This window comes from Ciconia boyciana, chromosome 5 (assembly GCF_034638445.1).
Source record: "Ciconia boyciana chromosome 5, ASM3463844v1, whole genome shotgun sequence".
Taxonomy (NCBI): Eukaryota; Metazoa; Chordata; class Aves; order Ciconiiformes; family Ciconiidae; genus Ciconia; species Ciconia boyciana.
The window spans coordinates 30,478,076-30,539,023 of record NC_132938.1 but is presented as its reverse complement, the minus strand read 5'-3'; the positions used below and the strand labels follow the sequence as shown (position 1 = coordinate 30,539,023).

General features: G+C 39.8%; 1 protein-coding gene, 1 long non-coding RNA gene and 1 other non-coding gene across 6 annotated transcripts; 1 reads left to right on the top strand and 2 right to left on the bottom strand.

The window, feature by feature from the left end:
* Nucleotides 1-1,017: 1,017 nt before the first annotated feature.
* On the bottom strand, nt 1,018-6,809 carry LOC140652372 (uncharacterized). 2 transcript variants are annotated; one of them, XR_012042752.1, is made up of 6 exons: nt 6,795-6,809; nt 3,682-4,819; nt 3,159-3,381; nt 2,246-2,357; nt 1,742-1,825; nt 1,018-1,305 (listed from the first exon to the last, which is right to left on the bottom strand). It is a non-coding gene; the product is annotated as an uncharacterized lncRNA (long non-coding RNA). The 2 variants fall into 2 exon arrangements; XR_012042751.1 differs by lacking the exons at nt 3,682-4,819; nt 6,795-6,809 and having other exon boundaries at nt 3,159-3,635.
* On the bottom strand, nt 1,964-2,081 carry LOC140652578 (small nucleolar RNA SNORA26). The gene has a single exon (XR_012042863.1). It is a non-coding gene; the product is annotated as a small nucleolar RNA SNORA26 (small nucleolar RNA).
* A 5,135-nt stretch (nt 6,810-11,944) lies between the features above and the next one.
* USP46 (ubiquitin specific peptidase 46) lies at nt 11,945-46,906 on the top strand. 3 transcript variants are annotated; one of them, XM_072862572.1, is made up of 11 exons: nt 11,947-12,357; nt 13,384-13,505; nt 25,063-25,143; nt 25,941-26,154; nt 28,402-28,631; nt 32,107-32,183; nt 37,792-37,875; nt 38,171-38,368; nt 39,213-39,291; nt 40,299-40,449; nt 44,226-46,906. In XM_072862572.1, the coding sequence occupies exons 2-10, from the start codon at nt 13,425-13,427 to the stop codon at nt 40,398-40,400; spliced, it is 1,146 nt and encodes a 381-aa protein (XP_072718673.1). In that variant the 5' UTR covers nt 11,947-12,357; nt 13,384-13,424; the 3' UTR covers nt 40,401-40,449; nt 44,226-46,906. The 3 variants fall into 3 exon arrangements, with proteins under 3 accessions (XP_072718674.1, XP_072718673.1, XP_072718675.1); XM_072862573.1 differs by lacking the exon at nt 13,384-13,505 and having other exon boundaries at nt 11,945-12,041; nt 12,215-12,357; nt 40,299-46,906; XM_072862574.1 differs by having other exon boundaries at nt 38,272-38,368; nt 40,299-46,906.
* Nucleotides 46,907-60,948: the final 14,042 nt, after the last annotated feature.

The window sequence follows — 60,948 nt, the reverse complement described above, 5'->3', positions numbered from 1 at the left end:
ATAAAATAACTGTCAAGGCTTGCAGGAAAATGATTGTTTCTCATAACAGGAACTAGACAGTTGCTAGATTTAATATAAAGTACTTTTGTATACCCTTCAAATTTAGTTTTAGCTTTTATTAAAACACAAATCCAGAGGAAAAGAAACACTTAAGTAAGCCTAGCAGGCTACAAATAGAACAGATCACTACTCACCCCATTTAGCAGATGTTTAAGCACAGATAACTAGAAACGCTTCCTGGCTAGATGGAGGTTAAATCTGATGAAGTATATGTAAGAAAAAGCTTGGTCCTAAATCCACACTAATTCACTTTCCTGTGTAGGCTGTGCAGAGTTCCTGGCAGTTACTTCTAACTATTTTATATTCTTGTTTGTGCATTCCAAGGAAGCATTGGCTAGTAATAGGATGCACATAAATCACTTCATGTTAAGACCTACTACTGAGGAATAAATTTTTAATATCTACTTAGATATAAGCAACTGAAAAGCACATACAAGCTTTCAATTGCTCAACAATATTGACCTTGCTCTTCAAGGATGCCTTGAAGGGTTTCCCTTCAAGGGTTTTTTGTTTTGGTTTTTTTTTTGTTTGGGGTTTGTTTGTTTGTGGGTTGTTTGTTTTTTACATAGAATATTGCAACATTTTCCTTTTTGTTTATTTGAAATAGGCAGGTAATGGGATTCTTGCTAAGGATGTAATAGTACTTGTTCTTTAAAGTTTGAGACAATCTTTCAAGTAGTTAGAGAACAGAGAAATAACACATACAGCATAATGAAATAACTTAAGTTGGCCAGTTGATCTTAAAGTGCTTCTGCATTCTAAAAAACTTCAGGAAACCAATGACCAGACATTGAGAATAAAAGATAAAGAGGGACATTTTCAATGGATTTGTAAGTTAAAGATTAAATTTGCCCATGACAGAATGTTTCTGCAAGACAATATAAAAGTATTCACATCCATCAAACAAAGCCTTCATACAGGAAGTACCTAGATGAGAAAACTTCAGAACACACAAACTTCTGGTGGCATTCTCATGTTTTATTTCAATCAATCCACAGACATAGAAATAAATTATAGCAGTTTTTGTTATGAAACCTCAGTTTCAACAAACAGCAAGGTTCCTGTTTAAACACGATCATTGAAGATGTGTAGTTTTAGCCATTGCTTGCCTCAATTTCACTTTCAAGACAATACGTTACAGGCGACAACTGGAGTCATCTAATGAATTCATAAATCAGCCACTCATCAAATCATAAGGTGATGTTTAATATCAGTTCCAACCCCTTGCACATGCTGGTTTCCTCCCTGTAAAAGAAGTTTTATTTAATTTGCAGTTGGTATCACACACACAAGCGGTAACTGTCCTAAGGTTGAGCTGTATGAACATGCCACTAACCCTTAAGTCAGAGCCATTTCTCAATACAAATTTCTTCATTTGTACAGGACAGGATTTTCCTTTCCCATATCATTAGTATGGATTCCAATCCAGAGGACCAGCCAGACTGGAATAAATTGATCCATTAACTATTGTGACTATAAGCTTTCCTCAGATTTTTTCCAACTTAGATTGGCTAAATCTATATAGAGTTCTAAGTTTCCACACAGGTTTCCACTAGTCCAAACTAATTTTGGTTTTGGTTTTTTTTCCTTTTAGTTTTCAGGTAAAGAATAACTTAAACTTCTTTAGATACAGAAGACAATCCAACCACTAACATCTGACAATCCTTTTTACACTACATACCTGGAGACCAATCCATTTACAAGGAACTCTTTCCACTCAAGATATTTCACATGGGTTCATGAAGCATCAACACGCTTGAGAAACCTGGAAAATAAGATTTACATGAAACTGATATTAAGACTCAGGCAACATAATCAGATGATAGTTCAAAGCCTACCTAAAAGCTATTTTGAATGCAATAGAGTTGATTTGGTAACTTCCCAAAGTTCAATAGTTTCATGAATGTGTTTCTCTCAGCATGCTCCAAAGAAGAGTTTCAACCTCACCTCTGGGTTTGAGAGAGAACTTCTATACCCCTCTGTGTTGGCCACTTAAGACACTGCCAGACTTAAGAGGGCAAAGCATAAAAGGGGAGTAGGTTATAGCACCCATTTTTTCTTATTAACTAAGATGATCTGAACTTACCATTTACTCAAAAGAGGTATTAACATTTACTTGAAATTTGTGAATTATCAAAAAGATTTAAAACCATCCGCAACTGTAATTACACTAGAGCACACTTACATTCTAGCAGAAGGTCTTATTCATTTCTAAGAAGTCCTGAGCATTGGTTCTAATTTAGGTGTGATCATCCATGTCTAGAATATTTCAAACATGAAGTTGCTAAGTGGGACCCCTAAAGAGCACAAAAAAAGACAAAATTAAATTATAACTTATATTACATCTTATTACAGACCTTCTTAAAGCCATGTTCTACAAAGCTGCAGAAGTCTTTTACAAAAAGTTCCTTATCAAGACCTAGAGCAAAAGGTAGTAAATGGTTCATTCTTTTGAAAATATTATTTTCTAATCAGCCCATTTAAACCACATCGAACTAACATCTTTTAAAACATACTGATAATCAGAAACAATGGAAAGTTTATTAAGCCTAAATTGCTTTTAGTGTTGACACTAGCCTGAAGTAAGCTGTAGATTTTTAGAGTTAACAGACTGACCTTTACCAGACAATTGATTGCTACCTTGTGCCTACTTACATATACCTTGTAACAAATTATGCAGAACTCAACCAAGAGACAAAGGTCACTGTTACAGACATACTAGAAGACTGGGCCGAAAGCCTTTGCAATCAGTGACTTTTCCCTGTTTGAAGTTAAGTCCATTTGAACTTAAGTGCCTACAGCATTCAGTACCCTAAACACTGCAGGTGTAGTTTTCTTGATATAGCCTATGAAAAAGAAACCACTACACTGAATCAGATTTAAGGTCTGTGCAGCACAATACCTATAATTTAGAGAATAGCAGAAGGGTACAAATGTACACAAAAACTTCTTTGTCTCACGGCGATACACACCAGTACCCTCAGATATGGGTTTGGCTTTAAGTCTCAGGATTCAAAGCCCTCCGTTTCTGAAGCCCAAAGCCTTATCTAACCAGCCCTAGGCTGCGAGACGTGCGACGAAGTCAGCGTGCCCCTTACCTATAGGCGTTCAAAGGCACGACTCCAGATCCCCAGCGCTTCCCGCTGGTGAGGCCTACCGTGCTTTGGCTCCCGCCCACGCCGGGAGCAGCCGAGCGCGGCAGGCCAGCGGACAAAGACTTCGGGGGCATCTGAAGGCCTTGCCGGTGCCCTGGGACACTTTCTGCCGCCTTCCTCCCCGCCGGGCGGCCGCCACGGGGGTGCGTGCGGCCCCCGCCACACGCTGCGGAGGGAGAGAGAAGTCAGCCCGGAGCAGCGAGGAGGGCCGGGGAGGGGGAAGGGAGGGGGACCGCTTGTGCCTCACGACAGGATGCAGGGCGGAGGGGACGGCTCCGCACTGGGTTTCTGTGAGGGAAAGGTGCTCTATCCCCCTGTGTTGACTCCTCGGACCACCGCCAGGCTCCGAGAGGGCAAGATGTGAAGGGAAGACCCCAGTAAGCACCGCCCGATCCCCCCGCCTCAACCCCACGCCGGTCTATTAGGAGCCCGGGGCTCCCCGTGGGACCAGCCACGGCCGCCTTACCGCAGCGACGGCCGGCAGGGCAAGAGGAAGGGCGGCGCCTCCCGGGGCCTTAAATGCCGTCCCGCCGCTCCCGCGAGGCCCCGCGCGCGCCCGCCGCTGCGGGAGGGGGCGGGGCAGGGGGAGCCCGCGGGAAGGGCGCCGCTGTCTATTGGTAGAGCCGGCGCATGTGACCGCCGGGGGCGGGGCGCTGGCGGCAGGGCGCGCGTGCGGCGCCTGTGGCGGCTGGCCCGCGCACCGGAGCGCCGGGCACGCGTTGAGGGGAGAGGCCGCCGTGCTGCGCCTCCCCTCCCGCCCTCCCCCGCGGGGACACGACGTGGGGCTGCCCCTGGAACGGGGGGGACGGCCGGTGCCCCCGGGCCGCTGCGGTCGGGGATGAAGGGGCGGCCTTCCGCCTCAGTGAGAAGCGCCCCGGTTGCTCAGTCGCGCTCCCTGCGGCGGTCAGTCAGGGGCGGACCCGCGGCCTGCGTCATGACGCGGCTTTCGTCTTCGTTGGGACATAATTGTCGATCTCTGACCAGGCCGAACTCTAGGGGCCTGGAGGTCTTTAACACAGAGAAACAAAAGCGTCTTCGGTGTGAAGTAGCAGCTGTGTAGCAGTTTTGACCCACTAAATACTGCTGATCTCTGTCTAAACTCCCATCTAAGCCCTACTTTAGGAGGCTTAGGATCTGTCTAAGGATAGCGAAGTAAGCCTCGAGCCTGCGCTAATACCCTCGCTGACGTTACAGCACATGCAGCTGGCTTTAGAGCACGCCTGGGCTGCAGTTCACAGGGTGGCACGGTGGAACCAGGCCTGTCGTCCTGCGAGTTAGTGTACAACGTGGATGCAAAACACAGCTATTGTTCTACCTCAGCTGAGGTGTGCTGCCTGACTGGGGATACTACTAAGAGGTTTTAGGGTGAGTACAAGCAGGTTAGTATAAACTGGGAATTAGTAATTTGTAGCACAGAGACTTTGAATGTTGCCCAACAAAGCTAGTAGGTAGGAACCACAACGTCTTGGTTCCCGTGGAGCTCTGAATTCAACGTAAGTCCCTTCTTCACAAAGAGGTGGATATATTGCTGATAACTCGTAGCTTCCCGTCTCAGTGAGAAACAGCATGTCTTGGCTCATACTGAGTTGCTACCAGCACAGCACCTGTAAGCATGTGGAAAGAAAATAACAGGTTGGCCCACTATCCCTGAGAGTTTTCTGAGCCACGCATTTAGATTACCCTCAGCACATCTAAACCGATCTAATTCAGCCTGAAACAGTCACAGTTGCAATCAAGGGATAGCTCTAGAAATTGTTTCTTATTGCTTCTAGTTACGCCTTCTGTCTAATTCTTGATACTTGCTTAAAACATTGTTGCAGATATAATCCCCGTGCCAGTAAGTTTATTGTGGGTACATCAGAATTCAAAAGCTGTCTCAGGGCTCTAGGTTAAGTCACTCTCTGGATATGAATTTGTGAGGCATGTAGCTTCAGGTTATTTCAAGTGGGGTTCTCTGCAATGACCATTTTATACAGTTAGACACATAAGTCAGGTAAGTCCTTTCTTGTAATGTAGCCAAAAAGATGAAGTGGCATCCAACCTTTACATTTTTACCACCTGTGCCAGAGGGATGTGTGTGAAGCTCAGTTTCTTCTTTTCCAATACAGAACATAAACTGGCACCTCTGTTAGCACAGCAAGCCACTGATCAGTATCCATCCCAGATGAGCATTTTAATCATTCAGATAAAATCCTACTCCTTTTTCTTCCCCTGCACAAACTTTCTTCTGTCTTCCCCATACAAACTTTGCATTGTTTGCCTTCTCACTGGCTCCATGAAACAAACTTTCTTGTCTGATAGCGGCACAACTTCAAGAGGAGGAATGCAGAGGCGACCTGCCCTGTCTGTCCCTTCCCAAACCTTCCCAACAGAATAAATTACTGTCCTAGCAAGGGTCAGATGTGGATTTGAGCCTCTTTACATGCAGGAAAGGTTCTGTTTCCTGGGCAAGTGCTGTAACCATTGCGTTACTACCTACAAGACTGCAGGCAGATTTACTGTGTCTGTGTTTTGTTGGAGGGAAAAGGCTACCTCTAACTTTTATCTGAACAAACTTCTCAGCTGGGCACTGAGTCTGCCTACAAGCCCAGGTGTCTTGGGGACTTGTAGGAAAGCCCACATTACTGGTGGATCTAAGTACAGCTTGATTTTGAGATGGATCCTGGATCACTAACCAGGAGAGATGCAGGTCTGGTCATGAGCAGAATTTGCGGGAACTTCAGTTATCATGGGAGCTTGACTACTGAACATGAAAATATTTAAGGGGGGGTGGGCGAGTATGGACAGTTATTACAGGAACTACACTTAAGAATCAGATACTTAACATGCTGCCTTTGTTCCACACTGGTCACCTCATGGTGAAGAGCCTTTGGTTCTTTTCAGTGTGAGAGGTTAGCAGGTTCTACACATGCCCAGGAAAAATTGTCAGGCACCTGGTCAACCATGACAGTAGACGTTGTTAGGTCTGTTTACACTGGGCACTTCCACTTTAGGTAGTCATGGAGAATATATGAAGGTCTGCATTTTGAAGTTAGCTAAGTGGCAGCTGAGTGCCCTGGTTATTTTGCAGATTCAGTGTTGAGCTTTTTAAGGAGTCTGTGGTGATCTGAACTCAACTGTTCAAATCTTGAAGAGCGTTGCTGTAACCAGCCAAGTCTCTCTTTGTGGGATGCATGAATTTAATCTCAAAGTCACTGGTCTGATACCTCTCTCCGCTGAAAGACTTCTGAAAAACACTTGTTTAAAAACATCATGTTGGGTTCACCACAATGCATAATTGTTGTTAATGTTTCATTGCAATTTCACTGTCTTTCTCCACACTGATACGAAGGAAAACCAAGCAAGTCAAATCTTGATGTGACCATCAGTCTTCGCAGATGGATGACAGTATCCATCTGCATTAAAAAATTGGCAGGTTTGGGACCTTACAATGTAGCAGCCTATATTTTTTTTTAACTTGATTAAAACTTTGAGATGTTAATGTAATAAAAAAGAAATTTGATTAATTTATGCCACAATTTACATAAAATGAAAAGGCTATTTTTAATTCATGATGAGAATAGACTAAATGCCACTTACAGCCTGTCTGCTGTCAAAATATCCTTTGTGTTTTGTCCTCGGAGTGTATGTTAGTTAAAATTACAGCCTGTAGAATAGAACAAAAATAATAAATAAAGTCTTTGGAGAAGAAGAGGAGGGCAAGCCAGAATTGTTATTTCCTTTCCCGAGGCAGAAATAGCAATACATTTCTGTTAGAAACATAATTTTTCTGTTATTTTTGCTCAGTGAGTCTCTTCTTGTTTGATAAATTACTTTCATGGCTAAAAGTTTTGGTTATCTCTTTCCAGCCAATATGTGTGATTACAACTGAAATAGCACATTTTGTATAGGTAAGAAAAATACCAGTGAAGTTTGCTAGTGAACTTCCTTGCTGAATAAAATACCTGATAAACAGGCCATTCTTCAAGCTTCTACCTTACAGAAATGTGGGAATATTTTCAGTTGAGTAGTGAGTGTCAGGGAAGATTACTATTATGTAAACTGATGAAGCAATATACAGAAGTTATCTTATTGTCACTGTTCAAAGCTCCTAATACAATTTTTTTGAAACACAATTAAGCAGAAGGAAAAAGGCAAGAGTAAGGTATTATGAGATAATCACACCTCTAGGCCATTATCAAGCATCAAACTGACTGTGAAGGCCTAAATAGACTCTTCATAGAATAGACTGTTTAATGGTTATTACTATAGAACTATTAGTCCCTTTTATCTACTCAGTCAGCTTTTGGTGCATTCAACATCAATGTATTTGTATCTGTCTTATTCTGCTGTCCTTGGGCTTTCAAATCTGATGTCTGGCCAAAAAAAAAGAAGTCAGATGCTGTAAATGTATTTTGTTTTCTTCTGTAAAATACCAGTTTCTGAGAAAAAGGAAGAGATGGTATTCCCTCTCTGCCAACTAGTATAATGTTTATATTAGCAAAGATAGGCAAGATTCAGAGATTAATTTAATGTAAAGTTTTATTTTCTGTGCTTCATATTTGGTAGGTGACAGTACGACATGTTAGGATTCTAAAGATAAAGTTTTACCATATTTTAAATCAAGATAAATAATTTCTCAGATAATTTTGAACATGTTGGGTAGGGGTTGCTTTGAAGCTGACTGTCTTAAAGAAGAATAGTGATTCCAAAGTTGGGGGTTTTTTTTAGGCTAAGGGGCCCCCAGGAGACTCCCCACATTTTCTGTGGACTGCCATGAATTTTTCATGGACTACAACTCACTCTTACCTTTAAAATTTCAGGTGTAAATAGAGTGGCTTCCACGGACCTGCTATGAGCCATGCACTACAGCCTCAGTCCATGGACTGCAAGTTGGCTTTTGGCATTGTACTAAAGCTCCCAATCTGTTCTGCAGCGGGGGCCATGGAAAATCCTTAGTCCTCATGCTTGTGTCTACCTATTTGCCATTCTGTTAAAGACATATTGATATTTTTTGTAGAACATAATTTAATGTGAGATACAAAATATAAAAAAAAGTTTGTAAAATTCTAAGCATACATTGTCAGCACTGAAAGTATTTCAGATATCTGAATTCTCTTTTAATTCTTATTATATATTCTCCCATGTTCCAGAAAACCTGACTATTGTTTTAACTGCCTTTTCCATTAAAATGCCCTTTTAATTGCCTGGAATTGTATCCTAAATTTGATTCTGTTCCAAACACTTGTTCAGCAAAACTGACTGATGATTACCCCTTTCTGGACCAGAGTTTATTACAAGAAAAACATAAATGAACCCTCTGTGGAATCTTCTAAGATTTCTGGAGAGGAAATGCAATATCCTCTTTGTAGCACAGAGTGAGCAGATATTCTAGTCCCAGCTTCGCTACTTAACTTTGCTGTGTAACTTTGGACAAGTTGCTAAATTTCTGCTGCCTGTTTTCTTGCTTTGTAAAAGAAGCTAATATTAACTTGCCACCCAATAATCTGACAAGTCTGAGTGATCATTTGCAAAGTACTCTGAGAAAGTCAGATGGAAAATGTTATGGAAGTTCAAACATCTGATAGCCAAAGAGAATATTTACAATAGGTTCTTATTTTATGTAGTGAAATAAAAATGTTCAAGTGTATAACCAGATGAGACCAAGACTGATCTAAGATTAAATGCAGGAGTCATTTTTTGACCTTCCAACAGAAATTATATACGCACTCTTAGGTTATAAATAGTCCTTTGTTTTCCTTCTCTTTGTCTAACACTCAGAAGAAACACAGGGTTAGTTGTTTGTTAAGAAGAGATAGGGCAGTGCTTTAGAGTGGAAACAATTGTTCACTGTTCTTTATTTATACAGTTCCTATAATGTTTGTAACTAGCATTTGTTGCTTTTCTTAGCACTTTTTTATCTTCAAAAAGCTACAGAAATAAACTTTCTAGTCCTGAAAGTGGCAACACCAGAAGAAAACCAAAACACTCGCCAGCCCATTTCAGGTGTGAAAGTTGCTTTCCTCTTTCCCAGTTTGATATGTGACTGAAGAACAAAAAAGCCTGTGCTAAACTATTGTTAAACTGGCACATAAACACTTGTATATTATTTCCTATTTTTATAATGAATCCTCAGAAACAAGACATGAAATGTGCCCACCCTCAAATGGAAGTATTTTTATTACCATTAAGGATAAGGATACTGACTTCTTCACAGAATGATGTGTGTGTGTGTACATATGTGCATATTTCCAAATATGCTTATTTTCAACAGTAGTCATTTCCCTAAACAACCAATAAATGCTTAACTAATAGCAACTTAATTTTGTGTTAAAAAAAATAGTTTAACAAACAGAAACCACCTGATACCTTACCCTGAAGTCAAGTAATTGGCATCAGTGAGAAAGCAAAAGTATGAAAATACCACTTACCTTTTTCTTACTTTTTTGTTTTGCTACTTTGTATGACTTCTCTGGGGTTCGTATGATGGGAATAATGTCCTTGACGTTAAAATATATGTGAGCTAAACGACTTTATTAGTTACCACATTTTGTTTCATTTAAATTTTTCCTTACCTTTCAAAGCCATTCATTTGGTTCATAACTTTTCCCTGAGAGCAAGTACGATTCTCTACAGTAAATTGGAATAAACGGGCTGCAGCAAAGAGTGCACAATTAGGCTTCCGGAATAAATGGGATCTGAGTTTAAAAAACAGCTATAGTGCAGTACTGTCAGTCTCTATAGGCTACTTAGAAATGCACTGGAGACCAATCAGGCCTTGCTTGCTTCAGAACTGAGGCTGGGGGTGGCCGGTCCTGAAATGACGCCTCGGCTTAACTCCCATTTCCCTTGGTTATGTTGAGAACACCTGTGATATTATGTATAATCCAGTCCTCAGAGTTTAAGCAAAGTAAACACTTGGGATCAAATTCACACATAATGTAAGACCATGAACTTAATAGAATTATACCAAAAATTATGTTTTTTTCAGTGTTACATTATTTGATGGCTCTTTTACATAGTGATTTGTGGATTTATGAAGCAGTTTAGTAGCCCTGACAACTTCACTCCAAAAATGTCCAAAAATATTTCTCCATCCTGTACTTCAAATGCCTACAATGATTTGATATAACTAACCCAACTTACTGAGGAAACAAATTTTTGTTTCTGTGACAACTCAGTTTTGAGTTTCTTTGCTGAAACTGTCAATAGGGTGCCAACTAATGCCAAATTTGATACAGTTTTTATAAAGTGGGCACTTGTCCACAATGAGCTGGATCGAGGCCACTTACCTAACAGTATTCTCAGGGTAGGAATTTATCTTTAGATGCTACTGCTGATGCCAGATTTTTATTAATAATCATAGACCTTCTCTTGAAATAAAAAAAAAATTACTGACTTCAGAAAGTTTCCTGTAAATAAAGCCTGTGGGGCCAGGCTCTACAGGCTGAAAATATTATATTCTAGCATCATGAAGTGAAAAGCATAGCCAAGCCTGAGTGTGCCGTACTTCCAGGTGCTGTTAGGAGCAGAGGTGCCTAGAGAAACGTTAGCAGTTCTCTCTCTTCATTGGAAGGATTTCCTCAGCGTAGCAGAGGAACAATATATGGGCCCTAAGCTTCTGCTGAAAACAGCGACATCTGCTAAGGAAGAGGGGATTCTACGATGAGGCATTGCCCTAGCTGAACTCCGTTCTTGCTTCTCTCAGAGATTTGCTGTGTGGCCTCAAGTTAGCTATTTAACAACCTTGTGCCTACTATCACGTGCGTGAATTTAATACGCTCACACTGCCCTACCTTGGAGAAAGGCATGGGCCTCGACTTACTTGTGGTTGAAGAGGATCTGAGATTATTGTGTTAACGGTGTTGTATAAATGCCACGCGTTGTAAACTTGTGAGTGAGCGCCGTGGCACTAAGATGCATGGCGTGGACACAGTCCCAAACCAGCATTTACGAAGATAAACGTTGTCCGCGTGAATGGCAGCGCAAAGCACCTACTGTGGGCAGTAAGTTACTTTCCAGCCTACTGTTCTGGGGTTTGCAAGTGCCTGGGCTCCTGTGTACCTCAAATCAGGTGGAGAGAGCATGTCCCAAAGTGCAGCGCTGCCGTCACTGCCCACATCCATGTCGTCCGGCCTGGACTCTGCCTTCCCGTCCTTCGCCCCGCTGCCTGCCGACACGGTTTCGCAGGCGCTGAAGCCGGAGTTTCGCAGCCCCGCGGCCATTCCAGGCCCGGCGGCTGAGACACCTCCGCTCCCTTCGGAGCGCCCGTCCCACGCCGCTGCGTGCCGCCGGCGGGGCCGCGGGCCGGGCGGAGGCGGCAGGGGCAGCCCCCGCGCCCCGCTCCCCGCAGCGCATTGGCTGCGGCGGCAGCCGCCCCGGCCGGGCCCGCCGGGTGCCCCCGCGCCGGTCACTGCCTCTGACCTTCCCTCCCTTCCCTTCCCTTCCCTTCCCTTCCCTTCCCTTCCCTTCCCTTCCCTTCCCTTCCCTTCCCTTCCCTTCCCTTCCCTTCCCTTCCCTTCCCTTCCCTTCCCTTCCCTTCCCTTCCCTTCCCTTCCCTTCCCTTCCCTTCCCTTCCCTTCCCTTCCCTTCCCTTCCCTTCCCTTCCCTTCTCTTCCCTTCCCTTCCTTCTCTTCCCTTCCCTTCCCCGGCGCTGTCAGCGCGGAGCGGCGGGCGCGGCGCTGCGATGGAGCGGCGAGCGGCAACGGCAGCCGCCAGGAGAGGAGGAGGAGGAGGAGGAGGAGGAGGAGGAGGAGGAGGAAGGGAGAGATTAGCGCGGTGCCGGCTGGCGCAGAGGCGCGGCTGAGCGCTCCAGCGGGAGCCCGGGGCCCTGCGGACCGTGCGAGAGTGAGTGAGAGGCGGAAGGAGCGGAGATGCGGCTGCTCTCCCCGCGCTGCTAGAGCTGCCGGTCACTCGCCCGGGGAGGGGGGGCAGGACGGTCCGTCCTTCTCGCGGCTCTGCGGGCGCGAAGGCTGCCTGTGCAGTCCCCTCCTCTTGCTTTTATCCCGGCCCCGGAGCAGAAGCCGCCGCCGCCGCCCCTCTCCCTTCCTGCGCTCTTCCCACCATGAGCGGGGCTGTTTTCACCTTATAAAGATGGCGGTGTGGGATCGCTGCAACCTTTAGACTAATGACTGTCAGAAACATCGCCTCCATCTGTAATATGGTGAGTGCTGGCGGGCAGGCGCGCCGGCGGGGGGCGGGGGCGGCACGGCAGCCCCTCCGGGGGCAGGCCCTGCGGGGGCCGGCGGAGCGGCGGCTGGGGGGCTCCCCGCAGGGGCCACGCAAAGGGAGCGACCGCATCCTGCCCCCGGCGGCGGGGGAGGCGGGCAGGGTGCGCCGGGACGCGCCTGGGATGGAGTGCCTGGGATGGAGTGCCTGGCCGCCGGAGAGCGGCGATGTCCCGAGGAGTTTTCCCGGATGAGCTCGGGAGTGGGCCGGGGAGGGACGGAGATGCTGAGCCGGAGCGGGGCCGGCCCCGGCCGGTACGCGTTGCAGACGGAGCCGCAGCCCGCCCTTCCTCCTCCTGCCCTTCCTCCTGCCCTAATAATCCTGCGAAAGGACCCCAAAGTTGGGGTCTGACTCCACGTTGTCAGTGACCCCATTGGACCCCCCCAGGCAGGTACCCTGTGGTCTCATGGGGCCCGGAGCTCCTCAGGTTACACAGAAAACGAGGATGTTTAGATGCCTGATAATACGCTTGTGGATCCCGATGCTAGGTACCTGTGCTAGGAAGTCTTGGCTTTAGAGCTGACATCAGGGTTTAGCTTGCACTGCATGCCACTCAGAGAGGACTGCTGTTTGTTAAGTACTCTGGAATCACTTAGCTTTCTCTAAATCAGGCGAGGCAATTAGGAAGGAATAAGGAAACATTAATATTTTTGTTTGTGTTGTTCAGACTTTGCCAATTTCCTCCCCAGGAACCGTTGAAAGGACACTTTCTGCATTGTGCTTGGGTCTAATTTTAATCCTAACAAACCTGGAGCATCTGATTGGGTTTAGATTTTTGAAACTTCTTGGTGGGGGAAGGGAGAGCTCAAACTTTGTTTGTCAAAGGTTTATTAATACAGTGAGGCAGTAATAAGCTTGCCAAAGAAATGCGTGTGTGCGAAGCACCCCAATGCAAAGAGAAGAGAAGCCTATTTCTGCACATTTTGTTGTTTTAGTCTGTATTTTTCCCCCTTATTTCCAGGTTCTTCAAGAGCAGCTACACGCAGTTGCCAGCTTCCCTCCATGTGGTGCCCCAGCATGCCTTGTGCTGGTGATGCCACACATACCATTCATCTGCCCTGGAGAATGGAGCCTACCTCCAGGGTAAGGCAACAGGCACAGCCCCAGAGGCCTGGCTCCTGCGGGGTCAGCAGCAGTGGTCTGGGGGAGGGAGTGCGGGTTGCGAGCCTGCTCCCTTTCCACATGTCCAAACTTCCACTTAAGTGGGCCTGCTCTTTTCTTTCCAACCAGATGCCCGGGGCATCCCACGCATAGTTCTGACTTAAGCCTCAGTCCTCCCATTGAAACACCTGCTCTGAAACGCAGAGAGGGAGGGTTGGATTTGGGGTTAAAAAAACTTAATACTAAATCCAGAGTTGAGGTAAAATAACCTGGGTGCTCACCTTTTTTCACCAACAGTAAGTAGTTTTCTAAACTTTTCATTGTTCTTAATAATTTCCAGTCCTGTAGGCCAGTGGGCCAGGGATGTTGCAAAGAAAGGTTTAGGAAACAGTACAGGACTGAGGAGAAAACCTGGGCGCACTTATATTCCTTCTGAGGCAGGCTCCGGTTTTTATTGCTGATGAATGGTGGGTGTGATGCCCTGCAGACTGCATAAGAGAGCACCGCATGAAGGGGAGCTGGAGACTCTTAGGTGGTTGTAAGACTTTAGCATTGGCTTAAAGTACTAGGAACTCCATGATTTCTCTTGTGTGCTTCAGACAGATGCACTTGTATACAGTACGCTTTTCCCAAAGACTGAAGAGATTCACAGCAAAACTGATGAGGTTGTTCTAAAGGTGTGCTGCTCAGCTGTTGCTGCCAGTATATCCTGCAAAAGTAGCATCCGAGAAATTGAGAGACTGAAGGGAAGAATTAGAGCCTCAGGCAGGAAAGGCATACAAGGGCTCATAGTTCAAGGCAATTCTAGCTCATGGTACCAGTACTGTGACAGAAGGTGAAGTTGGTTTAACGATAATGATGTTTTAAAGCTATGTATTCCTTCGGGTCTGTGTACTTAGCTTTTAGAGATGTTGTGTTGTGCTGGTCACATTTAGTCTTTTCTGGATAATCCACAGGGACTGGAAGTTCTTTTAGGGAAAAAAGCTGAGATTTTCAGAAAGCTACAGGAATTTGGGGCTGTAAGAGAAACATAAATTCTTGGAAGTATTGGCAAAACTGCTTTATGGCTCCTCCAAAAATGTGTCTGCTTAGATGAGGTGGTGGACTTGAACTCAATGGTCTGTAGGAGGAGCTATGACAACCCTCCATAAGAATGGGACTTTGGAAGGTTAGAGGTGTGTAAGAAAACATTTTACGTGTGTAAAACCTGAATATTTGCAGTGCTAGTTTGATTTAGGGCATCTGTAGAAATCTACCAGACAAAGATGTCAATTCCTAGACCTTGTTCCTGCACTATAACATAGTGCTTGAAGAACTGGACTACTTACAATTTGTGGACTATGAAATAGCTGCATAATTCTTAGGTAATATAATATATTTTGGTATATAATGCTGCATAATAGTATTTTTCTAAGTTTTTTAACCTGGTTGAACACAGTAATGAAAAAAAAAGTTCTGTTCTTCTTTATCTTTTTCCATTCCTATTCCACTTGAGAGTGTTCACAGAGATTTTTTTTCTTAACTGTTGCAAAAAAATGGATGATGCCTGGTTGATTTTCTTGGGGGGGAGGGGCAGGGGGAGAGAGACAGAGGGAGGAATTGGTCCTGAAATACTTGTCCTTCTCTGAATGCAACATAGATTATGTTTTCAATGGTAGTCCTTTCTTGACAAAGTTTTTTCTGTTTGTTTGTCCAAGTACTTTCATGTCCTGAAAGGGAAAAATAGATGAAATTTAGCTCAATGAATTTAGCTCAAGGGAACCTGGCTAGTCAGCATTTTAGGATGTATGTTTGCTATTTAATTGACTGCCTGAGGTCTAGTATCTCAGGTTGTAATTTTGGTCTCCTGAAGATGGTAGAGATTCAGTCTTTTCCAGGAAGGATCAAAACAAGTGTAGTGAAGCAAGGAAGCCAGGGACACTATTTAACTTGCTTGCAAAAGAGATCTAGTACTATATATTCACTGGATAAGCTCTCCATGCTGAGGCAGACACAGTAGGAGCTAAACAGTAAGAAAAAATGTTAGTTGCAAACTTTCCACTTGGCACATTTATTTGTAGTAAATATTCAAATGCACAACTTCTAGAATTAAACAAAATTCCTCTATTGTCTCTTACCAGTTTTATCCCCCTAGTTATAATAACAATAGTACTAGTTATTATTCACTGATTTGGTTAATGAGACCAAAGAGCTAAAACTTGTTCTGTTGGGGTGGAGGGGATAAAGGCAACTGCCTGAAGGAATCGATGGGACTCTTACATGAGCACAGTGGCCACCCTCACTGAAAAGGGAGGTGTGGTCCCCAAGATGTTCCTCTTACCTGCCTTTCAGACGCTGGGAAAGTTCATCCACTCTGTCTGCCCAGCAGGTTCGCCATGGAAGGAGGTATGCAATAGGCAATCCTCAGCTTTTATGTAGGACAGGTGAAGTAGCGTAGATGTGAAGTAGCGTAAGAAACACTGAAGAAACCCTGTTTGAGGGAATACTAACACCTGGTGCCATGCAACCCTTGTAGACTGTGGACACAAACTAGGGACGTGCTTTTAGCCCCTAGGATGCTGTAAACCTCTTTGGTATTGTTTCTGTGAGATAACCTGATGATTCAAGTACAAAATGCTGGTTCAAAGGTAGATAGGAATGCTGGCATTTTAAGATTGTTGCTTACTGAAATCCTCTGCAGTATGTTTCTCTGTTGATGAGCTTTTGGTACAGCCTTGAGTTCTGAGTTAAGCTCATGCTGCAGCTGTGGCCTAGGGATATTACTGTTATGTGCAGTGAAGGACATCTAACCATTTCAGAATATATTTACATATATTTTTACAGAGATAGCTAACAAGCTCTGTGGACCATATTTCTCCTAAATACCTTTTAGTATTCTGCTGAGAACAGGTATTAATCCCCCCTTTCATAATTTTGTAATAGTATTTCAAATAATCTGGTCTGCACTTCAGGGTGCTCTACCAATTTAATAAATGGGACATTCTGAACACATTCGGATCACTTCTGATACAAGGTATCATCTGAGATACCTCACAGTTTCTCCTGGTAGTTGTTGTATAGATATCCTTTGGAAAAAAAGTTGCAGCTCCTCAGATTAATTTTGTTTTTTATTAATTGGGCTTCCATGTTACCTGTTCTTCTCATAGTCTCTATGAGTTTCATAACAATCGGTGTTTTTCTTCAGCAAAACATTCACACAATCCACCAGGAATTATGTGAACCTGTGAATTTCAGCTTTCATTTTTAAAAACAGAAAAAAGTTTCTAACCATCCTAGAAACTAGTAGTAGAGAAAAACACAAAAACCTGTGTCTACATTCAGGAAGCAAATAAGAATAACTGTTGGATTTTTTTGTTTGTTTGTTTGTTTTTAATGTCATGATTTGAGGGACTCATTGCAGGATGAGGACTCAAACTACAAACATAGAGTTGGAAAATGCTTGATATCAAAAAAATTACAATTGTAATGCTCTAAAAATAGTCAAATTCTGCTTTCTACAGTAAGAGTGTTATTGGATTACAGAACTGATCACTATGACTTTCAAGTGGATTTATTCATTTGGACAACCTGCCATGTATATTTCTTCATGACTTTTAAAACTTCTCATAAACAGAGATTAAGGCAGAATAATACATGCCGAGACAGTAAAACAGCTATCTGAAGGCATATTTAGATTGATAAAGGAAAATAGAATTTTATGTCTGAAAAGATTAGTTACAGGCTGTTCAAGCAATGCAATTTTAGAAGCATAGTCTCAAGAGTGCACAGTTTCAGTATGCCATATACAGAAAATATAGAAACAGAAATATGAAAAATATAGAGAATGTGAAGTCTAATTATTGTAATATCTTTCTGAAGTAATGGGAAACTTGTATGGCTGACAAATGGGTACTGGACTGACAAGCAGAAAGTGTGCATTCCATCAAAAGATACACAGAAGTCCACAAAATATATTTTTTATTGGATAGAGGAAGATATGCAAAGTGAGAAACATCCTAATACATAATTTCCAATGTATAACCTGGACTAATGACTGAGGCTTGTCTTGCATGAATACCTTTTTTATGGCTAAAGTGGTTATCATGCACTTACTAGTTGTTTAGTAGATAAGCACAACAGGACAATTCATGAATACAGTGTATGATTTACAGTGTGTTTCTTTTAGATGCATATAGTCTTCGGCTTCAAGTTGCTGAATTAAGAGAAAACCAGTGGTTATGCTAAATACCTTAATAAAGGAACCTCTTAATTACAGCTCAGCAAGGCTGAGTGAGTCTGAATTGTGGAAGAGGTGGGATTAAGAGCAGACTCTGGACTCTGACTAACTGTGTGTGGTGGGCAAGTGCCACGCAGGAGGTGAGGTTCTGATGGGCTTGAAAAGCCACAGTCTGTGGAGTGTAAATCATGGCCAGTCAGAGAAGCAGTCAGCAAAGTCTCTTCTGCTGATTTTCCTCTAGTCTCAAGAAACTGTCCTTGGCTGGCTGTTTGGTAGATACGCTCATATACATTTATGTATGTTTTGTACTCTTAACACCACAGTATATCAGTACTTCTGGGAAATAAATGAGCTTGCATCTCCACCGTCAGGGCTCCATTATAAACATGTTCTTGGGTATGCTCAGCTGTTGCAGAATAGGCTGCTGTGCTGATGGTTTCAAGCCAGCCATGGATATTGTGTGTGGTGGTTGTTTAATCTGATTTCACAATTAATAACCTAATAATAGTTGCATCTAAACTGTCCCAGGACAATAAAGTCTCCAACTGGCCACTGGAATTCCATTTGATAAACCTGTGTTATTTCTGATGTATGTCTGTCCAACTTGAAGATTTGCAGTGGTGGTGACTACATCATCTTTCTAGGCAGTCTATCCCAATGCTTCAATGTCCTTATGACTAGAATGTTTCCTAATGTCTTACCTGAATCTACATTACTGTAATTTGAGCTTGGTACTTCTCATCCTGTCCACCCCTGAGATCGAGAACAGACTAGTTCCCTTCTGTAACAAAAGATATACTTGAAAATATTGTCATGCCCTGCCTCAGCCTCTTCTGTCTTATGCAACACAACCCTGTTCAACCCTTTTTTACAGGTCATTTTTCTCTAGAGTTGAGTTTTTCATTTTGACTGCCTTCTTTTGGATTCTCTCCAGTTTTCTTCATCTTTCTTGAAAACTAGTAACCAAACCTGGACGTAAGGTCCTGTCTGAAGTCTTACCAGTGACAAGGTAAACAGGAAAGTTACTTTAAGAACTTTATAGACTCCTGTCTGTAAGAATTTAATTATGTTGTCAACATTTGTTGTTGTTATTGTTGTGTTTTTTTGAAATAGCACTGCATAGCTGATGCTACTCATACTACACTATGGTCTCTAGACTTTTTTTTCTTTTCATTTCTTTTTTTTTTTTTAAGCACTACTACCCTAGTCAGCTGTTTTCCATTCTGTACATGTACAGATTTGGATTCTTCTCTCCATGTGCAGAATCTTGCACTTGTCTCAGCTGGATTTCAACAGTTTTTAGAGCATTTCTCTAAAAGAAAAACATTGTCAAAAATAATTTTGAATTCTAAACTTGTCCTGCAACCTAGCTGCAGCCCTCATAACTCATGTTATATTGAGATTTAATGAAGATATTCTTTCTTCTGTTTCCAGGTTATCAGAGGGTACTCCAGCTGGTGCAGCTGTGATGAAGTCTAGAAGGTGCCTTGCTTTTAGAATGCTCTGAGGCACCACGTATGCAGTCTGGGTGGCCCAGACAAAAACGTTATTGAAGAAATTATAGTCTGTAAGCAAACCTCAGTCTCTTTTTCACTTGTGAGGCCATCTTGAGGTTATGTGTTTTGAAGAAGGAAACTGGCAAAAAAAAATGTTTTTGCTACTTGTTCCAGCAAAAGCCTGAATGCCACTAATCCAAGAACAATTAAGCTGGGAATAGAGACAGACTCATGAGAGAATACTGAGTTGCAGTTTGGTAAAGGTTGTCTAATCGTGGAAACTTTAAAAGTCAATATTTTTAAAAAATTACTTTTTGATTTAGATACTGAATTTGTAACACTTCACTCGAACCTTGCTTCCAGTACTTGGTTGCTTTGTGCTTTGAGAAAACCAAGTTTTTTAAGCTATATAAGACTGAGTGTCTTAAACACTTTGTCCAAGATTTTAAGTGGTTCAGGATTTCAGGCCTCTGAATTTTTATCAGTCTCTTGGTAACCACACAGTAAAGAGCTGAAGTTATTTATGGTATATGTAACACTTAGATCTATGATTAGAGATAGCTTAGTTAATCCAGCAAAAAACAAGCTAGGCATCTCCTTTCAAGCTCTTATAATTTGCCTTACTGATCAGAAAACTCTTTGGAAAAAATGCACAAAAATAATTTATTTAGATACATTGTCTTAAAACACCTTTCCTTCAAAAATATGAGTACACAGTGGTTTTTCGGTCAGTCAATATACTTTTACTGTTTACTATGATCCCCTATGTTTTTCGTAGCATCCTCTCTTTCCTCTTTTATCTTGTGGCCACAAAGACCCAGAATAGCTCTGCTGGAGAAACAATAAAACATTTATTTGTAGAAAGAAAAAAAGCTAATCTGGTTAAATTCAACCATCTTGTGGGGCTTACACTTGAAAAATTACAGAAACATTTCAGGTTTGACATTTAATACCTATGACTTTGGAAGAAGGCTAGTTCAGCTATTCCAATTACTCACCATACCTCTCTGAAAGTTGAGGGTGTCCCTGAGGATAGTCGAAGTCCAACACCAAGGACAGGTGATGTGTCTGTTGAAAGCAGTTGCATATATACTGCATGGTGTGATATTGCTTGCTCTTCTCTTACTCTCATTTTCTTTGAGTTGCTTCTGGGAGCTAAGTTTGGATTTTATTTACAGTTGCTTCCTCTCTTTTGAGTTATCCATCACTGCCATTTGTTGGCCAGAAGGTCTTCCACATCTTTCTTTATCTTCTTTTTCCCTTTCCTTCCATATGCTATGCCTTCCAAAATCCTGAAACTCAGGCTGCCTGGCCCTGAAGCCATTGCTATTTTTATTCTAATTTCTCTTCTACCAGCCCAGACATCACCCTTAGTTTGTCTTAAGTCTTCAGTTTCTCCCTTCAGGAAACAACTCTATTTCTAGCACATTGCTCTCACTTTCCTTGAATACTAAGAAAAAAAAATCTAGTTCACAGCTGTATATGATCTGAAGCCCTTCGTCATGGACCAGCCATCTTCATTGATCTCTTGTTCTTTATCTGTTTGTTAAATTTCTGTTTTCATGATTCAATTTTAATGTGTTTTTTCTTATATTTTTTAGATTTTCTTGTGAACAAGATATTTCTTGCGAAGAAGATATTTCTTGCTATTTCTTATTTTGTGTTTTATTGTTTGATGGTTATTCATACTGTGTTTCTGTTTATTTGGCGATACCTATTTAATAGGTTTTCCATAGGTGAGTTATGAAATGTCCTAATTTCTTTACTGCACTCATTTACTTTAAATTAAGCACATGCATATTTCTAGAAAGTTAGTGCCATTTTTATAACTCTATCACACTAGAAAGTCTAGTTTGATTTGCTGTCTTCTGTTTGCAGTATCTTTCATATTAGCTCTATTCCATTTCTCATCCTCCATAGAATAATTGTATTTAGTTTATTTTGCTACATGTGGTTTAATGATCTAATCTGATGTCTTTTTTTCCCCCTGCACTGTTATTTTGTTTACATGCTAAAGTGCAGAGGAACAGGAGGTTTTTTTATTTAATTTGTTTCATGTGATGCAAAGCACAAATTAAACTCTTAGCAACATTATCAGAAATTTCAGCTGAAAAGAAAACTGGCAGACTTATCCATTGGAAGGCCTAGAGCAAAATAACAAGAGGAAAAAATATAGGTCATATGGCCAGAGTGTTTTTGGAGCAGTGCTGTGGTAGAAATCTTGGCTTAGCCTGAATTGACCCATGCTTGGCTACATCTCCAACTGTATGTCTTTGCCATTTTATAAGGGCTGAATACTGATTGTTGAATTAAGTGGTAAAACTTCAGAGAAATCAAGGTTCACCAACACCACAGAATACACAGGAGGAGTTTCCATGTTGACATAGTTATCATTCTTATAAGGTCTGGCCACCACAGTCACTTTGCATTTCCTTCATTAGTGTATTCTTTTAAGAAGGAGCCAGTCTCCTTTACTGTCTCTGCACCCTGATATTAATTTATTTAATAGTCCCAGTTCATTGACTTATGTGGTCTCTCCTCATTTCAGGCTCTGTGGCCGCATTGCCACTCTTGCTGCTTTTTATGAAACTACAGTAGATTCAGCTGCAGTAGGATATTTCTCCTAGCTGAAACACAGGACCGTTTATAAAACCATAGAGAATGGATTGCATTAAAAATATTTGAGCAGGTTTTCACTGCAGAAGTGACCAAAATTACTTGCCTGGGAGTGGGAACAAGCACAACCATGCTTAAAACTATGTTAAATAGTCATGGTTGAGTTTTGCTGTAGATTAACCTCAATAGGCTAACATGTTCTCTGTATTTGATATGGTTGGTTTAAACTGAGTTCTGAATCATCTTTAACACATCTCTAATAACATGTTTTTTCCAGTTTAAACCTGGCTTGGGTGTACAGTTTCTAGTATACTTTGGTTGGAAAAATTTCCAATCATTTCTTCTGCCATCATGTCAATTGCTTCTTGAGGAGGTTTCCTATGCAAAATATGTAATATATATGCAACGTGGCATGGTTTGAGTTTATTAATTGGTCTGTCTACATTTTTTCTCCGTATAAGAAATATATCCTGCTTTGAAGTATTAAGTCTCTGTGCTTCTTACCAGTTTCCTACTCTTCTTTTTCTATGAATTTAACAGTATCTTTTTGCAGACCTTAAAATAAACTAGACTGAGATTGCCCTTGATATAAGAAGGTACAACTCCTAATGAAGTCCATGAGAGTTATATCAGCTTACTCAAAGATTGAATTTAGCCTCTCTGTTTTACTGGGAAACTGGCACACAGTGCTTCATTTTATATTTGCAACAGCCAAGGCCTGGTTTTGGAGAGGCAAAGCTCCATGACGAGCTGGTACTAAGCATATGTTGTTTCAACAGCATGTACTTTGGAAATTTCCATGCAATATATGGTTTTTATATGAAGACCAGTTAGTACACATCATGGATTTGTTTGGTTTTCAGTGATAATTTTGTTTGGTAAATCCTGATTCTTGCTCTTTCTCACAATATTTACAAGACAATTCAAATGCTAGAAAGGATTTGTCTAATTGTCTGGCATCCTCTGAAGTAAGAAACCCTGGCCCTGGAGGAAAGGCAAATGAGTAATGTAGGAGCAACTAGTTAGCAGAGTACTTGCATTCTACTTGTCTAACAGCATACACTAATCTGTAGTTTATGAAAGAGTAGAAGGTTACTTTTTAGAGAGATTATTTTCCATGAATTCTAGAGGGACAATTTTTTCAGTGTGGAAAATACTTCCTGCAAAACTGGAAAAACACCCATTTCATTCTAATGTTAGGGAACTTGATTTGAACACTAAAAGTGTAATCGAAGAAAATCTTTGCTTTGATCTCAATGCTGTACAATGAGTATTAACACAAAGACAGTTTCCTTTAGAAGCTGCATTAATCTTCTGTAGTCATGTTTTTCTTTTATCAGACAAGGTTTTGAGGGTAATAGTGGCTGTTTGCTTCACTGTTAATATCAGATAGGCAAATGTCTATCAGTTTCCTCCCTCTCAGGAAGTCGGATGCTTTGCTGAATCTGTGCATCTTTTGCAAGGCTGACTTTCCAAGCAAAGAAACTAATCTTCATATGGAACTTACATTATTATCACACTGTCATCTCCATTGAAAGGTAGCCAATAATTGCTCTGTATAGATCGTTCCTTATTCTGAGTTTCTCACTGAGGCTTAGCGGAGCCCAGTGAGGACATAAAAGGTATCCCTTAAGCTTTGCATGGAGCCTTGTGCAGGTAAAGTACTTCAGTCTCAAAGGGAGTGTCTGGGAAATCACATACACTTGGTCTGAGCAATGAGCTACGGGTATGGAGAGAAAGGGAGAGACTGGAAAGAGATCTGATAAGGGGATGTGAAGTACAAAATCTTTGGAGCTTTTCTGGAAGCTGCCAACTTGAAGAAGCTGTTTTACTTTCAAGGCTTGCAAATTCTCAAAGAGCACCTGTGCTGAGTTTCACACCACTGATTCTCTTGACTAAAATAATCTTCTTTTGTTGAGTTGACATGATATAATAATCTAATATAGCAAGCAGTGGTGATGGTAGGTGCAGTAAGGAAACACAAATCAGGCTTTGGGGAGAAGATGGGGAAGGAACACCAGAATTATTGAATTTGATTACCAGTAACTTTGAAAATTTTAGCTGATGAAGTCTCTGAGCAAAAGATACATTGAACAAACCTCAGGAGCACAGGAGATTTCAGAAATTTTCAGATGTTCTACGTGTTGACATGTTTACAGAGGCATTTGCCATGGTTTTATGAAAGTCAACCAACAGTGCCACTCTTGTGTGATGGAAATTCTAAGGCATAATATATTAATGCTTCACATTGCAGAGCATGCTCAGTAAGGAAATAAATGTATGATGTCAGTAAAGCAATTATTATGCAGATTAAAAATTAGTTAACTGATAGGTCTTGAATAAATGTATGTAGGGAATACTTGTCCAAATACAGCATTTTTTGTGAGGTCCTACAGGGATCTGTAGGCTTATAGAGCGGATAGGAGTGATGACATTTACTTTGGCAGCAATCTAGCTTGCTTGGTAATCTAAGCTTGTTTAAAAGTAGGCATTTTAATATGGTGAAACTACAGGTAACATACAAAATTAGTGGTTGTACTTCACAGACCAGCAGTTGTGAAAGTAACTTTGCTGTTGGAGTGAAGATACAGCTGAACATAACTTGCCACACTGAGGGACTGACTAAGAGATGTAACAGTGCTTGGGCCTATGTGCCTTTTGAGTTTAGATAGGACAAAATGGCAGATATATTACACTTGCTTTTAACGTTTGTGATGTTGCTAGAACTGGGTGCCAGTCTGGAGCCCAAGTGTTGCTAAAGGTTGCTGACAAATTAGAAGGGATTCAGAGGATTTTCAGTACTGCTTAGAAAACCTGCCTTACATCTAGGAACTGGTTTATTCAAGATAACTGTAAGGGTTTTGCTTAAGATCAACAAGTATCTTTATGAGGCAAGAGGATAATGGGATCCAGCTGTTCACGTACACAGTAAAAGTAAGGGGGAGGTGGGTGTGGGGAGAACCACTGTTGTTGTGACCAGTTCACTTCTAATCAGCCATTACTACAGTGTCCAGGTCAGGCCAGCTCCACTACCTAGAACAGCAAATATTTTTGTTGGCTCATGTGGCTGTCATACTTGTCCGTTAGTTAGACAGGGTTAGCTTGGCTAATTGTAGCTGAAAGGAAAAAATGAATTTCTGTCTTGATGCTGTCCAGAACTTTATTTTAGAATCCTAAAATTCTAAATAATTTCTTCCCTCTTTTTTTATAGGGCACCAATGCCTCTGCTCTGGAAAAAGACATTGGCCCAGAGCAGTTTCCAATCAATGAACACTACTTTGGATTGGTCAATGTAAGTACCATTTTCAGTAGGCAAACCATACACAGAACTGTGGCTTTGATGTTACTTGAACGTTGGTTTCTTTTTTTTTTTCCCCTCCCCCAGTCCTGTTCTAAGGTAGGATTGTCTTTTTTTGAAAAGTGCTGCTCACATTCCAATTTTAGGCAAAGTGGGCTGCAAAACTATCAGATGTTTGAAGATAGCTTCATACGCCCCCAGAGAAAACAGTTTATTGTTCTATGAATGTTTCCAGGGATTAGAACTTAACACTTCAATAAAGTTAAAACTCTATTTTAGCTATGAAACGTGAGGGAGGAAGTGATGGAAGTATGTACAAGCTTAGGTACAGCAGTCTGCACTGGGGACTCTCTTAGGAGGAGCTTTTTTATCTGACTAAGGAGAGAATGAGTGAGAAGGGTGTTTAATCACTTGTTTATTCCCATATAAATAAAACAGATATAGTAATTCTTTCCATTGAAAACATTAGTTTTCTATGGAAAACGATTTTTCTGCTACTGAGCAGTAAGGTAGAGCCCAGTAAGAGTATATTAATATATGGAAACAAGCTTAATGAGATCCACTCCAATAAATATCTCTCTTGCAAGTGGAAACTTTTACTTTGTATCCTAGTTAACTTAGAGCACTTTTTCTGTGAAGTGTCAGGGGTGGGTGTGGAAATATATTCCTACAGCAGCTGCATGGCAAAATGGCTGGTATGTGACAGAGGCACAGAAGCCAGAAGTTGAATGAAGCAACTAGTTTTATTGTGATGCACAGGGATTAAGATTGTTTTTAATTTTACATGGCAGTTTGGGAACACCTGCTACTGTAACTCCGTGCTGCAGGCATTGTACTTTTGCCGGCCGTTTCGGGAAAATGTATTATCATACAAGGCCCAACAGAAAAAGAAGGAAAATCTCTTGACTTGCCTGGCAGATCTTTTCCACAGTATTGCTACTCAGAAGAAGAAAGTTGGAGTTATTCCACCAAAGAAGTTCATATCAAGGTTACGAAAAGAGAACGGTAAGTGTAAAACTGGAATCCTCTTAGACATTCATACATTGATCAGGAAAGTATAAATAAATATTGGGCAATGTGGTCATATTAATCAGATGTTCAGGTTAGATTTGTAAATTGCTTTTAGTACTTTTTGGGGTTTAGATGTTAATATTTTAGTACCTGTGTACATGATATTATGCTTGAAATAACCGTACCAGGTTTCATAAGTTCCCAGAGGTGCATGAATTAATGATGTTTTCGCAGCAAGGTGGGACAGACCGCACTGTACAGTGAGCTAGGGCTGGGAATAGGGTGGCACTCTGGTATCATTTTTTAATTATTTTTTTGTGGAGTATGGCAGAGAGAAACATTGAGGGCAGTTGGCAGTATAGAAACTCTGTGACCTAGGAGTGCTACAGGTGCCACTGGTCCAAAACACCCTGGAGGAGAGGTAACTATGTGCATGGGGGCGTTCAGTGGGCTACACACCAACTGCTGCTCTTGTTCTTAGAAGTGGTGGGCACAGTCTTACTTTGTGAAGCATCAGGCCCTTTTTGAGCATTAGGTTGGCAACAGCATATGCCTAATCTTGTAGCAGTTCTGTCTAAGGGATATGAGGAACATCTTGAAATAAGCAAGCCTGCCACACAGCTCCATTTTGGCCTGGATTCATATCAATGTGGGTGGTATGCTTAGAAACAGGGGAGCTTTGAATGAAGAGACAAAGTATGAGTGAAACACCTGGAAGAAATTGCTTCCCGGTGACAGCATATAAATGGGCAGACTGTTCACTGAAAGTGTGACAAAGTTAGCTCTGAGTCATCTAGTGATAAATGCCCCCACACTGTTGGGGATCACTTTTAGGGACTGGATCTTATGTTTTCAGCTTTTTTAAATTAGGGCCAGACTCGGTGTGTATTAACCTGCCTATGTGTCCAGACTAGACACTGCAAAGCCAAAGGATCTGTGCAATATTTTCTGAGGAAATCCACGTGAGCTTTTTCGGAGGCAGGGGGATAAAAATACACATTTCTTGCGAACGCAGATTCTTTTTTCTTCAACATGGTGGGCAAGTTAAACCTTCACTGGAGAAGTCTGTACTAAATCACCACTGAGATATTCTCCCCTCGTCCTGCAAGCATTTCTTATTGAAGAGGACAAGTCTCTGCTCATCAGACTTGTGTGTGAAAAATGAGCTTTGTTAGATGGTGTTATTATTACTATTTGTGGTGAGTTAACCTTGACTGGCTGCCAGGTGCCCACCAAGCCTGTCTCTCACTCCCCTCCTCAGCAGGACAGGGGAACAAAATAAGATGAAAAAAACCTTGTGCGTTGAGATAAAAGCAGTTTAATAAAAAAACCCCCAAAGGCCGCATGCGGAAGCAAAGCAAAACCAAAGGAGATTTATTCTCTCCCTCCCATCAGCAGGTGATTTTCAACCACTCACTGGGAAGTAGGGCCTTGGTATGTGTAGAAGTTGCTTCAGAAGACAAACATCTTAATAATGAATGCCCCCCCCACCCCCTCCTTAGCTTATATTGCTGAACATGAAGTCACATGGCGTGCAATATCCCTTTGGTCAGTTTGGGTCAGCTGTCCCAGTTATGTCCCCTCCCAGCCTCTTGCCCTCTCCCAGCCCTACCAGCCTTTGGCGGGGGTGGGCGTTGGAGAGACAGCCTTGATGCTGTGTGAGCACTGCTCAGCAAGAGCCAAAACATCGGCGCGTTATCAACACCGTTCTAGCCATTCTAGCTGTATAAAGCACAGCACTGTATAGGCTGCTATGAGGGAAGGTAACTCCATCCCAGCCAGACACAGCACACTAGTATGTGTCAGCATCCAATGTCTTCACTTTCCCCAGCCACGTGTCTTACTGTCCAAACTCTGTGATGTTCCTAAGTGTCTGAGGGACTTGGAATATATGGGTGGGAGTCAGTGCTGCCTAAAGTTAGGCATCTAGTCTAAGGAATTAATTTAGGATGAGTCACCCTCTTGCTTTCTTCATTGACTGTAGTGGGAGCTTACACAACCAACTCCAAAGAAGAGCGTAACCTTTCAGACAGGTAAAGTTAGGTGAGATGAAGCCTTCCCCCAAAGTAACTTCACCGAAGCCAGTGTGACTGCAAAACTGCTCTTCTTTGGCATGATTCTAAATACTTTGCTGAGCAAGGGCCAGTACATGTATTTGGAAAGAAATAAGGAATTTAGTTTGCTTTCTTGAAGGAAAGGATATACTCAACTTTTTAGAAATCTCAACTCTCTTCTTCACAGATCTCTTTGACAACTACATGCAGCAGGATGCACATGAGTTTTTAAATTACCTGCTCAACACCATCGCAGACATTTTGCAGGAGGAGAAGAAACAGGAAAAGCAAAATGGGAAACTGAAAAATGGCAACATGAATGAAGCTGAAGAGAACAATAAACAAGAACTCACCTGGGTGCATGAGATTTTTCAGGGAACACTGACTAACGAAACTAGATGTTTGAACTGTGAAACCGTAAGCATTGGGATAGATTTTTTTTTTTGGTTGTTGCCCATTAATAGATAGATGCATTTTATATATATAAATATATGAATCTTTTCAGACATCTGAGAATTGTGGATATTCCTGTAGACTTTACTTCTTGAAGTGAGTATATTCTTTTCTAAAAATTTATTTTTCTAAGCATTACTTGGCTAACCTATACCAAGTCTTGCTGTCCTAATACATATCTCTACAGTTAAAATCCTTGCTAGTTAATCAATACCCTTCCTTATTACTGTAATTTTGGGAGAAGATATTCACATCATTATTCCATGAATAAGTGAAATGTTAAGATGAATTTGTGTTAATTCAATCCTAAGAATGTGACTGGCATACAGAGGGTTTGTTATTAACAAACGGTATGTTTTCTTTTATCTCCCTAATATTTTCTAAAGGATGCCGTCAGTTTGAAGTCTCTTATGTTTGAAGTATGAGTAAAAATTAGTTTTAGTTAGGAAACCTGATTGCAAGTCTCCTATCAATTTCTGTGGTTTTCAATCACGTGCTCCTACTTAAAGGAAAAAGAAATAATTTTTTAAAAAGTTTCTCTCTGTGAGGTTGCTATGTGAAAAAGTAACACGGGCAGGAAGAAAATCTGCTTTGGGGAGAACAGTGAGACTGACTTTCCAAAAAGGTTGGAATTAACCTCACCTACCCTTTGCTTTGTAAAAGGTAGGTGTCAAGGATGAACTAGTTTTCTCAGCTCCTTCTGTAGATGATGGAGATTGCAAAGGAGCTCCTGCAGGAAGGTGTCTCCATCTGTCTCTAGGCTGTTTCATGAAACAGAAGGTTTTTAGCAGTATCAGGTATTCTGCTCCATACAGCTTGTCCTGGCTCCATGGTGTTACTGAGCTGTTGCAATTGTTGGTGCAGCAATGCTGTGAACTGGGCCAGCAAACTGATCTGGCCTAAGAATAATGTGGTTTTAACTCAGACTAGTACTGTTACCAAGGACTTCCTCTAAAGAAAATGCAACTTTAGATTATCTGCATTAAGATGGTAGAAGGTGCCCAGAGAAGGTATCTTCAGACAGCAAGCTGAGATTAAATATCTAACTTTAGACAGCTAAAGTCAGGTGAGATAAACCCTACCCAGGTCCTACCAGATGTGTAAAAGAACATATTCTGATATTTCTAATCATAAAGAATAGCTCTATACTCCAAGAAAATATGACTTCTCCAGGGATTTGGGTCAGAGAGGGGGGAAAAAGAGATACAATGATAGTCAACATGAAAAAAGAGGTTGGACCAAGCTTGGAACAAGCTTGTATAAGTGAAAACATGAGAGAGAGATCAGAAATTAATTCTTTAATCTATTTCAATTATAAAAACCCAAGTAATAATAGCAAGTTAAAATAAGTGAAAGAGTAGAATTATTTTTTTAACTGACAAGCTTCTTTAAATGGTTGTGGCCTAATTCTAAATTAATATCCAGTGTTTACTCAGACAAACTGTACCGAAGTCAGGATGTGTCCTTGGGTAACAGCAAAACTGCACAATACCCTATTTGTAATTCAAAGTGAACGAGCTTTATGGAAAAAATAGCGCTAGGTATTGCTGCTGTAGCAAGGCTTGCCTGTAGCTTCCTGCAAATGCAGAAATACTGCATACTACTCAGGATACTTTTCCAGTTTGTTTTTCTTGTATTATTGTACCTTGAAATCTTTGGGAGATAGTAAAATGGATTAAAAGATGTTCCTTTGCTAAAATATCCATATGTACTGCATGAAGAATCATTCAGATACCAGCAGTTCTTATTCTCACTTACAAAGAGTGCAGTTTGAATCTGTCTTTCCAGCTACCTTTAGTTTTGGTCTGTATTATTCTAGCTCCAACTAGCTCATCTTCCCCTTTCAGTAAATATTTGATGTGCTGAAATCAATAACAAAATTCCTAGCTTCTTTGTGGCATTCTGATGAAACACTATACTTGCCAAAGACTTTTCCAAGTATTTAACCTCATTCTTGATATGCACTGTGTCTGACAGAACTCTAGTTCCAGCTGTAGAGACAAAATGTTCTCTGAAGCTTTGTTGCTCTATCTTTCAACTTCTAGCTGTATGTTTATACTGCAGTTGACTGCTGCCAGTTTTGTGGTTTCCTGTCCCCTGTGGGTCGAATCATGTCTCAGGGAGGATTTGGGGTTGAAGAACTGCTGTTCATTTTAATTGGGTGCGCATTACACCTCTGTACATCTGTGATAATATCAAAATTAATCCTGCTAAAGGTGTTCCTCTGGATTCAGGACTGATATGGGATGCATTCACCATGTTTATAGGATCCCTGACATAATGCAAAGATGAGCTGAAAGTAGTACATAACTTTCACATCCATAGAATTGCAGAGATCTGAGCATGAGGGACTTGCGTCAGAACAATGGGTTCAACCCCTCACTGAAGTTCTTGATTTGAACTTCACTGTCCTATCATCTGTTTTAGTTATTCTAAGGAAATGCAGTCATAGGAGGTAAAATACGGAGTGTTCATGCAACATTTTATAAACAGAATTGGTTGTTATGAATATGAATAAATTAATGTGCAGTAAGTAATTCTGCAGTCTTTTTGACTCAGTTGAAGTATAACAACAATTATCTGTTTGGATGATTTTTTTTTTTTACATCATCTTCAAGATTAAACACTCTAAGTGAAAAATCATTTTCAAAGCAAAAATCAAGGTCTGTCACTCTGAAAATGTTTGGGGTTGCTTTTTTTAAATAAAAACTCTTTAGTAGAATTTTTCTCCTCTTGTTCTGTCTGAAAAAACATTGGCAAAATCAAAATGATTTTGCAAAATATTATAACTTTGCCACTTTAACCTTTAATCTTTTACTTTTTTAATCAAAATTATTGGCCAGGAATAATATTCAATGGGGAAACGCAGCTGTGTCAACCAGGAATATAAAGCTAGCCTTTTGAATGCTCACTGGAGAGAAAACATAACACAGTTAAATACGACATTTCTTGACAGATGCTTATTTGGAAAACATCTTTATTGCATCCTTAATAGTGGAAATAATTACATAGGGCATAAACTGTGATTATATAGTGTAATAGATTATACAAAGGGTAAATAAAATTCCAGTAAAATAAGAAACCAGGCTGTGTTGCATAACAAGGGAACATATGTAATGCACCAGCCACAGCTAATATAGGGGATGATGGTCCCCCTTTAATGAACAGTAGAGTGTGGTCACTGGCCCATGGTTGGTGGGCTTGGATAAGTGGAACAGACAGAAGTTAAATTATATGAAAGCTGGATTGGTAGAGTTACTAACAAATACAGTCATGCTGAACTAGAAAAAAATTTAAAAGCATTGAAATGAATTATTCTTGTGTAATTTATTTCTGCAGAAATTGCTCTATCTTTAGCATTTGCACATAGATGTAAACAGCATTTAGATGTATGGCATTTTACTAAGTCTCTGTTTTACATGTATATTTTTTGCAACAGGTTAGTAGCAAAGATGAAGATTTTCTTGACCTTTCTGTTGATGTGGAGCAGAACACATCAATTACACACTGTCTAAGGTAAATGAATGCATCTCTTTGGCAGATAGTTCTGTCTGATTTTGCTAAATCTTCCAAGTCTAGTAGGTACAAAAAAGACAAGTAGAATAACATTGGGTTTTGAGCTTTTCCTAAGCAGAAGAAAAAGACTGTCAACTGGATGTTTCTTCTAATGGCAAAATATACATTAATGTATTTTGTTTTACTCACTTTCTCTTTCAATGTATGTGTTTGAAAGAGAAAAAAAATAATCTCTTGGGGAAAATAATTGATTGTCTTGTCATCTGGAAGAATTGCTGCAGAATAATAATTGGCTTCAAAGGGATTTAAGTATGCTTATCTTTAAGCTTCTACTCAAGTGCTTTGTTGATTAGGACTTATGTGCATGTTAGAAGTTAAGTGTGTGCTTTGCAGAATGAGTGCTAGAGTCCCTAGAGGGCAAAAGATTTCAAAAGTCTGCTTTTCTGCCATATAAGTCTTATTCTGTGTCTCATCCTAAAATTAAGGGGAGAAGTCTTTCACTCTAAGTTCCAGTTCTGCTCCTAGTACACTCTTAACTATTAAACAAATACTTAAAAGATCAAAATAATTTTCAGACTTGCATGGATGATTATTCTGAGACATTTAAAATATCCAGATTGGCATTGATACAATAAACCGATACCTAGATTTAAGACAGTATGTTGCTGCTCTAAGGTAATGATTATCAGTTAGTCAAATTACTCTTTCAAGCTCCAAAATTGCTACCAAGTTTGAAAATGCATTTAACAGTTATTCTGGAATGCCTAGGAAGGGCTGGCTGGCATCTCACCCCAAGCTGAGAGTAACAGAAAGTGGAAGCATATGAGGTACTAACCATTTCCTGAGTCAGAAAGCAGTGATTTCTCTGTAGACACCACAACTGTACTAAGTAACTTCTGTTACATTTTAAAGTGTGAGATCCAGTAAGTTTTTTCCTTCTCAACTTCTGTTCGGTCTCCTGTAGGGTACTGTAGCAGTCCTTATCCCTCCAGTAGTCCACACTGCAGTAACTAGCCTCATTTTAAAGGTGAGCAAACTGAAGAGCAGCTTTGGAAAGGAGTGCATTATTTTCTTTTTTTTCCCCCCGTTGTCTCTTTGTCTGTTCATGGTCACTGATAATTGAATCAGTATTGGTACTACAGGCTTTTGTTTGCACACTTTTAAGTTCCTCACTGTAGCCGCTACTTTGAACTTGTTTTTGTCAGCATTACTTACCTTTCCCTATGGTGTTCAAAGTCAATTTGAAATCACACTGACATGCAAGGAGGCTGAAGTGTGCATCTTCTGAGGTCCTTTCTAACCTGAGTTGTTAGATTCTATGATATACAGTTACCGGAGACTGAGCACTGACTTTTTCTTACAGCTTAGTCTGGTGAACTTGTTAGAAACCGCTGCTGTACATAAGTTGCCATCTGTCCTTCAGCTTTCTCCAATTTTTATTTAATTTGTTAGTTGTTAAGGTTCCTGGGAATGTTTTGTTTGGAAAGGCCATTTTATGCAAAGGCACAGAGTACTTCAGTAAAAGTACCAATAGCATTTCTACTACTGAACAGCAGTGGCTGTAGCTTACAATGTGGAAGAACTGCATCTGTACTATTGCAACCAACAGGTGAATGGTGGAGTTGAAAGGGACCCCAAGAGGTTAGCCCCTGTCTCCACCTCAGACAGGATGCTTGTCCAACCTGTTCCAAAACATCTGTTAGCAGTAGCAGCTCAATTGCCTATCCCAGTCCTTCCTGTTCTTACTACTAACAAGCTTTCCCACTGTGTAACATGATTCTTCCTTGTTTCAGTTCAAGCCCATTTCTACTTGCCCTGTGTACTCTGGACATAAACCAGGAGTTGCTCCCCTTCCTCTTAGCAGCAGCCTTTTACAAAGAGGAAAAATGTCATCACTTTCTTTTTAAGTTAAAAAAACCTAAGGTCATTCAACCTTTCCTTCACAGGCTATCTTCTCTAGATCTCTGCTCATGTTCATTACTCTTCAGCCTTCTCTCCAATTGAACCTCTCTCTTGAATTCTATCTTTCTTGAAGTGTAGTTGCCTAAAATTAGGCACAATATTCCAGCAGAGGTCTACACAATTCTGAGAAGAATGGATGCCCTAAAAGTGTGTTTATACATCCCAGTATAGTATTTGCCTTTAGTCCAACAGCATGACATGCATTTTGAAGTTCACCCATTGTTCCTTTTGGAAATAAAGGGAAGCAAAATCCCAGTTTTTCTTTTCTTAGGCTGGGAGGTGCAGGTTGCTATTTACAGATTGAACAGGAAGAGAGTCATCCCCTCTCATCTATTCTGATTGTCTTTTACACTAGCAGCATGTCTACCTCTGTTTAGAAAACATATATTCAGTTAGAATATGGATTTCCTTTCATTGCTCTATGGTGTTATGCATTATTAAACAAAGTGTAAGTGCTTTTGTGGTTTCTGTTAATAGGAACGGCCAAGTTATTCCTCTTTCTGGAAACTTTGCTGTTTCTTTTTTTTAGCAACTGCTTTGCTGTGTCTTTACAGCTTTAAGTGCTACTGCATTGAAAAGGTAAATTAAAGAAAAGCTGTGCAAGATAACATTTAAGTAGAATGAATTTATTTGCCACTACAGATGAATGTTCTTTTTAGTTATTTCTGTAGCTTTTCAGATTGAAAAGGTCCGTGTGTACATAAGAGATCCAAAGAATACAAGCCTCTGGCATAGTCTAACTCTACAGGGTAGACAGTCGGGCCTGAAGCAATAGAAGTCTAATAACAAATATAGTACATATCCATTATTTTTATTTCCACTAGGAATTGCAAAGTTTACCAGTCTATTTGATCCTGACTTTTAACTAGTCCACCTGTGATTTTTTTATTCCACTAAGAGTTCTCTCATGTCTTAGAACAGAAAATTTGTATTATTTATGCATATAAACAACAGAAAGCATCTTTCACACTGTAGCGTAGAGGGTGTAGAGAGACAGACTGTTGAAGCATATGAGGTCAATGATAAATTAATATATCTTGAGCTGGTGTATTTGAAAATTCCTTCCTCATGTTAAAATACCATATAAACGGAATGCAGATTGGCCTGTTAATGGAATAGGAAAGAGTTAGAAATATCCTGAAACTAGCTCTGCAAGTATAGAGAAAAGTTCGGCAAGCCTATACTTCTTGTACATGCAGACTTTGCGTGAACTCCGGTCAATGATCTGTTGTTTTTAACTGTTCAACATCTGTTACAAGTGCCACGCTGAAAATTCTCAATTGATTAAGCTACTGAAGTTGCAGTTGTAAAGGGCAGCAAAAGTATCTAATTCTCACCTGCATACCTCCCTTCCACCAAGGAAAGAGTTATTGCTTACAAATATACCACCAGTTTTGTTCCTGGCACAGAAAAAGAATTCATATGTGCTGAATAAGTGAATTAGTAGTGCCTTTAAATTCCATGACTGTGGCTCACCTGCTTTGCTAGAATAGGGTAACAGCCTGTCAGGTGGAAGTAGAAGACAAAGGAACAAAAGAACAAATGCCAAGGGACATGTAAGGGAATGTCCCTCAGCTTATCAAGTATTTGCATATTTCTCTGGCTTTCACAGATGTAATTCCTATAGCAGTCAACTTATCATTTAAAATGTTAGCTATTATTGTTTTCAGAATATTTAATACATTTTAAAAGGAATTCAGAAACTCTTTGAGTTTAACTCATTTTCATGAGAGGCTTGTCATAGAACAAACCGATATCTATTGAATTTCTACCATCTGTACATATTCCTTTATGTTAGAAAAATATTATTTCCATTGCTTCACTTTGAGGTGGGAAGGAAACTAATAAATTCCACAAGTTTGTTTTTTGGTTTTTTGGGTTTTTTTAATTGAGACTTTAGGCTTTGAAAATAAACATTAGACTCTTTCCTTAACAGAAGACCCAAAACTTACACACGCACATTCAACTGAATGTTGCAGAATTATGTTCCCCGTACATATAACCCACCTCTAATAATTTCTAAAGTTTCATCTCTTCCCTTATGATTCCCTGAAAGGTTATCATGTTTTTCAGAGGAATTGGCTGAATTCAGTTAATTTTGTCTTTAAGTTCAAATGTGAAATCAGATATTTGAGATCAATGTTTACCACTGAAGCAAATCCTTTCCAGTGATCATGCTTTATTTTTCTTTTAGATAGAAAATTATACTTATTATCAAAGTTTTATTGCAACTTATCTTTCAAGAGATGTATTTTGTCCTGAATTTCAGCACTTTCTGATAAAATTGTTTAAGACCATATAAAGAAAAAAACCTAGTAAAAGCATTCTCAGTTAGTATAAATATTATTCAGTCATATGAAGTGCCTCTCTGTCATACTCTGTTAACCTTAAAGAACTTAAAACTTGAAAAAGGAAAATCGTCCCCTTTCATGAAGTTATGTAAATAACTTCTAACACCTATGCCCTGGCAATCTATATAGTCTTCAGCTCTCCCATCTAACCCTCTGGTGATGATGCCAGGAAGAAATAATAATCCAGAATCCTCCCTTTGCCTTTGTAAAATGATTCTGGTGCTGCCTACTCTGAGAGCAGGCTGAACTTGTAGACAGTGTGGCTTCAGCCTCTGTGCATGTGAACTGGAATGGTAGACTGGAGTTTATTGGGTCTGAATGGGTCTGAATTTGTCTGGGGTTCAGAAGTCTATTAGATACAATGTAGGTGCAATCAACAGGATGGTTCTGTACTTCAGATATATCTATTTAAGGCCTAAAGTCACAAGAAAACATGTGTGCTTAAAGTGGAAGATAGGTGCTTATGTCTGCATTTACAGTTCTCAAAACACCTGCACAGCTGCAATGTAACACTAGAGGTGACAAAAAATTACTGTCATTTTTTTTACAGTTAAGTTTTTTAGGTACCTAAAATTCTGCTCCAAAGCATATCAGCACTGTGACTTCCGACAAATCTTTTCTGTGAACTGAGAGACACTATCAAACCAGCCTTCCTCTGCCTCTCTCACTTCAAAAGCTCAATCCAGAAACGTTTCCAAGTGTATCACATTATCCAAGTGTATACTTGATCAGGATTTACGAAATCTTCTATACTAGCTGACACTTTCCTTTTTAGACAACAAGAAAGTATAATCGGATAACTTCTGGATTACAGTTCAAGAGGTTAGAGGACGCAGAAAATTAAGTTTGATTTATTTCTTCTGCGTAAGAGGATTCAAACCTATCTTACAGAAGAACACCAGAAAATGTGAGCTATTTGAGGATGACAGAAGTGCACTTGGAGCTGTTCCATTCTGCGACTAATTTAAAAAGGAACTGGATGGATTGAGCGACTACACCCAAGTCTAGGCAGCCCTTTGACATGTAAGAGACCAGGATATAAGTCCCATTTTGAGATACCTGACCCTCCACCTGTACTGTACAGAGGGCCTCAGCTCCTAATACAGGGCTGTCATAGCAGCCAGATACCTTAAGTCCCTTTGCAAACCCCAGTACGGTTGCTTTGTATGTTTTAGAAAACTGGACTCAATGGAGAGATTTCATCCTGTGTGTATTTTTAGGGTTCCAGTTCATCAGCCCAAGTGGGGCAAAAGTGTTAAGGTCCTTTAAGAACTGATAACTGTATTTATTTACAGAGACTTCAGTAATACAGAGACATTATGTAGTGAACAGAAATACTACTGTGAAACTTGCTGCAGTAAACAAGAGGCACAGAAAAGGTAAGCAAAGAGCAGGCTATTTCACTATGTCCCTCCTGGGCTTTGACAAACCTCCTTGATATTTATTGTGTTTAGATACCTAGAAGTCTTAAACCCAGGTGCATTCTTTGTGTGGGCCAGAGAACCTCCAGACAGATTCAAAGCTATTATATGTGTCTTAGTCTAGAAGCTACTGCTAGCTGACTGCTGTTACTTACAAAGTGCTTTTATAATGCAAACGTTTACTCATTAAGGAAAGACAGAATGGCTTTGAACTGGTCAGGTCTTTATCATATGCACTCTAATGGTTTCACAGGATGAGAGTAAAAAAACTGCCAATGATTCTTGCCTTACACCTCAAGAGATTCAAGTATATGGAGCAATTGCACAGGTATACTAAGCTGTCTTATCGTGTAGTATTTCCTCTGGAGTTACGTCTCTTCAACACATCTGGCGATGCTGTCAACTTAGATCGGATGTACGACTTGGTAGCTGTTGTTGTTCACTGTGGAAGGTAAGATACTTTCATGTATATCTCAAGCTATTGCCAGACATTTGACAAGGGCAGAGGCATGCCTGACAAAATGTGGGGAGAGTGGCGGGCAGCACTTAAACCCTGCTGCTGCACCAACTTGCCTGTGTCTTGGCCTGAACCTCTTAGCCACCCTCCCTCATAGTAAATCTGTACTTGTTTAAAAAATAATGCCTCAGGCCTCCAAAAGTCATAAGACTGGCTTAAATTAATGGAGCTGTCTCTTTCCTCATCAGCCCACTTAGAAAGCTTGGGAGCCAGGACTCTGTGAGGGCCAGACGCTGCTAGCGTTGTAGACCCTACAACAGATCACCTTGGTCTCCTCTCAAGGTGATCAAAATTATAGCTTTAGTAAAGCTTCTCACATATGGGGTATTGTCAAATATGAAACAAACAGAAAAATCCTTGGGGCTCTAGGAATACAACTTGTTCTCCCTCTTCTCAAAGACTGTGTGTAACTAAATATTCACGGTTGATACCAAACAATTTTCCCCCTTAAATTTGGTTCATGATGTTTTTAAAATATTTGCAATAGTTGATGCCTGCCATGAGCAAACTGTTAAGTGTTCTATAGGTTAATTTGCAAATGGTCATGGCACATATGAAAACAACACATTTAGCTTTCAGTTGATGAAGTCTTTGCAACAAGTCAGTAAAAATGTGAAAGGAGTAAATGTCTACTGTACCACCAGAGGTGAGTTTACTATGTTCTTCATAACATTTAGTTATAATTCAATCTGCTTGCATATAGAAATGTGACTTATCAAAATGGACTCAATAGTATCTTCTAATATTTTGGGGTTTGTGTTTTTGTTTTGTTTCCTAGTGGACCGAATCGGGGGCATTATATTACTATTGTGAAAAGTCATGGATTTTGGCTCTTGTTTGATGATGACATTGTAGAGGTCAGTATGCTGAAGGTCATGAGCACAACTTTTGTGTTTATGTTCTATTCTCTATTTGGGGTTAAAATTCTGATGGAGATCTGGGTATAGATTACTAGTCTGCAAGGCCACAGTTTGGTTGTAATGTGACATTTAGCTCAACACTGTTAGGAAGTAAGATTGCTGAAAAAATTAGTAGTTCTTACTCTGTCAGTGTTAGAGGGGGTTGTTTTATTTCAGAGCAACATCAAACGTTTTCTATATCAAACGTTTTTAATATCAGACTTTAAGGATTTAATTTGGAATGCTTTCTATATCCAATAAAATAAATTTAATTCATTAAAACCTGAAATATCCAGGAACTATGTTGCAATCCTTGGCAATATCACTTGGCAAAATTGGACTGCGTAAAGCTAGCATTGCTGTAGAATTTTAATTTTTGAACAACTGGGAAGTTAACAAGAAAGTCTGGATTCTGTAGTCGATCTGGGTTTGTCTGAATGTAAATTAGAGCAGCATCTGGCCCGCAGCTATTACAGATTCTGCCTAAGCATTCTGCAATTCATTCCTAAGCAAACCCTTTATGTCATTGTGGCACCTTGGCAAAACTGAGGTCGAGTCTGATTTCCCAGGATTAAATCCAATGGAGGAAAGTAAGCACTGGGACATTGGATGAGGCATGGCTTGAAGAAGGTTTCTGGAAATTTCAGAGAGATGGGGTCACATGGTCACATTTATGTGTTTTAACTGTTCACTACTGCATTCCAAGGAGTCTCTCTTTTATTGGAAAAAGCCTAATTCGGTTAGGTTTACTGAGAAAAACATTCCTATTGACTTCCATGAGTGAGACCAGTAGGGCTTAGCCCCTGAACATTACCCTTTCACTGCTTAAATTGTAAACAGAATTTGCTAATTGCTACCCTGAAACAAATAACTTAATTTGTCTTTTGTGTTTATACAGTCATTTAGTCCATGTTTGGTATTTCTTTTACCTAACAACACATTAAGAAATGTTATTTATTTTGCAGAAAATAGATGCTCAAGCTATTGAAGAATTCTATGGTCTGACCTCTGATATATCAAAAAATTCAGAGTCTGGCTATATTTTATTCTATCAGTCAAGAGAGTGACTTGGCAAACTGTGACTATTGCGCACAATGATGCTGCACACAAAAGAAGGTGATGGCCCCCCTTAACTGACTTTTACACAGACCACATCTTGTATGGTTGAACAACGATACACTCTGTCTCCTATTAAATGGTCTATGTGATATTGACTATAACTGTCTATTTTTGACATGTGGAACTTTCTTTTGGGGAGGGGGGGTTGTTTGTAGTTTTTAAGTCTGATTGAAGAGTTAATTGCAGTCAGATTTTAGTGGAATTTATATGGACTAACATTTACAGATAATAAGATTTGGATGTCAACTGTTAAACCCAATCCAGCTAGAGTAGTATTTTATATGGAAGTGTTCATTGCATTTAGGGCAAAATTGTTTAAAACTTTCTAAATGGCTTTGGGGTGTGTTGATTTACAAAGCATTCCTTTAAATACATCCTGACATACACTTACCCATTTTAAGTGTAAGGAAAAAGATCTGTTTCATGATGATTGGAATTGTGGTTGTATAGGGGATTTTTTTACATGTTGCTCTCTGCTTCAAAAAAGACATTCTTCCAAAATCATTTAAGCTTTGGGTTGTTAAAAACTTTCAGTGCATAACCTCAGGCCTAAAATTCATATAGCATTAAATTACAGTGGAACTAAGTAATTCTGTATGTCCAGTCACTTTGTTTATCATGAGATAGTACAGATGAGGTGAGATTTCAGAATTTACAGAGCACTGGAATAAAGCGAATGAGATGACACATATGACACAGAGATAAGTTACATTTATAGAGACTGAGCTTACCTTCCTGTTAAAACGATATCATAGGTGGTTTACTTAATTGAGTTTGCAGAGATTGCAACACTGCTCATGTATAACATATCCATCAGGACTGAAATTACACAGTCCATTTAAATAAGTGTTGTTCGTACAATATGTAAGACACGGCTTGATCCTGCAATTTTCTGAATATCTGTAGGTCCCATTTTCATTTCTCAAGACAGAGTCCATTTCTTAGCAACATAACGTAATACATAACAACCATTAGTTTACACACACTGTCATGTATATATAATCCCTACCATTTTGGCCCTGTTTGACAGCATTTGGGTCACCACAGAAATAGATAGGGCTCTGGAGTGTCTAATTTTAAAAACATCAAAAGGCTTAGTGCAAAAGGCTGAGTTTGTGATTTTACTAGGTGAATTTGGCTGGCACTAGTCATGCATTGGCTAATAAAATTGCTGAACTCACATACTGGAATTTGGCAAAGAATGAATGTAGAAGAAAGTATCAATAGGGTATGAGAAGGGATCGATAGCAGGTTAAGGCAGTGGTAACACTGGGTAACTACCTTGCTTGGTTCGACGCTTTCACTCCATTATACCATTCTTGAACTTCAGTAGCCAAATTCCTATTCCAATGAAGTCAACAGCAAAAACACTCTTGTCTTCAGGGGGACTGACAGTTAGTTTTAGTATTTACAAGGAAATATTCTCATCTCACAAAATTTATTTCTACCTGTTATATTTCATTCACTCTTGTTAAGTATTAGACAACGTTGCTTTTGGTTCTTCTTTTCTTTAAGAAGCCTGCCTGCCACTTTATGGCCGACACTCCATTTCAAGAAATGGCTTTTGAAGTGCAGTTAAATCTCATCTTTTAGTCTTCTGTAGGAAAGAGAATAACTTTTTTTCATTGTAATCTACTGTGAAGGTGAAATATCTGTTCTTAAATAATGGTGAAAATGAAGTACTAGCTTCTACTGTAACATCAATTGAAGTTCAGTTGGATTTATCAATGGCCCGTTTGTAAACTAAGGAAATGTAGCACTTTACACTGAATGAGAAACAGAAGTGGACTTTTCATCTAACATTATTTGTGATTTATCATGTTATTATACTGATACAAGAAAATAGACATAGAATGTAACCTTAGAGTACTTACTTAGGTGAATAATAGTAGTGGTCTACAGAGATTGCTCATGTGAATGAAGGCTGGTGTGCAGGCTCAGGAGAAGCATAATTGGGATGCAGCTCTAGTTCTTTTATTGATGTTAGAATGAAATGTTCTGTCTCTAACACAGAAGATGAACATCTTACAGGAGACTTCAACTCTCACTGAGGCCCAGGAGCTTTTCCACTGAAAAGCTAAACCTGCAAATCCCTCTTTAATGGATTTATTTATAAACATTCAGAATTTCCATATAAAAATATAATAAACACTTGCCTTTTAAAATGGGTAAGGTTTCCTCATTGTGAATGAAGACACTTTCTAGATCAGCATTAACCAGTGCTGGTCCAAAGGTCTGTACTTCACAGTTTACTGCTGAACATTCTTAGGGCATTCTTCAATTTTAAAACAAGCAGCAAAAATATATTCTTAAGGTATCATTTGAATGTTTAGGGCTCATGTTTATATGAAAAGTAATTTTTCATAAAAATAATTTTTGAATCAGTTCAATTTTAGGAAATGTTTTCCATACATATTTCAATTGACATCTGCAAATTGATTTTTAAATGTTAATAATATGAATTAATACTTAAACGGTAAAGTACAGGATAATAATCTTTGGTTTTCTCCAGCTGCAAGACAGCTCTAGGTTGTAAAACATACAGATAATTGCAGTATGTTATTGAGAGTAAAATTACTAGAATAAGTCTTTTCATAAAGCATGAAAAACCATTTTAAACTTATGCTAGCCCATGAAGAGATCACAGCACTGGTATCACACCAGTCCAACATCAGTGGTCTGACATCAACTCTGCAAAATTGTGGAATACTCACTTTATGCTAACACCAGCTAAACTAAGGAGCATTTTCTTTTGATTTAAAAAAAAAATAAATTGCAGTCACCATTCTATAAATTATATCCAGTCTACCATGTGCTGAATGTCTTGACTTCAGTCCAGCAAAGGCTGCCCGTCACGGCTGTATGAATATTGCCAGTCTAGGCAGCAGAACTTCTCTTCTATGTCAAATTAAGCACATTTGCACGGGTTTTGCAGGATTGGGATCGTCACAGGAACAATCATATGATGTAAAGTATTTTAGTTGATTAAATAAAACATAATCCTTTTTCTCTTATGCTCATGTAATAGATTTCCAGTCCCTTATGAAAGAAGGCAAAAATATCTAGGACAATAAAAGCTTTTCAGCCAGCAGCTAGAAAACAAAATTGTAGGACAGATGTCTAATAGTATTCTGTGCGTTCCTAAAATGACTATTTTTATGGTGTTGGGTTCTGAGTATATTAGGCCTAATGACATCTGAAGTTTTCTACTTGTTTCACACGCTGTTGCTGAGATGCGTTGTCCATTTATAAATCTTGTTACTATATTTTTACTTAGAAAAAGAACATTTTTGTCCTGTGTTGTTTTTCCACTGAACCCAAGGAAGCACTGCAGTGCTGATGAATCAGTTATCTTAGAGGATGAGCTCAGACCTCAACTTTTATGTTTCACAGAACAGGCTGTCAGGATTTTATATAATTTCTATTTTTGGGACATAGCAGAGGGAGGCAGAAGAGGGGAGTGATGGAGAAACCACACCAGTGAAGCAGAACACCTTGCTGAAATTAAGTCCCAAAATTACTCCTGTCAATTTTATTTTAATAATTTACAGTTACCTCAGAGCAGCAGATTACACGTTAAAAGTCTCGTTCCTCTAGCAGTTGGAGTAAAGAAAATAAAGCAGTAGGTGTTTCTTTCACATTAGATTTAATAAAGATATTAAAGACCTAACTAAGCTGAAACTGAAATTCCCGTTACATGGTGGGTCCTAAAGTGCTACCACAACCTGCCTTTTACCTTCAGACATTACATTTCATTCACCCATCTGTTACAGCATCATGTACTTGGGAGCTGAGCCAACAGCTTGCAGCTGCCAGTGATCTGATGCCTCTCCGCAGCAGACCCTTCTTGTTCCGTCTCTTTTTTGCTGCTTCTGGCTGACAAGTGTGAGCAGTATCTTACAGCTGAATGTGTACTAGAAATTTTAAGAAGTTTTGGCTGTGTACCTGTTCTTTGCTAGTACATTTTATCGGAGTTTGTTTTAATTTATTTCTCTTTTGTTGGTCTGTTATTGTATTTGTATAATAACTTATGTAGTTAATATTATTAGTTTTCTGTTTTAATTTTTATGTACTTTGATTTTTTAAAATGTAATCAAGCCAAGCACTTTAAGCAACAATGTCAATCTCGTGAAATTCCAATCAGCTTAACATTTTGCCTTTGTCTTTTTGCTTTTGCAGCTGTTTGCTTGTGATCCAACGTCTCTAGTTACAACCCAATTTCCATTTTTAGGCTTGTAGTCCTAGTTGGGTTGTAAATTTGGGAAGCCTAAATTTGTTCATATATATTTGTTCACACATAACAAGGATGCAGTATTTACTACGTGTCTGCTACACATAGCAGTATGTACCTGACAAGTTGCACTCACAATGCACATTTCACAACCGTTTTTGCACTCTACCTGCTAACCCGTCTGAGAATGACTGTAATGCTTTAATCTGTGGCACAGTTATCAATGACTATAATTTAGAAAAGCTCCACTTCTCACAGGAGAATTCTCTTTTACCAAACACAGAGTTAGCTGTCAATCAGCTGATGATACAGGTATTGCTCTCTTTGCCATTTTATCTGTGCTCTCTACAGTCTCAAGTGTGAATAATCTTAAGAGCTGCATTTATTCTTGGCCCTTGTGTGAGGGCTAGCAAGGAGAGCAATCTTTTTGCATCTTCCTTCTCTCCACTTGGGCTCATAAAAAGGGAAGAGATAATGAAGTAGGATAAGTGCAGGTGTAAAAAAACCACACCATCTATCAAAGACACTGGATGTTTCTGAGAGGCCAGCATCTGTGGTATCCATATCAGAAAGTCACTGACCTGTGCTGTTAATGCAAGGGTTATTCTTAGTTTTTTAGACATCATATTCTCTTTGATCAATGAAAAGACCAGGGCTTTTTCCTGTTGCATCAGTTCTGTTGCTGAGGTGTTTCTTCATTTAACATGGCACTTAATATTTAAATAGCCCTTGGGAAACCTCAATAGACACCCTTTAAATTTCTTTGAGTTAACATGCATTACTTCAAAGAGATTGCTTGAACCTGTCCACAAGACTTATTCAGATTAACACGCTCTTTTTGCATACAAGGTCAAATAACACCTATCAGGAGGTATGTGCCCACCTGATGGGACCATCTGGGCTAAGCCCACACCTTTTTACACACTAATGATTCTTTACCCCCAGGAGGTTTGCTTGCTGGCTTTGCCTGAATGATTTAATATGAAACCGCACATAACTCCCTTTATTCATGGTCTCAGAGTTGCTATAATTCTTTAATAATTCTGCTTCATTCGGTTATCAAGACTGGAACTATTGCACAACGTAAAATAAATTGTTTGTGCCATTCACAGTGGTCAATTTAACAGCCTAATGCTTCTGATGAAGGCTGTTGCAGGTGGCAACTTCACTATATGTAAGAATATTAAAAAGTGACTTTTCTGTGATAGCAAGGTAGGTCTGTAGGAGGAGCTGGACTGGCATGCAGCTTCCTAACCCCCAGCTTGTACCCAGCTGAAGTTGGTGCTCCATCCTCCAGGTAATCCTACCCTTTCTCCTAGGGGTTCCAAAGTGGCAGGAAACCCGTTGTGAAGACAGCTTGCAGTTCACCAAAACATCTTGCTTGCCACAGTAGATACTTAATGAATATTTGCAACCCCTCTCTCCCCGCTCCCTAAAACCTCATTAATGGGTATACATTCCTTAAAGAGGCTGAGCTTAAACATCAGCTTTGTATTTGCAATGGTATTCATATTTGGAAGTGTCCCAAGACAGACTGTGTTCACATACTAAATGGTTTCCTAGTCCTCTCTCAACTCTCTAACAGCAAGAGCAACATCAGGGCAGCCATGTTACAGGTTCAAGTGCTTTTCCTGGAGACAATTTTCTAGCTTCAGCGGCTTTTGTTAAAGAAGACCTAACACAAGCTCCATAACTTATCCATGACTCTTTAGGAGTAAAGTCACCATATGCTGTATGAATATGAGTGTAGGGTAGGGGGAAGAAGATAGAGAAGAGGAAGAAATATGGAAAGGGTTGGTTTTTCGGAGGCTTTGAATATGTATATCTGTTTGTAAATATATATTGTCCCTCTCTACCATGTCAAAATGATGCAATCATAATAAAACTATTAAATATTTAGTGTTAGTTTTTTAAATGGAGTAAGAGGTAGTAAAATTATTAGGCACACAGTTGGGGACACATAAAAATACTGAATTTCTAGTAAAACATACAATACACGGTGTATGTGTACAGTTGAGTATCTGCTCTTTTTAATCATGTACATGTATTTAAACCCTGCACTACCTGCAGAACTGTAAGATAAATCTCATGTTGGTTATTAAGCTTGTAACATAAGAAAACAGTATTTTCTCCTGTTAACATGTTTATATTTTACATAAAATAAACTCCCTAGCTGATCTTGCTTCCATTCAACTTGCTTTGAATTCAGCTGGAGCCAGACTAAGGCTGAACGTTGATGTTGAGTGTTACACAACGTGGTTCTGGATGTCAGGTATCTGTATTCTTACAGATGGCAAGACTGCTGATGCTTGCTTTTTATTTCATTTAATGGAGTCATTGCATTTTAAGTGACTTCAGAGAATATTTCACCACCTGGGCTAACTGCCCCTGAAGTGTCTTAAGGGAACAAATTTTGCTTGCAGTTCATGAGTCGTCTTGGTGGAATATACATACAATTGCGTGACTGAGCTGTACCTAGTTAAAGCATGTGGCTGACCTTGCCAATGTTACTGAGAACAGCTCAAACTGAACAGAACAAAAAGCAGCCAAAATTGAACTACCTTTTCCATCAGGGAACGACAAGAATCCCAAGTCCTTTAGCCTGGCATTTTACCTGTGACTACCAGAGTGGGAAAGGGTTTTGCTAATCAGGTCTAAAATTCTGTCAGAAAATTGAAAGGTTCCTGTAGTCTGCTCATTTTGCTGAAGTTATTCATTAGCAAACACAATTTACTTTCTCAAAAATGAGGTAAATAAAAGGCTGGAGTTTCTTGCTCTTGTCTAAATGGATTCTTGTTATTCCTTCAGAATCGTTTAGAGAACCAAAATCAAACATAGCTGTCAAACTGCATGTTAAATTTATAGCTAACATGCTATAAGATTTATGGCACATCAGACTATCAAAGGACTAGGTTAAAAAACACTTCACATCTTACAGTACAGATTTCCTCTTAAATTAAAAACCTTGAAGCACCTTCAAATTTATTCCTAGGTTATTAGAACATAAGCTTTTAACTGCAGGATGGAGACAGAAATTTAAAACACAGGGGATGACTGAAATAAATAAATCACAAATCCATACTTTTAAAACATTTAAAAAAAAATAAATTATAGTGTACATATAAAGAAACCAAGAAAAGGTTTCCAAGAGCATGGTTCACAATCACTGTATGTGGGCTCCACTAGAATTGCTCTCACTTCAGAAATGCATTTTCCCAGACGCTCTATGATGTTTACCTATGTCTCTGTTCCTTATTTTTTGGTATGAGTTAGATTAATCATTTTAGATTAGATTGGGTTGTGTTCTGTGTACCAGAGAAACAGACAAATGCTAAAAATATAATTTCATCTTGATTGAAAACTTAGGTATGGTAGGAGAAAATTATAAGATTCCTCATTTAAATAAACTCACTAGACTTGGAACAACATTTATTAGACATGACTAAATATATGACATGGAAGACCATGTTTCTGGAGATGTTAATTTCCTTGAAAGTCTGTGTGCAATTTAAAAATCAAGTAAAAAATTTTAAAGAAGAAAAATAGGACAACCATTTTCAAGACATATAACTGAACATTTCAATTATCTGTTCTGAAAAATGTTCCTCTTCACTTATTAATTTTATATCAAGTAGTAGAAGATTACTCCATCGCCTTGTTAAAGTTAGCTCACTCTCTCTGCATGATTCATTTGGCTGCTCTACTGTGACCTTCAAGCTTTTCTCAGTCTAAAGAGATTGTAGCCACGGGTCCTTGCTGTCTCTGGGCCAGCAACCGCCTGAAGACCTGGATCTTCCTGGATCCTTTCTCCCAGAGCACACCAGACCAGGGATGGCTCTCTCCACTCCACACCTAAGCAGCTTCCATACTCATCTTTCCAGGCTCATCTTTCCAGGAACACATGGTGCGCGAGTTTTGTATTATTTCCAGTACAGAACCGCTTTGCTTTACATAGGAAAATACGTTACCAGATCTAGAAAAAAGATAAACAACCATATGTACTCTCCTGCTTCAGTTTGCTCGTGTGGTCTGAACCTAAGAAGATTCCTTTAACGAATCAGTCCAAGACCTTTCTGAACCATAACAACTTTTCCCTGTTTTTTCCCTATGGTTCCCTTCCCCATGTTCTTATATAGCTGGGGGGAGGGACTCTAAGCCCACTTTGCCACAGCAGGTGTCTACTACTCTGAGCACAACGTTAGGGTTTGGATGTGAAGGATGGGCTTGCTGTGAAGCAAGCCATCGGTGGCAATCACCACTGTAAAGAGCGATCGTTATCAAAGTGAACATACTCTTCGCCTATATCTGTTTAACCAGCCACAAACACTTCACCTGGTGCTAACAGTGCATTTCAGCTCACCACGAACACAGAAACAGCAGAGGAGGCAACAACCTGGAGTTTGCAGGTTGCCCCAGGATGCATGGAGAGACCTGCCAGCATCAAATAGAATTCAAGAGGTGGAGAATGATAGACTTTTTTTGCCAAATCACTGCAAGGGTAAAATAAAGAGGGCAATACTGGAACGAAATTTGGAATAAGCCAGTGAAACATTGTCCTTTGGATTTCATTTCACACACATATGAGGAAAAATATTCAAGTCATGTTCCAGACCAGCAAAGATGTTGAAACAGAAGATATAGATTTCACCCAACATTGCAAACTAGACATCACAAATGCTTAGGCATCGACCAAGAGACTACCTTTTTAGAGACCAAATTCTACTGTCAGTCACTTCGGTATAGCTGTAAAGAAGCTCCAGACAGGTTTGCAGTTTTACAGTGGGATTAGCAATAACAGAAACTGGAATAAAGTTTCTTACAACATCCTTGTAAAACTTCTGGTGTTCAGAGCTGTGTTTTCTGTGCAGCTGTAAGACACAGTTATGTGTGGAACACTCTAAGCACTGGAGAAGAACTACAAGTGATATTATCTCTGCTCTCTGAAAACACGGTTCAGGAGCACAAACAAAAGCTTACACTTTATTTAGTCACTAATCATATAATTCTCACTGTCATTCCTGAAGCATTTTTCATCCTCAGAATAGTTTACCAGATAACTTAATAACTTTCCAACTCTTAATTTGGTGAAAATTGTAGAAATTGGGTAATGTGTACCCAAAATCCCTGCGTATTTTAGATAACTACAACTGGAGCTGAATCTGGCCACCCCTCAGCTAGACTGGTTTCACTAGTAGGAACATTTTCACTGGCTCTTTGGCAGCTGCCTTGATGACCTATTCACTTCTGGATGCAGGTCAAAGTGTAGATCTTGTAGCACATCGCTCCAGTATAACCCGATCCCTTGCTATCTCCGAAACAGCTTGTCTTGCCTGGCGTGCATTGGGGCAGATGAGGTTACTCAGGAAGTTTGTCATAACAGCGCTTTACTTTCCAAGGAAAAGATTAGCTTTCTTTTGAGCCCTAGTAATTGTTAATTATTATACCCCTAGTAATTGTTAATTATTATACACAAGCAGGAAATATTAGGTAAAGCAAGGATGATGTCATTTATTTGGTTTATTTCTCTTTCTTCATTCTGGATATTCTAGTTACATTTTCAGATGAACAAAAGTATTCTGAGGTAAGGTCACTGAAGTTTTGACTGTTTTAATTCTGCAAGATGAGTAGTTCAGGCAGAGACCAGTGTTGGCTAAGACACCACAATGACACTTAGTTGCCCCTCAGAAGCCGGCCTTGAGGACAAAAAAACCCCCCAAAAGGTAAGCAGAATTGATCCCCCTAACCTTTACAACTACAGTATTTTTAAATGCTCAAGCACAGGTTGCTAATTCTACTGTTGACATATATGGGTATATTTCTGGGCATACTGCATCACTGTGCTGCCCTGTGGTTTCAACCAACATTGAATTAACCACACTTTTGCAATGACATGCTTCAGGGTAGTGTTCAAGGTTTATATTAAACTGTATTTTTACCATGGCTTAGAGAAGGTGGTGCATGAAATGTAAAAGCTCTATTACCATGGCTTAGAGAAGGTGGTGCATGAAATGTAAAAGCTCTACGTTATGGTAATGTTACACATTCATACTCATTTATTGTTCCCAAATGCAGTTACAGAGGATGAGGAAAGACAATCAGTTTATCATAAAGTAAGCGGTACTGCAGAATACAGACCCTGCACAGCCAGCATTTGGTGTGATAACAGCAGTGAATAAACGCTCGCTGTTTAGTAGGTCCATTTAGTTGTCATGACACTTGTAGAAGAAATGCACCTAGAGAATTGCACCTTCATATACTGAATCTCTTTCTCTCACTCCTGTGCAGTCAATCCCAGCCTCCAGACACTGAGCTGAAAACAAACCACTCCATTCACCATGCTCTGTATACAATTGAACTTTATTTATCCAAAGGTATTTTACTCAAAATCCCTGTAATATGAAAATGAGCTGTATCCCCCAGGCAAAACATTTTTTATCTTGAAACTCTGTTAAGCCAGAATTCATGCAACCATTTCTTAATGAAAAAAACCAAGATGCTGGTTCCCTGGCATAATTTCAAGTGACATTCTGCCCCCTTTTTATTGGTTTGTTTTTTTTTTTCCCCATAAGCCATGATGTATGGGCTTCTTTATTTTTCCTATTACTCCTGTAATTTTGGAGAGTATCTTCTACCATTCTAGCTCTCACTGAATGGAAGAGTACTTAGCTCCTCTCTCTCTGAGGGATTACAATACCAGTTCACCAGCTTCAGTGAATTTTGCAACCATTTAATAGCCAATGTTATAGGGCATATTCACAGGACTCATCCTTCAGGAGAGGATGCTCAGGAAAGTGGCAAGGTCTGTAGACTGAACATGAGAATCTGTGATTTCCAATCTCATCCCTATCAAGAACTCATTGTATTACATGGGGCAAATAATGCAACCTCTCTTCCTCTATTTCCCACGTAGAAAATGGGTATGCCAATACTTATCTCAGACAACTATGGAGCTTAGGTCGGAGGAGTAGAGGCTGCAACCTTAATTACTCTCATATGCACAATAATTAGGTTATAACAGTATATGTTCTCCTTTTCAGGCTGTCTTCTTTTAATAACTGCAGCACTCCCTTCAAGGGGGAAGATTTGCAGACAGTAAGACGAGCTGACTATTATCTGACAGGAAAAGATATTTACAAAGAGATCAAACAACTGTCCAGAGGTGGCAGGAATTAATTCAGTGATACAAATATACCCCAAGTTTGGCTTGAAAGGTCAGTATTCTTGAATTTTATTTCCAAGCAACATACCCATCATAACCCCAATCAAAGTCAGTGGGCAAAGATCAGGTCCAGAGTGAGTAATAGGTGACCTAACAAGGGAGTTGCTGCATGTTTCTTTCAGTTGCTGTCTCTCACAATGACTGTATCTAGAGATTTCAAAGGAAAGGGGAAAAACCCTATTGCAGACAGCTATGAAATAAATTACACATTAAAAAAGATCATTTCCTTACAAAGAAAAGAAAGGAAAGTTTCCAAGGGAAAGAAACTTTCTCTCCAAACTTACTCAGTTAATTGTTGCTTTTTTTACAGATAGGAATTAAGCTAATGGGTTATGCACTGCATACTGCCTGGTTCCTTTCGTACTTGCTTAGCTCATTTCCCCCCTAAAAAGTATTTTGTCACCCATAATAGTTTTCCATTTATGCCTCAGATAATAAGATGCTATCATGTTATTTACAGTATTACTTATTATATCTTGGGCCCTTGGAAGGATTTTAGGATGACTACAAGATCATCAACAAAACTGGCCTAACAAGGATAAGATAATACAAAAAAAAAAGCCCCAACCCCTCAATGGTTTTATGAAGTTAAATATTAAAAAGGCGAACAACAACATTTTTTTCCAGAACTCTGTCCTTAAATTATTTCTCTCTTGGGATTTGTACTCTTCATTTTAACCTTATTTTTCACATCTGCAAAGCAGAGAAGTCAGCTAAATCACTGCAATGTTCTGAAAAGGAAATGGTTAATATTAATGAAGGGGAGTAAGAAATGCTGTGTTCCTTTTACAAAGGGCAATTCCTCTCCCACATGGGCGTTTGGAGCTCCTAAGGATCAGGTTTCCAAAAACCCCACGTTTTGAGGCTGGAACAAACACTAGCAAATATGCAGAAGTGCACCATCCTCAGCTGTTACTGTGATGGACTGGGGGTTTAAAGAGCTGCCATTCATTTTCAATGTCCATTCTTATCAGGCCCTTTCTAGTGGGCACCGAGCAAAGAAAAGGCAGCTATTCTCTTGCAAAAGCTGATAAGATCTTTTGTAGAAGAAAATTTGCATTTGGCTGAATGTTAATTTTATAATGCTGTCCAACTACAGCTGAATCATTTGCTTTTGTTTCCTCCCCACACCCAACATGCACACAGCCAGGAAGGGACTTAACCTAACCGTGAGTTGAACAAATCAAGCAAACCTGTATGACTGTGTGGCTTTTCTGCTTAACAGAGAGATACTTCACAGAACAAATAAGAAGAGTCAAGGACATTACACCAGGGAGTCACTGTCCCTTGGTTTTGGGCCATGTCAGCTATGTGACATGAAAATGTTTTGTGCTGCTTAGTGCTTTTCTTTGTGGATGTTTACCAAGTATTGCCTGTACTCTTTGGCTTCACAGTCTTACAATAATCATCTCAGCATTCCCAGACTTTGGGAAAGGTCAGATCCAGACCTAAAACCAGTTCCAAGTTTTATGAGTTTGATGTAAAAGCATTAGTAATACTTGTTTTTAGAAGCAGCACGTGGGACGCAACTAAACTCACATTAGGACTGCTATGGGGTCTACAAGCCATATGGTTCAAATCCATTTACAAGTGGCAAAGGCTGGATAGCTTGTGCCTAATCTCCTGATGGGAGATACAGTGGATTAAGTAACTAACACAAGTGTATAACACAGGAACTTGCAAGTGACAAGGATTTTTTCTAAGCAGTTAAATCATCATCCACTTTTACTTGCTTCTCAGTCAATACACAGTTTCACACACAAAGAACATTCTGTCTCTCAGGTTTGAGGTCTACTTGAGAAAGTGATGGGAGAAGTGATGGATGACTGCCTCAGGCATGAGCCTCAGGGCATGGCCATCCTTGTGCTCCAGAGTGTCCTGCAATGCTAATGAGAGCAGCAAGCATCATCCTACTGTCACTTTTTAAAAAAGATTATTCTTAATACCAAATGTGTGCCCACTGTTTTGCAACAGCAGCTTCTCCTCCTGTTGCTGTTTCCTCTGGACTGCAACACAGATATTAATCAAAATAGAGAAGCTGCAGTAGGAGAAAACTGTGATCTTATTTCTCTAATACAGTGTATTTCCTTGGCAGCAGATGCCTTTTGACACTGATCTCATTCACACTGGAACTGTATTTTCCTACTTCTGTGAAAAAGCACTGCTTTTCTTCCTCCCAATCTTCCTACCCGCCATCCTGCCATAACAGGAATTTAATAAAAAGCCAAACAAAGCAACCCCCCCATGCCTCAAAAAAATCCTAACTGCCAGTGGGTGAAACAGACCCAAGCACTGATGAACATGGTCTGATGAAAGATGAGCTCAAAACAGAACACCACATCCAAATAAACCCCAACTGGCATGAATTATCATCATCTACATTCATGCAATATTTGAAACACATGAACAGATGGGAAAGAAATCCTGCCTTTTGCATGCTACAATTCAATGTGCTTTGGGGCATTCACTGAAGTCAATGTGAGCAGTTTTTATCCTGTTGTGTTGGAACACTGGCTCAGACAGCCGGTAACTAGGTGTCTGTTAATTGAAAGTACACATATAATACTCGTAACTAGGTGCGTGTTACTATATTTGAAAATGTAGTGTAGAGATGTTGGACCTTGGCAGTCCGTGATGAATTTCCTGAAGTTATAAGCATTCTGACAGTTTTGCCTGTGCTTTCCAGGACAATTTCCAGACAACCTGAGTCTGAAAAGACAAAAAAGAGCCAGGTTTCTGGAGAAAATATCAGCTCCAGGAGTGTGGCTCATCATGAAACAGCAGGGTTTGGAGGTCAGTAATTTTTTTCTCCTCCCTTTTAGTACCTGGCTGTAATCTAAGGACGTGTACAAGAACAACTTGTACACAAGGAGCTTGAACAAAAACAACTTCTAAGCTGTTTGATCAAGGGTCTGTTTGACAGAGGCTCTCCTTGGTGTTGGGAGCAAAGGGAATTTAGAACAAGCATGTGCTAAACCTTAAAAAAAAATACACAAAAATATTTTCATGCTGCCTTTCTTTTGATAAAAGGGTCCACACCCCAATAACTCTTTGCTACCTGAGCCTCTCATCAGTATGTATTTTGTCTCTGCAGCAGTAAATTTCCAGTCTCCAGTACCACAGCAAAGAGAAGCTAACAGTTAAATTGAAAATTATGTCTATTCTTTAATTATTTTATGACTCCTTTCACATAAATCACTTGCATTTAGACTGCCTAAAATCTCTCCTACAAAGATCTTTTGTATGCATCTCTATAGCAACACATAAAGGAGCAAAAGTTTTTGTTTTACTGTGTACATAAAATATAAACCCACGTTTTACAGATTCTGGCATAATATGTAGTCACTATTTCCTTAATTAGCCTTTTTTTTAAAAAAAGGCTGGTATGCCCTTTGGAACAAGAGAGGGGGCAAGTCCTAGTCTCCCTTTCAGGACTGGGTAAAGGGCAGGAAGCCTGCCCTCTTCGAAAGCAGTTGGAGGAAATGTGGGTCTTTCATCCTCTCCTTAGAACCCTTGAAGTTACCTCTGGAAATGCATGAAGATGCTCTTTTGCAAGGACCCAAAAGCCCTTTACAAGTGTTCATCCAGGTAAAGTCCTTGACTGGAATAACCCAACACCCCAGTGACCCGTGGGCAATAAAACCCAGAGCTCCTAATCCCTACGTCTCCCTAGGCTGATCAGGGCCCCCCTTACTCCCATCCACACCCCAGACCATTTGTCCTTCTTCCCATGCCCGCTGGCCTGTAGGACCCTGAGGTAATGATCCAGGTTGCTTTTTTCACCCGTAAACTATCTGCTTTTATTGCAATAAAGGGCAGCAGGTCACCTGGCTCTGAAAAGGGCTGGGACTCAACTAAATAACACCACTAACCGCACCGAATTGTCTCCCATGGAGCACAGCAGTGGAAAGACAAATGTTATAGTGATAAGTATAAATGTTTTTACAAGCAAAACCGAGAATATCCTTATTATAGTTCTTTCAACTTTTGGCTATTTTTGTATTAACTCAGATTAATTCAACATACTTCAACTATTTTGTGGGTATTCAAAATATTCAGTTCTATTTTTTGGCTTGAAAATAGGCAAAAAATATATAATTGCCACTTATATGGCTTGCTTCTGCTCCTTCTGAAATCAACAGGGAAATCTTTCCTTTGAATTCAATAGATTTTGTGTTAAGGCTGCATTAATAAAGCTGTGGGTCTGGACCTGGTCAGGGCTGGAGATGGGGAAACAGAATAGGTGCTCGTTTGGTCTTACACAACTTGCATAGTATGGCCACTCCTGATTTCAGTTTATTTCAGGGGGAATAGCACTGAATTTAAGGTACTAGCCAAAAGTTGCTTTACTCAAATGCTACGTTTTAGTATAGCTGTTTATCTAAATGTCAGAATGTTATGATTGGTTAATAAGCATTTATAGTTTAAAAAAAACAGAGTATCCAGATTCTATATTTCTTTTCTATCCACAGATCCCATGTGGCCTTTAACAGCAGTTTAAAGTTCATAATAATATTTCTTGCTCCTCCTGGCCCCTTCCATAAGTTCAAATTCAGTCTGTGGTCATTGCTGCCCTTCACGAGTTAAATTGCTCATAATTCCTTATTCATTCAAGTGAGAACCTCATAATCTAGTGAAAGCCATTAAATTAAAGAGTTATTTTGCAGTCCCATTGTATCTTAGCTGACAGACTCATCATAAAATAAATAAATCAAATCAGCTAATAAGGTGAAATAATCAGATAACTGAAAGATTGTATGCAGATTGTACTGTTTGAAGCCTATTTAAAAAGGTAGGCCAGTTTATGCCCCTTATATTCCATTATAACCTCCTAAATTCAGAAGTCTCTGACACTGAATACACTCACAAATTCCTACCTCTTCCATTTGAAATTTGCTATGGAAAGTTTCCATTGAGGTGTTTCATCAGTGTTATCTAGTTCTTAGAGCAAGGAAGAAGGCATTAGAAAACCTGAGATTTTCCCCAGCATCAGCACGTGTTGAGTCCAGAGTTTTTAGTCTTGTCTCTTTTGTTCTGGGGCTGCCCGGCGGCTTGCTAACTCTGATGTGCATCTCCAAGAACAGAGTGATCTTTGACAAAAAGCCATGTAGGCACCTAAGGAGCCAAGTTCTCTGCTGAAATAGGCTGGGTAGCTCTATGGGGAGCCATGAAAACTTACTGATTTTCACCACATGGAAACCACCCTCATCCTTATTTGTTGCTGTCTTTTCTGAACCAAGTGGTTCTGATTTCAGATGTGTAGCCTTGGGGACGTGGGGGAGCCACTATATGAAACTCTTTGTGAGTTACCCCTAGAATGTTTTGATACATAATATCATGGAAAATTCATCTATCCCCTTCGTATGTAGTTTGCTATAAAAATGGATTCTAGAATTACCAAGAAGAGAGAGATCCAAGTATCTAAATCATGCTTTCGCAACCAAGCAGAAAGCTGTAGCTCTGTGGTTTTCTCACAGGAACTCGTAAGAAGTGAAATAAGATTCCATCTTACCCCTGTCTTCATGATTAGATGATGCAAAGAGTATCTGTGCTGCGTACCTAATGCAGATATTTGTTTCTTCTATTAGTAATAGAGCATGAGATGGGCTTTCAAAAAGCACTTAAGGTAGAGTCACAGCTTCTCTTCACTAACACATGCTTGAAACTCCCACATCAGCAGGCTTTCTATATAGGCACTTCTTCTGATTCATATGGCAGTATAGTTGAGTTGTACTTGGTATATGCACTTATAAAGGGAAAACTATGACCACATCCATCTAGAAATAAGCCCTGACTTTTTTAACTATTACACTGAATCATTAGGAGAGGCTTTGCTGTCTTTCTCAATCTTCATAAGCTAGGAAAAAATCACCTGAATCGTTCATCACTCGGTATAAACTGCTCCACAAGGATATGGTGACAAAATGGTCTTTTGGTCTGAAAAGTGTGGGCAGAATGCTGCCACAAGTGGAAAGGAAACAAGTGTCCTGGCGGGAAGCAGCGGGTGGGTGCCATGCAGGGCTGCTTTCATGCCTGGGGCATCACCCACACAGCAGCTGCAGCTGCCTCCTGCATCAGACCAAGCAACTGTTCTGCCACCCTTGAAACCCAGGACAAAAAATTAGAGGGAAAAAAAAAATCATACAGCTCCCCACTGCAAGCAAATTCAATCATAAAGGCCTACGTGTTCAGCAGTAATAAAATCCAGGCTGCAAAAAATTAATTGCCTTCAAAAAAATAAGCATGCAATACTAATATAACTAAAGATATCAGCTGTAATGAATCATTGGGCTTCTTGGTTATTGGACTGACTCGAACCATTTTAACTTAAAATGCTTTTATACAATGCATAGTGGTTAATTTAATCTGGGTAAGGCCTCCATTGAAAGGATGATTGAATTTGTGTCAGTGCGCGAGTGACAGTAACATATTTCTGCCAATAACAGTGAAGAGTAATGTTAAACAATGCAGCAGAACAAAGTGCTCCTTGCTTAAGTCATAAGCCAATATGTAAGCATTAAGTAATGGTTTGATGTCATATTGGGAGGCAAACATTGCACTGACAATATCAGAGTCAAAAAAGCATGTAAGAAAATACAGAGATGACAGTATTTTTGAGACTGAGAAGGTATGTGTCTGTGATAATTTTTCTTTGTCTTTTTCTTTTGTCTTTCCTGTTACTCAGAAACAGCTTTTTGTTATTCAAGATCAGGATTAGGCTGCTACTGCAAAAACATTACTAGTTTCTCTCAGATCTCAAACATTAGAAATATTTCTTCTGATTTAGGCTGCTTTGTACTTGCCTGATCATCAGCAATATAGACTGCAATCTTGCTCATTTTTGTCTGTCAGGTGGTGCAGGGTACAAGCAGACATGCAGATCTGCTGTCAGGGTGACCCAGCCTTGCTCCTGGACACCAGCCTCCTTCATGGGGGAGCCAAGTAGCACCAGCTGGGGATCCTGGCAGAGACGGAGGGACTTGTGGGATACTGGATTTTTTTTTATTTTTTATTAACTGAAGCATCTGCAAAGGTTGGTGGACATTTATACACGCAGAGAGATGGGGCAGGAGACTGGAACCATCTAACTACCAGCAAAGACAGTTCAACTTTACATTTGAACCAGGCCTGGCAGCAAGATTCAGAAACATTTGTTTACACGGACTGCTACTATTAGCTATTGTTCTTACAGGATCACTCATGAATTCAGCATGAGTAAAGGATAACACTGTCTTTTTCTGTATCTCTGCAGAAGATGTGAGCAGACAGTGTCAACAAGAGCTACGTAAAACTGGAGAACTCGTGGAGAAACAAGATGACTCGTGGGCAGTATAGGTGGAAGAGAAAAGCATTCAAGACACATGATAAAAGATGTCAATTGTGAAGAATGCCAACAAATTATGTCATACAGCATTTTGTAAACCAACACTTCACATGTTTAAACCTCTGCATGAATGGTAAGTAGCTCACCTTCATAATACTCTAGCAAGCTTTTGTCTTCCTTTGAAAGACAGAAACTTGAAACGAGTAGATGAATTGCCCTGTGTGACAGATCAGGTCAGTGATACATCCGGGAACAGAAAGTGACAATTCCTGCTTCCCTCTCTAAAATGAAACAGCCAAGAATTGGTTGGGGTTTCCACCTTTGCCAAATATGAGTATAGCTCAGCTGAACCCTATCCATGAGGACTACACTACACCCAATGGAATTTGCTTCGCCCACAAACATGATTAACTGCGGATGTCAATATGTATTGGTCTTACGTAGGACCATAAAATATTTTTGTGATTTTTCTTTTCATTTATTTTTTTAACTTTAATTTTGTTTAAAGATCTTTACCTGGTTCTACTGCAGTGACTTTGTTGGTCTGGTTTCACTTCTTGCACAATGCCTAGTTGTCTTGTGTACAGACAGATATTTTGCAAATACAACTCTCTGTAGCTATTTCTAGGAGATACTCACTGCAGTATCTCTTAAAAACAGTTTTGTTTTATTAAGAAGTCCAAGTGTCACATTTCTGTACCACTGCAATTACCAGGTGACAGTGTTTTTACTTTTAAAATACCATTTCCAAGTTTATCATCCCACTCGGTGACTTGTAATTCTTCTGGATAAACATGTTTCAGATCTGTGATGGTATCCCTGGTGATGGTTGCCATAGTGCTTCACAGGATTTTATTTCTGCTCATTCCTCAAAAGCAGGACTTTGGTTCTCTGTGGGAGGCCCAGAGTTGCACTAGTCTCAGATTTTATTGTCTTTGCTATTCTGCCTCCACTAGGGAATAAACTACCCGGACATGCCACTGTCATCTTTACCATATTCCATCCACTCTGTTCAAAATGCATGTCACAAATCATTCTCCTCCTTTCTGTAGGACCTTATTACACATCTGTTGAAGTTTTCATTGGTTTCTACTTAGTTTCCATCTCAAGCACAGATTATTCTCCATTAAAATTTCAGACTACGTTTTCTAACATCATGCACAATACAATGAGTTTTTAAGATTTCAGTTATGTTCAAATATACTTCAAAAGACTTAAAAATAGGGATAGCAAAACCACTGTGGTTCTAATTGCCTCAAATGCTATACTTTCCACGGGAGCAAACAGATGACCAGTTCAGTCTCACTCGTTTTGCTAAATGCCTTCCCTAAACCCCTTTTTTCCCTAAGAGCTTTAGAAAAATTGCTGAGTCTCATTTCTATGACTGATATAATGACTATCTCGGAGGCCATGTCAGTGGCAATTAGGCATCAAAATATATTTGGGAAGCTGAGCCATGCTGACGCATTTGAAGAGGTAGACCATTTCCACTACCTTTGCTTGTGTTAAAAGGAACTTTCAGCAGTGCCTTGTCTAAAAAAAGTCAAAGCTGAAGGATCACTCTGTATAACAGAGGCAGAATCTGGTTCACTGCAGTTTCAAAGTCAGGTGTTCAAATTGTGGTTTCTAAAGGGCATATATATAAAGTATGTATCACAATGAAGCCTCTCCTCACGGTAGATAGAGCGGTCATTTTAAATGAGTAAGCACAGATATACACAT

What these genes read in the sequence shown, in the direction of transcription:
- USP46 (XM_072862572.1), top strand. Translation starts at nt 13,425, where the DNA reads ATGTGGTGCCCCAGCATGCCTTGTGCTGGTGATGCCACACATACCATT. An exon ending in GTTGTTGTTCACTGTGGAAG is followed by an intron (nt 38,369 to 39,212) that starts GTAAGATACTTT and finishes TTTGTTTCCTAG; the next exon opens with TGGACCGAATCGGGGGCATT. An exon ending in TTGATGATGACATTGTAGAG is followed by an intron (nt 39,292 to 40,298) that starts GTCAGTATGCTG and finishes TTTATTTTGCAG; the next exon opens with AAAATAGATGCTCAAGCTAT.